General features: G+C 37.0%; 2 protein-coding genes across 4 annotated transcripts; both read left to right on the top strand.

The window, feature by feature from the left end:
* The first annotated feature begins 1010 nt into the window (after window positions 1-1010).
* On the top strand, window positions 1011-45520 carry LOC135692527 (supervillin). Of its 3 annotated transcripts, XM_065210683.2 has the most exons (23): window positions 1011-1453; window positions 6434-8620; window positions 9429-9848; window positions 23568-23685; window positions 25866-25950; window positions 27001-27168; window positions 28068-28204; window positions 29827-29974; window positions 30831-30991; window positions 31603-31917; window positions 32490-32592; window positions 33065-33217; window positions 33682-33875; window positions 34379-34455; window positions 35582-35674; window positions 36646-36783; window positions 37465-37580; window positions 38424-38579; window positions 39082-39249; window positions 39387-39505; window positions 40530-40588; window positions 41933-42029; window positions 43421-45520. In XM_065210683.2, exons 2-23 carry the CDS (start codon window positions 6558-6560, stop codon window positions 43505-43507), a joined length of 5175 nt encoding a protein of 1724 aa, XP_065066755.2. In that variant the 5' UTR covers window positions 1011-1453; window positions 6434-6557; the 3' UTR covers window positions 43508-45520. The 3 variants fall into 3 exon arrangements, with proteins under 3 accessions (XP_065066755.2, XP_065066756.2, XP_088967406.1); XM_065210684.2 differs by lacking the exon at window positions 41933-42029 and having other exon boundaries at window positions 1012-1453; XM_089111280.1 differs by lacking the exons at window positions 1011-1453; window positions 6434-8620; window positions 9429-9848 and adding an exon at window positions 17097-17859.
* A 2418-nt stretch (window positions 45521-47938) lies between these two features.
* Window positions 47939-50325, top strand: LOC135692534 (uncharacterized). The gene is made up of 2 exons (XM_065210691.2): window positions 47939-48295; window positions 49257-50325. Exons 1-2 carry the CDS (start codon window positions 48057-48059, stop codon window positions 50248-50250), a joined length of 1233 nt encoding a protein of 410 aa, XP_065066763.2. The 5' UTR covers window positions 47939-48056; the 3' UTR covers window positions 50251-50325.
* Window positions 50326-51035: the final 710 nt, after the last annotated feature.

The following is a 51035-nucleotide window of genomic DNA, read 5'->3' as shown; positions in this document are numbered from 1 at the left end:
TAAATTATGTCCTTTGGGTACATTCCATACAATCAGCTAAATGCCAATTCAAATTGAATGGAATTTAAAAACTATATCTCAATAGCTGGTATAGAAACGTTTTGTTTGCAAACGATTAAAGCAGCTCCTATTAAGTGTAAAAATTTGGACCTTTGAGCTAAGGTTGTGTTGTTACAATACAACGCTAGTAATGTTGGTACTTCAAAGGAACTTATTGAACAAAAGCTATAAAAAACTGCTTCAAAAGTAAATCTGTTCTATTGTTATACATCTTAAAATTGCGGTTAATTATTAATAATTCTTTGATTGTCTTAAATGGTAAATTAAATGTAAATGGTATTTTTCATACTATTAAAATGTTTCTTGCATAGGGTTATACTTGTAGTTCGTTTTCATATTTTTACATTTCATATTTTATATTTAGACATCGAAATCGTTTTTTACTGCTTTATAGTTTCATCTTAGAAAAATGAATGATTTCTAAATGTATTCCAGCATCTGTTATAATCCCGTCTATATTTGCTCATGATGAAGTAGTTTGCTTGTAATACCATGTTTTGTTTTCATTGCAATGCATGTCATATAAAAATAACGAAGCATTGCCCTGACGATCTGCTTAACAAAAAGAAACATGATCCTTAACTAATTAATTTGTTTTTTTATATTCCTATAAACCTATGCCGAAAATATTCGAAGTAATACCATTAACTCACAATTGTGGGATAACTGATCTTTTTTCTTTAAATTTGCAAAAAAGGAAAAAATTCAATTTCCAAGAGCTTACGGCATCCGCTCTGCTTCAAAAACCATTACAAGCCACAAAGCATTTGAGTGCAATTTTGAATCAATTTTTTAAAGGTGTGTCTTTTCGCATTTTTTTGTCATATAAATGATTAAGTATCATAACAAGAGTGTAGCTCATTGAATGTGCCCTAATCCACTTTATTAAAGAAAAGATTACACATTGCGTTAGGAACAACAAACTGTGTGTAGAGTGAACGTTTAGGGCTATGTTTGGTGGCCAGAAGCCGTGCTAGAACTCTGATTAACAGTATGTTATCAAGACTAATATAAACTTGGCTCCATCTTGTGCTATTAGCTAGCAATATGGTGTGGTTTTAGGCCGTGTATAGCGCAACAGACTTTGATAAAATTATGCAGATGCCCCTGTTAGCAATGAAGATCAAACCCTTATTGAGATCAACAGAAGACGCATATGAAAAGAAGCTAGTGATTACCATAATCCAAGGCTACGCGCTCCGGGAATAGACAATGATGTTCAGCCTTGTGTATAATTATGCATATTTAGTTAAAGTTCTGATCCCATTTGTATGAGGTACTGGCCTGCAGGAGAAGGACCGAGAAAAATCGAACGTCCTGTTCTTCAGGGCCTGCTACTAGCATACCAATTGGTACTGGAGATATACGGGCAAAACTTGCAGACCTGTCATTGGTAGGTACCTGTAATTACGTTAGATAACTTTGCTAAACTTTGGGAGATACCGCATGATTACTGCCGCAAACATATGTTTTCTGGAACTCTTTCTCTGACTGCATCCTATAGGTATTCTTTGCAAAAATGTTTTGCAATTCTGTTGTTGTTTTTTGCGTTATATTCCATGGGATGTTTGCGAAACCTCCATCGTATATAACACTAAAACCAAGACAGATTTTTAAGACTTTCGTAGTATTTTACCTTATCAATAAACAAATCTTTTTAATCAAACTATTATTGGTCGTACTTATGATAACAAAATTATCTGAAAAAATTGCTTTTGATACTTCTAAATTAAATAGATCGTTCAGTTTGCTCTCGTCGATTCGTTTGTTCGAGAGTTTTTCATGGAAAAGTTGAAAATGGGAGACCATTTGCTAGCTATTGAATTTCTTTCATCTTGTCAAACAGAAGAATTCAATTTTCGCGAATGAAAGACGCCCTAACATCACTAGTGTAAACAATTGCAGAGAAACTAGAAGCATGTAGTAATTTAAGATATTGTAATGAAAAGAGTGACCGAAGTTTCAAAATATTATGCTTCTTCTCTCAGCCATTCAAGGTTGATTTTCAAACTAAAAACAATCATTGCTTGTCCTATCGTTTGTAAAGTTTACGGAAATGTTTCAGAAACTTTCCAACCAACGAGAGTCAATATTTTTGGGCAATGTCTCAATTTTTTAGATTAAGTCTGATATAATAGGCTTTCTGACGCATGCAATGTTTCACGTTTGAGAAAACAGCTTTTCTAAATAAGGTTAACAAGAGCAACGGGCATCTTAAATTTTGTTATATTCTATGACGAAACGATTTAATTTGCTTTCAATTACTCATCTTTATTGGTTTGTACATAACTTCGTTTACATGATTACCAGACGTATTGTTAGGCATTGAACTCATTCTTTTTGACTGGCATTTTCGCTCTTATGCTAAAAAGGTAACAAACAATATGACGTCATAGGTAAATATGTTGGCAGCCAGTTACTATGGAGGCGCTGTATCGAGATTTGGCTTTAAGAACGTCAGAAACGAAATAAAAACTTATAAGAATTGAGTGAGCGCCAAAGCCTTTCGTGGAAATTATGTCTTTCCTGTGCATCAAAGTCCTTTCCTGAATCTCAGATGTTTTTAGATGATTTGTACTGCGGAAAGGATCAACATTTCTCACTTCACTGCCCAAAGAAACATTTTCGTATGGGCTAATTGGTTTCCCTTCTGACGTCACCCTACGTATTTGCGTATTCTTAAAATCAATTTCCTCCTTCGAAAACATTGATTTCCATTTGAAGCTGGTTTGTCCGAATCCTGGATAATCACAATTCAAGCAAACCCTGGGTTCATTCATGTGTCGAAAAGCTTCCAAGCCTTATTCATCTTCTATAACGCTAGTCATCCTGAAATACTTTCTAATCTTTGTCTGCTGTATGTGTCCATAGGTTTGTCTTTGACCCTTTGCTATTTGAAAATACGGAACCAACAGGGCCTACGCCACGAATTTGAAAGTGAAGGGGCCAAGGCTAGCAACAGTAGGGGGCCAAGGCTTTTTTCCCTTTTACTGCAGCTTGAAACTATTTGCTTTGCAAGAAAATGGGGGAGCCATGGCCCCTCCGGCCCTGACCAAAGACCAATAGCTGTTTGAAGGCCGACGACCTATACTACCGTTCTACTGCTAGTCAGCGTATTCGTTAGTCAACCCAAGCCCCCCCCTCTACCTCTCTCCCACACTTCCGCATGCCCTGTTCGTGTAATTGTGGGCCAAGAGGAAGAGCAATCCTGCTACCTGTTCTTCAAAGGATGCAGATGAAGAGCATATCCCCCTATCCAAACAACAACTGCACTACCCTCCCCCCTCCCCCTCTTGTGGAAAACAGCAAGCGCTGGCCCTGGTCATCCTCTAATGGCAGTGACAAATGGAGCTTGTTACCCTTGGCAAAAAGCAAAGCTCCTCTCCAACGGACATTACTTATGTTCATGAATTAAAACCAGAATCTCTGAAATATGGGGAATTTTAAGTTTTGACAAAGGAATAAAGCAGAAACTGTCTGTTTGTTAGAACGGTCTTAAAGCTGGCTTTGGTAACACATATGGGGCCTATTCCTTGACAGCGGCGATGGTGTATGTGAGCTTTAGAAGATAATCACGCCTTTTAATGCCTTGACTGTGTAACGTTTGTTGGATTCGTATAAAGCATGCATTCTTTCCTTTGACCAGGTTGTATCGATCAGTATGTGTTCAAGGTCTTTCTGTAATCCAAACAAAATATCCTTTTGTTTCCATTTGTTTTCCAGAAAGCAAATATTGATCAAACTTTGCAATGCTGGCGATAGTTTTCAACATGAAAATTAATGGCAAAAACAAACAGTTTAATGAGTTTTCAATATAAGTATTTATGGTGGTCACGACTTTCAATTTTTTTTATTTAAATGAATATTTAAACAAGCTCCAGGACACTGTTGCAAGGAGAAATGATGAAAAATAAGCCGTGTTTTGGTTCTTATCTTGTCGCTAATCGTTACCTGATTGACTAATATTGGCTGTACAATGTATAAAAATAACTTGCTGAAAATTCCAAACATTTCATGAATATACTCCGCAAATTTTGAAGTACATGAAATACTAGCAAAAGGCTAATCATCCACTCCCAGAAAAGTAGAAAATGATCCGAAAAAGGACCGCTACCCAGAGGTAAACTATGAAATCCAGAAGTGTTGTCGTAAACAGCTAGGAGGACGCTGTGTTGTAGGCAACTTCTAGAAGCCACACCCATACCACCCCCGTGACACACCCACGACACACCCATGATCACACCCAATATCATTTCATTCGTGTTAAAGATTCTCTATTGCTATTATGAAACCATTCAAAATATTAACGGACACAAAAAGATTGATAGGAAATTGCTTATTAACGGAAGGTCAAAGGCACAAAAAGGAATTTTAACAGTTGGGCTGAGCCCCACAAGCCTCCTCCACGGGACCCCTGCAAAAAGCCACTTCATAACAGGGTAATGCTTAGACCCCTAATAATTCGCAAAGTAATGAAAAATACAGTAAACCATCTTGCTCTAGGCAATGGCCATGCTAGACCCCCCCCCAAACCGTTTTACAGCCCCGATCCGTAAAATGCTCCATGTTCCCCTGGTACTAGGGGATTTTGAATGTCTAACTCATTTTTCAACGCCACTAGATCTTTGTTCTTAAACTCTCAATTGAATACCCAAAACAGGGAAAAGTTCACAAAAGTATTTTGGCAAACCCAGCTCACCTTAACAGAACATATTTCAAACCCTAACCCTAACCCTAACCCTAACCCCATGCCGGCTGGCGCAATGCACAAACTATTTTCAAGCCTCTAAGACTGGTTCTTGTTACCTACGCTTGTATCTGTCTGCTTTTGCAATTTCTAGTCTTCTTCATTTTTGGAGTTCTGGAGGAATAACGAAACATAATAATGGATATTGTTTTCCATAATCTAGTACTGCTTGGAGACCTTTTGATGAGCTAACGAGCGGCGTGGCTACAATCTCTGCTAAAAGTCCTGGTACGCTACTCTAGATTTTTGCACACTCTTGATAGCAGCCCCGTTCCACCTTCGAACAATTTTGTTTTTGTTGAAAGGTAAAAGTTCCACTGTCCTCTTAATCATTCTTTTCAGGGAATTGTGATATTTAATTCTACAACAGGCATTGTTTTTGAAGAAGGGGTGCATTGTCAATCATTTCTTTTGGGAACTATTAATTTTAAGAAAAAGAAATTTCAAGCGACTGGGCGTTTCAAGAACTTATGGCAAGGATAGTAGATGTTTTCTTAATGACTATTCCCCTAGACTTCCAAAGAGACAAACATAATTTGTTAGAGCCTCAAACCTTTTAGAAGCTCAAAAAGATAATGTTTATCGGGATGCTTTTTCGAAATATGCATAGTAAACGAGATTGTTAATATTTTTGACAAAAGTTAAGTTTGTTGTTGATGTGAAACTCCTATGAGCCTGCTGGAAATATGGCGCAGTATAAAAGCTTTTTGTCGTCGCTCATTTTTAGCAATATTCTTCCTTTAATACGATTCGTGTTAACGTGAGCGCTATGTTATAGCGTCTGGGATCATCTTATGGGCTTATTCAAGATCATAAATCAATTTCGTTTTATGTTGATTGAATGATTAATATCGATTGACTGATTAATAGGTCTCAGCAAGCATAAATGAGTTTGAATCAGTTTTAATCAGCTTTGTATGGCATTTATATTTAATTTTGTTTAGATTTACTACCGAGCACAATGTGCTAGTGTCTAGATGCAGAGAAGCAGCTTGGGTTGACGGACAAGTGGGCCAGTATGTAACAATATAAGGTCATCTTGCATGAGTTTTTAAAACAGGTTGGATTTTGGCCGCTTAAGAGGGGAGAAGAGAGGCTGTTGTCTATTGGTGGTCCACAGATCTCTAATGTCTCATGTTTGTGAAGCGTCTTGAAAGACAGGCTGGTTTTAAGCATGGTCCTTCAAGCCTAGGCTATGGATTTTTTTAAGCCAAGAGTTTTAAAAACCATATGGTAAAATGACATTGCTTTGGTGAAAAAGTTAATAGATTAAGGTTAGAAAGGGAGTGCACACGCATGTATATGATTCCAAGGTCTTCAACTACGCCCATGTCAATGCTTCTAGATCTTGAGTCAGAGGAAAGACATGCCTTTTTGTACAAATAATAATCCATATCAAAGCAAAGTAAAATAGAAAAGAAATAGTGATTTAGGGCTGCTCTATCGTCCATATTTATAGTAAAAGATGGAGAGGACTGCTTCAATGTACGTTGACTACTGTCATGAAGTCGCAACCGAACATTTCGACACTTCTTTATGATGTTTAGCTGGTTATTCGAATGATTTTTCCCGCCACACAATTCTATTTATGTAATTCCGTGCATAAATATTTATTTTCTGTTCTAGGTAACACGTGACATAAAATACTCGCACGCAAGAGAGACAGGTGGTCAAGGATGAATGTGAGGTTGTAAGGTTGCACAGCAAAAGCAAGAAGTGACAATAAGATAAGTGAAGACTATGTTTTAAAATGTCCATCAGGATAAGCTCCCGTAAAACTTCAAGTTCAGCACCAATCGTCATTAGGCCATCTCGGCCTAAGTACACCAGTGACGATGAGGATAGAGATGTGAACACAAAATCATCAAATGACACTGAGGAGGAGACTTTGTCGTCATGGAAACAAGCTGACTCTAAAAAGGATGATGATTACGAAGAAGATTTTAATGAAAGAAACAATAACAAAACAACAGACTATTCAAATGAACCAGAAAGGGATGATTCAAACAGAGATGTTGATAAAGATGAAGTGTACCAGAATGGTGACACAGAGGTGGACCAGTCCGCGGACAGTGACAAAAAGATCCCACCTGCTGCACCACCAAAACCTGCACCAAAAATGACCATTGCGCCAACGAAAGTGGCACCTGCTTTGCTGCATAAGAGAGAGAAACAATGGCCCCCACCGGCACCAAAGACGTACGATGCGTTTGCGGTGGAGGGGCATGGGCGCATGAACCCATACACAAAAGAATTCATAAAAGATGAGGAGGAGATTGAAGAAGAAGAGGTAGATAAGAGGTTGGAGATAGATGAAGGCCATACGGCACCTGTGAAACAGTTGCGAAAAAATTGGCAAGGAAGAAAGGACGGCCCGATGCTGGGTGTGCAGAGGCCGGCCGCAACTATAAAGGGAGAAACTGCGTGGATAAAGCATGTGAAACCAGAGATAGAATATGAGGAGCCTCCGAAAGAGCCGGAATGGTTGCAATTGGTGCGTAACAGAAGATGGAATTCGACAGTGAAAGCGAGATTCCCTTGTAATACAGATGATATTGTTGAGTTTGAAAGGAGATCAACAACACCAAAGAACTGGAAGCGATTGTTGCTAGATAAAAAAGCCGTGCGCACAATTGGACAGATTACAGGAATTGGAGCTGAGGGCGAAGAGCTGTTGTGGCGTCTGGCAAAGCAGAGAGGGAAAATCGAGGAAACCAAAGAGATACCCATACCAGGGGAAAAGGACATTTTAGCGTATGAATACATCAAGGGCAATCTTGAGGCAGCTGTTGCCGAGGCTGCTATCCATGGAATGGAAGGAAGCGAGGCAGGAGACACGGAGTCATTGTTGGACGAGCTAGTCAAGCCTGCATCATCTGACCGCAAGGCAAGTTCAACATCATCAGCTCCCGTGTCAGCGGCAACGATTCGTCAGAGGCTGCTCAGGCTTCATCCGGAAGAATTCAAGAAACTGCTTGCTCTGGACCGGGCACGTGATGCCCATCTTCGCTGGCAATTCTCCACAGACCCGTATGACTCAGTTCACGAGCATCAGCTTCAGCCGTTTGAGATTGCCTTGCTAGCCGGCGAAAGGGAAAGCAGATTGAGATACCTGCTTAAAAAGCTGCTCCGGACAGAAGACATGACAATGTCCTCCCATTCATCAGGAACATCTACACCGGTTTTTGGCAAGCCAAGAGGCCGGTCTTTGCCCGGTAGCAGCTACACGTCTGATCAAGAAAGCGATTCTGGGTCTTCAGTTTCCAGTCAAAGGAAATCCAGGGCGAAGAAGAAGCCCCCGGTACCCCTTCCAAGAAAAGGTAGATCGGTGAGCCCAGCAGCAAAGGATGAAGACAGAGAGGTTCTGCATGGCTTTTTAGGTCCGGAAGAAGAGCAAATAACATCAGAATTAAAAAGACTAGAAGATCTGGCCAAAGGAATAGGGTTGCCCAAAGAAATTTCAGATCTGTTGAAAGAAAGTGTTGGAAAACAACCCAAATCAAGAGAGAGACCTGAAGATTCAATTTCAACGGGTCTTGGAGATCGCATGAGAAATTTTGCGACAGATCCTAAAACAAATAAAGTTGTGTCTTCAGCAAATGAAAAAGAAGTGCCAAGTAATGAGATTAAGCGTTCGCTTGAAGATAGGAAGTTGAGTTTCTTTGGCCAAGCAGAGAAAGCAAAGAGCTACAAAAAAGAGGAAAGTGAATTGGATGACACTGACGGTGCAAAAGCATCTGAGATTGACATGGAAGAAATTTCTTCAAGACGTAAGAAGTTCCAAAGCCAAGAGCGGGAGGCACAGAATGTCAGGTATCAATTGGTTTTGTTTGTACTTTGTCTAGCGGTTACGCTGTATAGAATACAAAAATTAATATTTCAGAACTTTTCAATTTTTGAGCACATAACCCAAAAAGGCATTATGAGCTAAATTAATGTACAGTATACTCTCGTTAAGTGGGACACTCAAGGAACCGAGCAAAAGTGTACTACTTAGCGGGCATCCTACTTATCCGAATGCTTGAAAAGGGTAAGCGAGTTCAAGTGACCGGGAAAATCTGTACTACATAGCGAGCGTCCTACTTATCCGGGGTCCCACTTAACGAGAGTCTACTATATTACGCCGAAGAAACAGAGGTCTGGCCACATTAGCAAATACACTTTCTCCATTGAATAATTGTAACTAAGTTGTAATCTTGTCTAAGACTTACAAGCCTTTGCAATACAGAATGTCTATTTAAATTGAACGTGATATTTCTTTTTCAACGCAGAGCTTCCTATGAAATCTCTACTTTTTGCTATCCATTCATTTTCACATTGCTAAAGTACTTACTTCTAACATTTAATCGAATACATTGCAGAGACACCCTGTGCAAATCTAACAAAATGTATAGTTCTCATTCAGAATATTCTTTTTCACAAATGCAACATATGATTTGCCAGAAATTTTTTTGTGCAACAAAAGGGATGTTACGGAAGAATGACTTCAGAATATTCTTAATAAAGATAAACTCTAGCTGAGCAGCTTTAGCAATAATCAAACAAGTGTAATAAAAGTATTTTAATTATCGTTTTTTGTGGTCACTGTCTTTTTTATCAGTGATGCTTTTGTCGTTTTCAGCAAAGTTCCAGAGAAAAGCAAGGCCAGACACAAGGTTCAACGCATTAAAAGTGATGCTGAGTTATATGCAGTGCTTTCTAAACGTCGCATGGCAACTGACGACGAAGACACTGCAACGGAAGAGCCATCAAGTGAGATGAAAGGAATTATTGATGACATCACAAATACATTTGGTAGTGGAGAAAAGCAGTCGAGTAAAGGGAGGAGAAAGCCTCGTTACCAAAGCAGTGAAGACAGCGAGGCAAATGTAATTGAAGAAAAGGAAGAAATAGACGAAGAAGATGATGATGTTGATGATGAAGACGAGGCACCCAGGCGTAGATCTAGAAGAGAGGCAAAGGCAGACAATGGTAGGCAGGCCAGGCAGAGAGCTCGTAAATGGTCGGAGAGTGAAAATTCTGAAGAAGAGGAAGATGGAAGGTAAATGGCGTGTAAATTACTATTGAGTGGAGTTTGGTGTTCCCGAGGAGAAATACTTGAATTTGCAGTAAATTTATCTGACATAACACTAAACTCATACTTTTTAACTGAATATTTTAATTATCATTCATCTTCTTCAAAATGGCATTTCTATACTGCAACGGTAGGTAGAGATAAGTTAGTCTTTGGTGCATTGCCGCAGATAGCCAGGGCAGTCGCTGTCAAATACGTTTATAATGGTCTACGTATTATGCAATCGCATTAGTTATTGGCAGTCATCGGAAATCGGTCGTTGGCAGTCGCTGGCAGTCGCTGAAAGTCGTTGACTATCACAAACAGTCTACCATTATAAGTGGAGCAAACACTATAAGCAGTTAAATCTTCGGTTTTTGCTACTATTTTTTGATAACAGCTTTTGATTATTGCTAAACACGCAAATTGCCATCTTCACTATGGTACAGGCTAAAGGCAATTTTCTCCTAAAAGAAGGAACTAACATAAGGTATTAGGGGAGGGGGGTACCCACAATCTTTTTCAAAACATGCCTCACTTTATTCTACTGAAAATTGATAAAAATACATCAGGGAGGGGAAGGTCATATTTCTTCAAGATTTACCTTAAGAAAATGCACTTGGCATATAGAGCTGAAATGTGGCAACACGGGCATTGTCTTGTGGGTAACGCCCATGACCCTCCCACTCTGTAGCAACTGATGCCGCCACTAAATTCAGGCAGGTAGCATTAAGGACATCGTGCTACAAAATGCAGCCAACCAACTGCAAGATGAGATTGCATGCTGGAATATTTTCAACGTGACTGGCAAGGGAAAGTGACGTAATGAATCTTATAACAATGTATTCATAATATGGAGCACTTGATGGGTTAGGATTTAATATGGCTATAGGTTGCCTTTTCACACTGGAATGGCATAATGGTTTATGTCATGATTTGTCCATGTGACTTTTTGTACACAATTTTTTTAAAAATTTAAGTGAATTATGCTTAGATTGAATAAAAAACAGTAGAAATTTACATAATAGGACCATGTGTTGACAGGCAAAGAACTTAAAAACACGATTTGAAAATTCATTCTTTGAGCAACAAACTTGGTACAAGCGTATTTAAAAATTGTATTTTATGAACCTAAGCTTCAGTTTTATTATCCTTAGGATTTGCATTCGAATAATATTTTACACTAGTTATTATGGCGATGCACTGGCAACAATAATTAAATTACAATGAATTTTCAATTGGAAGTCTTCTACTTTTTGATGCTTGCCTTGTATAATGTGCAATTTGTAATGCAGTTGTGAGTTCTATCGGTAGCTTTAATGTTATAGTTTTCTTGGCAGTGAGGTAAATTTTCATGGTTACTCTCAGACATAAATTCAGAGGAGACACCAACTGAGGAGAACGATTCCTCCCCATTCATCCACTTTCTAATTCGTTTAGAACCAAGAACAACCTTGAAGGGCGAGGAGAAAAGAAAAGTGCGGTTACATATCGAGAAAGGGGGGAGGGGAAATGAAGTGGTGTCCAAATATTTGCTTTGTTATCAAAAGCATGGATCAGAAGTTACCAAAGTTAGAATTTTTGATTACCAGAAGAAGTTTCATTTCAAAGCTTTTTATTTTGAAAACAGTCACTCAAAGATTGTTAGTTAAATTACTTTTGGATCCGATTGGTCATGCTCTTTTTGACTGTTGACAAGCAATGGATAAGGCTACCTGCGAGGTATCTCCGAGATCCTATAGCTAAACCTTTGACATTGTGCTTTGGCAGAGTGTATATCCATGGTAGCAACTTGAACCAACAGTTTTAAAAATGAGCATTTTAATTTTAGTATAGTTTGGTCACAGTCATTTCACTTAGTTCTGATTGCATAGTTTCTGAACCCTGCTTAGCCGGTTTGTATTGAAAATGGGTTCTTTAGAAAGGATGAAAATTTTTAAAGAAAATGAGTTTTGACCAAAAGCTTTCACTATACACACGATTCAAGACCCAAGTTCCAACATAAACCTATCAATGTCGGTAATCACAGGACACATAACAAATTTGGGTATAGGAGCACGTATTATTTGAATAAGCGTGTAATAGAGTACCTTACCTGATGGCGCATGCTTATTTTGGAATCTTTTGTGTGCTCGAGACCCTTAACTTGAAAGTAGAGGGTGTCTATTTTATAGTTAGGGTTCTGGAACATAGGCTTGTCCAATAGCAGCATCAACTTCAGGATTAAAATGGTACGTTTATCTGAGAGAAAAGGGAACATTTTAGAATACTGTCCCATTAAAGATCTCCATGTCTTTGTATGGATTTGGAATAACGTGATAGCGGCATTTTTAAAAGTGAGTGAACTCTCCTTACTATGTTTTAACTCCAATTAATATTACGCCTTAAAAGAATATTACGCTACGTTCGTTTTAAGTTTAATTTTCAATTATAAGATACATTAGCAAGCATTGCGTCAGTTACAATGCAAAATTATTATTTTAACGCGTGTACTCAACTGAAAATCACTTTGATGAAGTAAAGTTTGTCGAGAATTTTTACGTCACTTTGTCCCAGGCTCCTTTATAAGGGTGGCTAGACGTTCCTTTAAGAAGCCGCCATTTTAATCTATAAAGGGCCTTACAAATACCGCCTCCATTTAAAGTACATATTATGAAAGGATCGTATATGAAAATGACTATTAAATACAGGCTAAATTCAGAATCTCTTTGATCAATTGTTAGGAGATTGACCAATAGCGCCAGAGAAAAAGTATTTAGGTTGGCTTCAAGACTTTTTTGGCTTTCCGCTGTCTGAAATTCAAACATTGTAAACAAACAAAGAATTTCTTTAAAAAGACCGGCAATAAGAAAAATCGATCTCAAAGAGAGCAATGTTTAGACTGATCAGGCTTCAGGCCTTCTATCTTCGAGTAGGTATGGTACTTCACAAAGTACCTCAATGGTGGTACACATTATAGCAATTGACAATAGCGGAGTTTATCTGAATAATGTAATTTTTTAATATACATTTATTGCAAATAAAAATATTGTAAATTTTTTAATATGCTAGTTTCCAAAGAAGATACACTTGGACGGAGAGAAGTGGCTCTACCACAACTTTCCATAAATCCTAATATGTCTTCTACCCTTTCTTCTTTCTTTATTACATACTTTATTTACAAATCTGCTGCCCCCAATGATAAGAAAATTATCTCAATACGAAAATCAGAGCATGTTTAGAGCTATCCTTTGTTACAATGCAAGGAGAGGATAGCTTAGCTTTCAAACATATCAGTGTAATCATGGTTCAAGGATAAATTTCCATTCTTTCATTTAAGTTAGTAAATTGACAAACGTCATGTCATGAAAGCACATAAGATTCTGCTTCAATCACCGATCTCAAAAGATATGCTAGATTGATCCATGAAATTTTTAAAGCTTTACCCTTTCAATTGTACCTCCAAAAAGTCAGAAATGTGTAACATAACTTAGAGAATGGTGTAAATGGAGTTGTTTTGACCTAGATTGAATTTAAAAGAGCATATCTGATCACGAATTGGACAAATCTCAAAAGTAACTCTAGCGAGGACCTCAAAGAGAGTGGAAACCTCTAAAAAAGTTCAGCACTTTTTGAAACTAGCAGAGCTTCTTTTGAGCTCAAATCCTTTTCCAACGAACGCATCTCTAGCAAAAAATCCAAACCTTTTTATAGCTATAGATTTTTCATCTATGATTAGAACAGAATAAACTCTGTTTTTTCTGATGATTAGAACAGAATAAACTCTGTGAAATAAGTTCTGTTTTTAGCAAGAGAACCTCGATCTCAAATACAAATAATTAAGCCATAGTCAAGATACTATGACGTAGAATAGTTCATGGCACTGCATACCCTCAAAACTTTTTAGGAGTAAACATTTAGATCCAGATTATAAATTTCACTAGGGAGGGCTCTCAACTAAAGCTACAGGTATAGGCCTAAAGCTGCTAGAGAAAATCCGAATTTGGCCCAAACAGGATTGCAAGATGAAATTTGAGAATAGTTTTAAAATGATGCATCATCTCGATGCTTTTGTTCTTGGCACAAGTTAGTTGGTATTAAGCTAGTCTTCTTCACCGCAGCCTCAAGAGACGTATTGATATTTGCCCTTTGATTGGAGAGGCAAAGCGCCCCTTTTAAAAAGTGTCCTTGATATCAGGCTTTTGTAATTATCAAAGAGATTGCTATGGAATCCTGGTTGCAGTCCCAAGGAATTTTCAGACTATTCATGACACATTGACAAGTAACTAAAGCCCTGTTTATACTACACAAACTATTTTCAGTTTCGCCCCAGGAAAGAGCAATTTTCTTTAAAGAAATTCTCCTTGTCTTTTTAGGATTATCCGCTCTTTATAGAAAAGTTTCTAGGCTGGTTCAAAAAATCACTTTATAGGAAAATGTAAGAAATGTTCAGCTTCTTAGACCAACTGTAGATATTCTTCATATAAATTGCTTGGTTCTCTTCAATTAAGCAGAATACTATTTCACCCAAATCCTCTTAACTGAATGCATCATTTTATGAAAACCATGGGTGTCTCCCAGCAAAAAATTCCACAAACATTGAACTGCGTAGGGATGAGAATTGTTTAAAGAGATGTACCCAATGATAGAAAGTAGGCAAAATACCTCTTTTGCACACATGCTGTAAAGGTATTTTCAAAAGAAAAAGGATACACGTCTTTTTTATTCAAGAAACATGGAAGAAAGAAGCACAGGCTCAATTACCCTAAAAAATAAGAAACATCTAAGAAGCATTTCCAGGCTCAGAGGGGGGAAAGGGGCATAGACCGAGACACAATTTTTTTGTTTGGGGGGCAGCCCTGATAAATAAATGTAAAAACAGCTACATTATACAAAATGAAGTATTTTACTCATACTACTTAAGTTTCTATGGGGGCAAGGCCCCCCAGCCCCCCCCCCCCGGTGTCTCGGTCCTTTGATAGGGGAGAAAAAATAAGTTAAGTGTCATCGAATAAAATCTCAAGAAGAACAAGTAGAGTATGTTTTTGAGTGGCACGCGATGTAGTGTCTATATTGTTTGCTGAGATCTTAAAAAGGCACAGAAATTTAACCTGTAAGTTACGGCTACAGACTTTCTCCACCTGGTATGCTTAAACAAAAGAATGTTCTTAAGAAAGATTAAAGAAACATTTGAGGCCCAAATGAACAAAATGTTAAGAAGCTTTGAGTCGATCTGCTCTGACGTGTTTCTTGAAAAAAGACGTGTAGAGAAAGCAAAAATTAAATATCGAACATTATTTACAATCAGTCAGAAGCGTAGTCTGAATTACCTTTTGGGCTTTTGCATGCAAGGCTGAAGATAACATTTACTTATAAACCCTGAGAAGGAAGCAAATTTTTAAACTTTTCCGACAAATTTTGGATAAAAACACAAAGGTTTACGATGAGGCCCTCTGTGTCTAGCTAGATGTCATTTCACCCTAAAAAGTGTTATCTATTAACTATAACCAACAAATTAAAGCCATTAGATAGATCATACAATATGGGAAACCATACCCTGAAAAAAGAAGATGAAAGAAATACCTCGGAGTATACCTAAAATAACTTGAGTTGAAACAGAAAGTCCAGGCTGTCTGTGAGAAAACAACTGTCACTTCGCATCAAATCAAAATTCACACCAAGTCTCTTCCAGTCACGACAGATCCAAAGACGAAGATTAATGTGCATTAAGCACGGGCCATGTGACAGCCTGTTACCAAAATTACATGCCGTTGGTACTCCGAGGGATGAAGTTGACCTTTTCGAATGCTCGATTTCAGAAGGCGACATGGTCCAAGAAGATTGAGGGGCAATTCACTCTTTCAAATAGCGTACGAGATTTTCCATAAAACAAAAGGATTTCTGGTGATTTCCAGATAAAACAATAGGATTTCCACCAAAGGTGTACTAGATTTTTTGGAGTGATTTGCCCTTCAAAGAAGATAATTTAATTAATAATTGATGACGATGGCGATGACGATGACGTAGTTTGCCATTTTAACTGGTTTTTTATTACAAAATATTTATTAAGCCCCCTCTCATATAAGCTCCCCTTTAAAGTACTGTGAAACAATAAGGGCTAAAAAGTAAGTTTACGGTATGCAGGAAATACAGAAAGTCAATCTGAAATGATAAAGGAACTGGGATGGGAGTCACTTGCGGAGAGACGTGTCAAACTGAAAGCAGCAATGGTGTTTAAAATTCAGAATAACATTGTTGACATTTCTAAAGATATCTTTACTGAAGTAGGAACACACAACAGAAGAAGTCAGGCAGTAGTCCTTGTACCAGCAGCGCGAGTTAACTGTTATGAGTACCCCTTTGTTCCAACGGTCGCAAAAATTAGGAATGGGCTGCCCATTGGAACAAGAAACTCAAGATCATTGAATCCTTCCAGTCATCACTAACACAAATAAAGACAAGGCCGTATTATTGAACCAATTTTTCATTTTCTTTTTCATATTTATATTGTTGCTGTTTTTTTGTACTGACTGGTCAGCTGCTGGACTGCTTAGATATTGCTAAAAAATGGATCTAGGCTAAATCACGGGGAGTGTCTTTTATTGAATTTGGTGTACCAAGTTATAAATAAAGTTTTTCAGTGTATAAACGCTTACCAATCCGGCAGTGCTGACCAGTTAATTTTTCTAATATTATCGCTTGTTTTATTATTAAGACTAACCTACTAACCGCTAGTACGCAATACCCATTATGGGGACTGTACTATAACATTTACAGTGCCGTCGGAATGAAATTCATATTGGGGGGCTGCCCATTGTTTTCCTTCTCGTTCAGTACACTGTTATGAAGAAAACATACTACAGTTTGACAATTATTGGAGAAGGCTCCAGCAACCACCCCCCAGCCCCCCCCCCAGGCCCCCGGTTCCGACGGGCCTGATTTAGGTTAGATAGATTAGATTAACTGAAACATGTTGAATCTAAATGATACCCTATATTGCACAGAAAGATATAGAAGTTAAAAGAATATATTACTTGGGAGACACTACTTTGAAAGGAAACTTACCATTGTCACTAGTCACGAAGACACTCGGAAAAGGGCAATTGGACAGTAAAAGCTCAAGCTAAAAATAGCATTTGCTTTTGGGCATGTTGCCCTGGTGCCACAGTCTTCAATGTGTCTGCATAATGAACGATTCCATACATTCATCGAAGATCCTACGTAAGTTTCGATGTTTTCAAAGTTCCGTGTTATGGATAGCAACAAAATGATTGCCATTGATATGATAAATTCGCAGGTGTTTGATTTCCATGGATTTGCTTAGATAAAAAAAGTTGTCTACAATCGCAGTTGGCCATATATCACTTAATATTTCAATTAATGGTTTTGCACATTCAGAAGTATTTATTAGTGTTCTGTCAGGCTAGCAAATCTAAAGGGAGAGCAAGTTTAATGTAAGATCATTTTTGACGTCACACTTCAGAAGTCTATTACCAGTACCCGTGTCTTTTGTTGAAATGGGGATTTGTGGTTGCCCTGCCCCTCGTAGGAAGAGTGTATGACAACAATCCAATTCAATAAATTGACACCACGAGTTTCAATCCAATTCATCTGTACACACACGCTGTGAGAAAACAAAGCGCGCTATCTTTGATCGATTTCAATTGAATACTCCCATTGAGGAAGACAAGGCTGGTTTGTTATGAAAAGATAAATCTTTGCACTTGTAAAATTCATTAATCGATGTTTTTATGGTCTTATTGGATCAGAAAAGTTAGAATTCAAAGCCAAGCTAGGGGATTTGTTTGAAGATCGCGTGGAACTGAGTGCTATTGGGCAACCTGTTTGAGGACGGGAGCGGCAGACCCGCCAAATAAAACCCAAGTTCCCATCGAAGTGTCGGTCCTGTACTGTTTAGCCCGTCACAAAAATAGTCCAACCAGATGGAAAATGGGTCGACAGATATTCTTGATGCATTTGACGAGATCTGTGAAAGGACAAGTTCAACTCACAGGAAAAGGTATATCAAAAGGGTTTTATTTTAAAGCTGTTTGTTTATGGTAATAAATTAGGCCTGACTTTTTCAACATGAAAAGAAAACAGACAGAAGGAAGTGTTAATTGAGGCCGCACCTTTCATGTTTATTATTCTAGACAAAGGGCTATCATATGTTGAAATCAAATAAACTTTTTATCTAGGGTCTTCCGTCATTTATTTGCCAAATTTTTGCTGTATTCTTAATTAGCATGAATATTGTTTTGCTTTTTAAATTTTATTCGATTTTGCAGAATTCCATTTTTATTCATCGTTTTAATGTGAATCTAGCGATTATTAAGTATTGTTTGAATTATAAATCGTGGTTAAATCAATTTGCCAAATAGTTTGACCGATTAGTTCACAAGGTGTAAAGAGTAACGGATAATCAATTGTGGACAGGAGTTGTAAGAAGAAAGAGTTCTTGAGCCGCAGGTCAAATAGAAGAGTGTACTGTATAACTTCATTTATCGTTCTGTTTGCATTTTTTTGTGGATGGATGTTGGGGTGATCTGTTGAAGCTACTTAGGCAAAGAGTAATCATGAAACAGGAAAGGTGTTTGTCGATAGTTTGAATTTGTCGATTCATGGATCTAGGTGGGCTGATCTACGGATGCGGCTGTTGTGTCTAAACAAAAAGAGTCAAAAGTGTAAAAAATGATTTAACACATAGCCATCCTCGACTTTGAGTCATCACTCTGTACATCTCAATTGGTTTTAACATAGGAAACTTTTTCTTCTGCTTGTGTGGTAGGGAAAATTGGCAAGATTTTTAAAAATTGATACAATGTATATTGTTATGGAAATTTGCCCAAGCTGAGTTTTCAAATAAAAGAGAAATTGGTATTTTCTATTTTGTTTAAGGCAATCGTCGTCTTAACAGTTAAAGGTAAATGAATTAATAAATGAATGAATAAGAATTAATAAATAAGTAAATAAATGAATAAGAATGGTGTTAAAATATTTATAAACATAGAATCTGATAAATGATATATTATCTGCTCAACTCGGGTACATGACTGCAAACTTTGTTGAGCAGAGTTCAGATCTCTGCAAAAATTCACTATGCAGTAAAACTACCAATTTCCAAACAAAAGAAACCCTATGTTTGGTATTCAAGTAAAAGTTTTCAAAAATGAGGTGCACCCCTCAACCCTTCATGAATTCTGAGCACTGATTGCAATAATCCTGTATTTTGCTTAAAGGCAGCAACTAGGAATGGCGGCAAAGTGTGTAAAAGGGGGCTTAATACTGCCAAAGACAGTGGCGGACTTAAGGGGGACAACTAGGGGCAGTTGCCCCTCCCTTAATGAGTTTAGGCAAGACTGGCACCCCTTTTTGGAAATTGTGTGCCCCTTTTGAAGAATGAGAATCAAGTGAAAAAGTTTCTGAGACCAGTAGGTTAATTTGCTTCCAGGATTACCTCAAAGTGATGTTGTTTATTATGACAAAAGAACCTGAAATTTTCCAGTGCCCCCACAACCAACCGCCCCTTCTTCAAATTTTCTCTGGATCTGCCCCTGGCCAAAGATTTCAATTAGCCACCCTCTCCATCGGCAGCCAATCTCTTTCAGCACTCCTGACATCATCATTTAAACTATTTCTAACCTTTTTGCTGGAAGACCTTTTTAACGAGTCAGTCAATTCATGACACCAATGCAACAAAGTCTAGTCAAAAAGCTGCTATGCTCATCTAATGAATTTTATAGTTCATACCATCCCCTTTTCTTGTTTACAACTTTTATCCCTTCCAGCACCCTAGGTTTGATTTTATACTCTTTTCACATGTCACCCTTCAAAAAATGCTTTTAATAAATGCTTGAAAATGCACAAAAATTTCAGAAAACAAACAATCTGTTGAACTCCTCTAATTGTAGGTCATTACCTATAAGTATTATCACTTTCAGTTTAAAACCATGTGCTTGAGACCATTTCACAGGCTGTTTTATCATTTTACATAACCTTGTACAAAATTTGATAATTATTTCATTTGATAATCCTATTTACTCAAAACCTCAGTCTGTCTTATCTGGTTAAGTTGCCTTATATAGAATTTTTGTAATCTTTTCCAATTTTTTGCTTTGTCTTGAATAAGTATTTCTTAGACCTCACCCAAAGCAGAATGACATTCATAGAAGATCCCGTTAAATTACTGACTTTGCATCAAAGAAGTTGACATTACAGATCACATGCTGCCTTTCAAAGAGGATATGAATATTCCATGTGTGAATTATTGACTTTGGTCTGGACACACCTTATTGTATCAAGATTAGAATCATTTTGCTTGAACAAATACTAGCTTAGTAATTTATGACAGCAGCTGTTAATCAAGTCCAAAGACATGGCAGTTTAACTGCTAGAATCTTGAGTATTTAAATCCACCTGGAAAGTTTTATATATAGTGGGGCTAAGGCACCCCTGACAACTTTTGATGCTTAACAGTCTCAATATTATATTATCTAGATTTATAAAACCCTTTTTAATTTCTCGTACATTTAGGTTAAATCAAGAAGTAGAGCATGATAGCGCTTGATAGGTTTTGTGACTTTTCAATTCTTAAACTACTGCTTTTATTATAAAATATTTTCTATTTTAACCCCATTTTTATAACAATACTTTCACTTCAAATCTTGAACTACCCCAAGTCAACTGTGCGCCTGTGCATGGGCTCCATAAGCGTTTGAACTAAATATTTGTTTCAACTATCGTGCCAATATTGTGACAATTCTGTGAACGAGATTTTATTTTTCTGGCACTCAAAATTAACCGTTAGACAGACTGGTATGTTTTTATGGCTGTGAGTCGCTAAACTAAGAAATTCCGAAACATAAACAATCCTGTGTTTTGATTTAAGTTTGCTATTCGGGTCAAAAGGTCCAGTTACCACAAGAATTTGACACAGTTGCCAAATTTTAACTGAAATTTCATTACTTTTTATTTTCCGATTATTTTTTCCTGTCGGTTGAGTTGTTGTCTTCGTTGACGTAGATTCACGGAGTTTGAAGTGCCTAAATCCTTTTTGGGTCATGTAACGGGAGCCGGGTGAAAACATCCTATCCGTTAGGAAAGTCCTTTACGGGTAATGCAAGGGAAGTGTCCCCCAGTCCCCCCTTCTTTCCGGGTTTTCATCTCTAATAACCTTGTAGCCAGTACACATTGGGGATAGGCAGTTCAGTTTGCCTTCTGATCACGGTTTTACGTATAGTCGACACTAATTATACATGACTTTGTGAATCTACTTTTGATGTCTTGGTGGCAAATTTAAAAAAGGGACTTTTGCAGCAATTTTTAGCATTATTTAGCAGGAACACGGAATAGTTACTTGTTTTTTAACCGTTGCATAATAACTGGCAATGTTTTTACGCGCTGATGAACTACGCTTGCCTTTGAACAAACCTTTGTCCGTGCCACGCCCCTCTTTCCGACAATTTTTTTTCTGCTTCATCGTGCCAACAAGTATCTACGTGAGCGACGCTGGATGATAAATCATTCAGACAAACTCGGTACTTTTCAAACAAACAAAATTTGCTGTTGTGATGTTTTTCTCCAGATGGCCACTTTTTGAGTCTCAAGGCAAAACATTCAAGAAAGTACTGCTAAGTATCAAAGCGTTTTTAGGGTTGTATGCATAAACATTGGTACCTACCATAAATAGTTTGTAATCAAGTATTTTAAATATATGTTTATCTTTTATTTAACTGTTGAATGTTGTCCAAACATAGAAATCTTAATCGGTTTGTGCAGAGAAACTTTAAGTAGTTAAATACAGCGATATGACGGCTGTTTGCTCCTCCAAAGCTGATCAACAGTGTTTTGCAAATTTCAGCTGCCTTGAGTTCAGCAACCCACCAACCCTAGCTTTAGGGACACAAAGCAAAGACTTACTTCGCCGGTTTTTTTATTAGCGTAATGTCATTTGAATGGGTAAGGTACTGAGGGGTTCAAAGCCGAAAATGGGCTTCAAACCCCAAGCCCCTCAAACCTCTTTCCCGCCGCTACTTAACACAGGCATCAATATCGTTTGTTTCCTACAGTTTCAATTTTGTGGAAAGAATTTGTAGAAAGGCTGGAGAACCTGTTTAAGGATAGTTTTTTACTGAGAGAGTTACTTGCTGATAATTAACACAAGACACAATTGTGACTGCTTTTTGATTTCCTGTGAGATTTCTGGTAGAAAACTCCAAGAGAGGTTTTCGTCCAAATATTCTTTTAAGGATAAGTTGGGATCTTTTAGGATAATTGTTGGGATTTTTCAAAATTGTTGCTAGCAGATACCGCTGTCTTGCGGTTTCTGCTCGTTCTCTAGCAAATATCATTTTAGAAAATTTTGCAAAAGGGGCATCTGTTTCTTCGTTTTCTGGCTCGGCTTTTTACCAGTTCCACGTGCTGGATTCCATAGAATGTTGGCACGACGGGTCATGCCCTTCACAAACATTTTCCTTCGCGTAACATCAATATGCATTACAGAACCAATAAGCCGATGACGTCAGTAGCAAGCCATAGACCATTCTTGGTCCTTAAAGCTACATATTCAACCTCTATAAATTGTTATTCAGTAAACCTCGGTGTTATTACTCCACGCAATCACGTTCCCTTGACAAACTATTTGTTTTTAACTGTAGTCAGATAACTTTGTACTTATTTAATGCAGTTTGGGCATTGTCATAGTTATCCAACCACACCCTTAACCACTTTCAACTTAAAATCGTGTTAGTACTTCTTTTCTCTCAAAATTTTCATCTGAAAGGCGCAAAGCTTCAAATGAAAGCCAGCCCAAGTGGATCGCTTGAAACAAGCCGTTAAGCCTATTTTTGATAAACTTTGAAGCTTTATTGCAATTTTTCTGGTTGATTTACGTACTTAAATGAACAGCAGATTCAATTTTATACTTTATCAGTGTTTCTGTTAGGAGTCTTTTATTCATATACATGCTTTAAGTATTTCAAAAGACGGAAATCCAAAGAATTACATGCATACGATTTTGAGCAAAGATACTTAAAGGATTTAACGCCCATCTGAAAATTCGTTGAAAGAGACACGTTGCTTTGACTTCGACTTCAACTTTCGACTGCTGTTAGGGGAAACCAGACCAATACCAGACCAATACCAGACCAATACCAGACCAATACCAGACCAATACCAGACCAATACCAGACCAATACCAGACCAATACCAGACCAATACCAGACCAATACCAAACCAGACAAATAGCGCAGAGCCCAAAGACATGGAGGACACGGATTGGTGAACGGGGTCAGCTGCCCCAAACCTTTCTTAGCAGTCTTAAAAATGCTTCTGATGAACACACAAGTTAGCAGGGTATCTTAGACCGAAGTCCTTTAGACATTGTCACCATTTCAGCTACCAATATTACTAATGTAAATGGCTGGTAGTGCTTCAGAATCCGACCCCTATTTATGACATATTCCACAGTGAGTCATGCCACTCTAACAACCCCCCCCCCTTTAGTCAAAAGATAGGAGGTAGCCCCTGGTTTTATCTGATTGCTTCCTGACACGCTTTCCTTTCGCTGAAGCATGGCATATCTCGTGAAAAAAGCGGTCGTGATGAACATCCATTTTATCTAGATTAAACATAAACAAGTTTCTCAAATTTATCTAAGGTCTCGAGTAACATGTTTTTTGCGATTTTCAGGTATTCTTGCACATAGTAATTTGTGCCTTTTTTTAACAGGGTAAAAAATTTTGCCGATCAGAGAATCAGGGTAAAAGCGAAAGGCCGTCATGCTGCAACTAGAAACCCTGTCAAGCAACTTCAAGATCGCGGAGACCTCAGGTCGGATACCGATGAGGTACGTTCACTGTTGATGTCTGATGTCTGAAAGCTATTGGGAATCTTTTTTTGGAACAAGCATGTACCCTTTTATGCCTTTTTTCACTTCAAAGTTTTTTCTATTTGTGTAAATGCCTTGCATAAAGAAGCAAAGCCTGTAGAAGTGGTCAGGGAACCAATGTGTCTGGTCATTGTTATTTGCGAGTCAGCTGCCTTGGGGGTTTTAGACCCCAACAGTCAAAGTTCTTAGATCATGAAACAGTGCTGGAATGCTGGGCAGAGTTGTTTGCACCCTACTATTACTTGGCTCAATATTTTTTCATATCTTTACTCGAAAATTACTTCTTCTAACGCAACAAAGCTTTGATGCTCTCGCCGGTTTTGTGCAGGAAACTTTGTTTTCCTGCTTCAATCATGAAACTTCTTACTCTTAGGTGCTTCGGTGCCTAATTGGCGCCCCCCCCCCTACTAATTAACTTTTGAAAATTTTTCCAACACCCCCGCTCGTATTAGGACCCCCCACCAATTGATTTTGGCACTTTTGTAGTGAAATTAGCGTAACATAAGCTAAATATTGTCGATGATAATAATAGCTATATAATAGTAAAATAAGCATACTGATTTTAAGTGCATTTCGAGTATTCAGTATCTGTAACTTCATAATTTGGACCCCCCCCCCCCCCGGTAATTTGAGCCCCCCCCCCCCCCCGCCAATTAATTTTGGACTTAAAATCCGACCCCCCGTTTATTCTGACCCCCCTCTGGTAATTAGGCACCTAAGAGTAATTTGTCAATAGTATGTGTCTGGAAAGAAAATCCCACTTTAAGAACCTAAATTCGTCTGAGACTGGAGGATCAACGGTGTAAGCTCTTAGTTAAGTTTTTTATGGGAGCAGTATGGTTTTTGACTGAAATTTGATAGCATAAAGTTTCTTGAATGGAAAAATGTTTGCAAACTAGAATTTGGTGACTGTGAAATTGAAGCGTTTGTGTAACTAAAACGAATGAATCTTGGTCAAAAATCATTTGCTGAAACTATGAAGATTCTATTTGCTTGTTATATCTTACAGAGTAATTTATTCTGTTCGGAAAATATGAAGTTAAGAACAATACTAGGGACAGGAAGAAGGGGGCTGGTAACGAGCCAGTATTGATTGAGCATATATTGCATGGAGTCTAAGCCCAAATTACCCACAATAAAGATCGAAAAATTTTGTTATGTTTTAAGTATAGCTTACTTTAGCGTCCATAAACCGCCAAAGACTTAGATGTTAACAACCAGCTTTTTAACTATATTTGTTATTGTTAATTTTCTCGCACATGCGTGTGGTTATCTCGATCAGTGATGTGTACATTCTTATAAAGAATTGCATCATATTATTATTGAAGTGGTCGAGGAACAACGTCAATTTTCTACAATCTTTGCCAAAGCACTGGAAAAGTTTTCTAAATATTGCACGCAGCCCTCCCCTAACCTCTAGCAGTGTTGAGTATTCTTTTTCAGCATGGTATATGAGTCTGCGCAACAGAGCTGCTTTTATTGTTCGCTGACATCAACATTTTATTCTAAGCACTAGAACAACAACTCAATTAGCGTGCAATGATTTTCTGTAATTTTAGTTGTTTAAAAGAACAAACAGACCTATTCTATTATCCTGATACCATTCATTTATACTTGGGCTCGAAGGCGCCACTTTTAAAACGGAAAAAAAGCAATTGAAATTCCCCCAACCAATCAAATTCGGTTCCTTGATTTTGAGGAACCTGTGAACAAGAAAATCGGCTCGGCTTCGCAGACTCTACTTTTTCTCCTATTTTCAATTTTGTCAACAGAGTCTGCACGCAGGTTAGGTATATGTGTCTAGTTGTGCTGCCATCAAATACAAACACTAAAAACGTGCCACCCAGAATTTTTGGGGGGGCAAGGGGGGACTTGTAAGGTTTAAGGAGATTGGTTTTCAGTAAAGGTAGAGAGGGCGCTGTATTGTGTTTTTGAAGAGATTTGAAAAAGATTGTAATACATATATATAGTTTAAAAATGCCGCTACCCACTTAACATGTACGAGCTTGTGACATGTACCAGCTTCATGCCATCAGTGAGCTTTACGACATAAACCAGCTTTAGGTCAATTTTTTATATTTTGTTTATAGAAAGGTGAAAAAGATTTCGGTTCTGAGGGTTATTTTCTTTGTTTTTAGTATTTGTCAGTTGGATCAACAAGTTCACATCACGAGGTTAAGCTGGTTGGAAGGAATCAGATCATAGCAACTGGCAAGAGGCAAGGTAATTGTACAGCTGCCAACGGGAAGCCTTTTAACGTTTTCTTCTGGGTGGAATCCACAATGGAACGCCGTAAGATGGCCGCAGAGGCCATTGTAAGGAATTATCAGAATTAGCTGTATATGTGACAGGGATTCCGTGAATCTTGAGTTTAGAATTGACAAAATGTTTCTCACTGTAAAGGAAAATAGACATAATTTTTTGGGAAATTTGAGGGCTTTATTGGAATCATCCCCGTTACTTTGGATTTTAAGGAATACTTTGAGTTTTTGAATGATTTAAAGGCCCTTCTTTTTGTGTTTGTAACTAGATGTTACTTAGAAGCGAGGCTGCGGAAATCATACTTATGTAACCATGAATCAAGGAGTTTGTTCTGAATTCAGTTTCTAACCTGTAGTCTCCAGTATTGAACGTCGAAATCAAAGGATACGCTGAAGCATCAAGTTGAATGCTACCACATTCGGATCTTTTTGAATAATTCATCAAAAATTTTGTTTGCGTCCGGGGAACAGTGACCTGGAAGGGGCAACGGTTTAAATGCTTAACATCAAAGATGTATCTGGGATTGCCGACCTTTAATGCGTTAGAAACTTTAAGTTTTCTGGAGCAACTGAGCATAGATTTTTTTCATTTAATCACATTTTAAACAGTGGCAAGGATGGAGAAGATTGTCAAGCCATGAACTCAATTACCCTTGATCAATGTATTCTACCAAATTGAAAATTATTTAATTGATGTATGCATTAAGTTCTAGCGCGCAGAAGAACTTTGAGTTTATAACTCTTCCTTTCATAATATAGCATTGTTGTAGATGGCTGGGATATTTTAGAGATTCTTGCCTCCGATGTCAGGAGTCGTCAGCTCGGCACTATTTCTCTTTATTTCAAGATAGTATCACCATTTTTCTTCGAGGGAAACAAGTTTCCAGGAGATCAGTCTTAGTAGGGGTTCTAGGGGTAGTAGAAAATCTAAGGTGGTAGCACTGCTAGTCACTATTCTAACTTCTAATTTATTGTCGCTGTATTTTGTAAGTGTTTTTTCTTGGCACCGCAGAAAGAGATGATTTGGCGGATGATGCAAGGAAGGGCTTGGAAAGTAAAGAAGACCTCAAAGGAGCTTCGAAAGGACTCAAGCGAACATCAAAAGACAAATCAGGGATTAGTAAGGAGAGGATAAATCCGTATGATGGTGTTAAACCAGTTATGCTTCTGCAAGTCAAGGGTGTGTTACTGGAATCTTTTTATTTGCTTTTTGCTGATATCTGTACAATGAGACTAAGATTACACCGTGCCGGATATCTTATTAATTGGTCTAACCGTACTTAAAACTGCGTTACTTTACTTTCCGATGTCATTGAAAGGTCATCTTTGGAAATTTTCTTGACTAGCTTGAATGAAATTGCCAGCAATGAAGTTGTGTTACACGTTGGGTGCCATTTGAAATAGGATTGATGGATAATTTTGCGTATATCGATGCAATACACAAATGAATTTTGTCGTTGTTACGGTTGTCTTCCTGTGTTTGAAGCGCATGCCGTTATAGTGTGAGATTTTCAAAAATGGTATTTCCACTCTATATAATAGCTATTTGCATCTGCTTAGAGTCCTCCTGAAAAATAAAGGTTTTCGATCTTTTTATTCAGGCACTAGTTTTATGTAGTGCAGTTTAAAGATGTTACCATCTTACAGAGTAGAGGGTCCGGATTTCATAGAACTGACTTTTGCTGAGAACCTAAAAGATTAGGAGGTTTAGCTTGGGCCCAAATTTAGGCCAGATCGATGAGCCATTTTCCTCGAGCCGAAAAACCAATCAAAAACAACAGCTTATCCTTTAAACGCGTAGCTGCACCTCTATACTATTTTTTAATACGATTCCTCAACTCAAGGTCTTTAAAAACCGAAGCTTGTACCATTCCTTTGACCAAAGTCTTAAAACACGTGATAAGTAATAACTTGTAAGGCTTGCTTATGTTTTTAGCCCCCTTTTCTTCGTAAAACACACGAGTTTTTAATTCCGCTACCTAATAGCCTTTTTAGTTTTTATATTTCTCACCTTTTCTTATATCTGTTTATATGTTTTTTTAATGCGGAATGCTTTTATCGTTTTTTGTCTTTATCCAGGTTCAAGAAATGTACAAACCAGGTTGGTGGAACCGAGTGTTGCATCTATGAATAGCGGTGACGTATTTATATTGGTCACGCCAAAACTGGTTCACCAATGGAATGGAAAGTTTTGCAGCATTATGGAGAAAGCAAGGGTATGTACTGCAATGGATAATTTCAACCCTTTTCCAAGCAAAGTTGAAGTTCAGGCAATATTTCTCTCCCTTTTTCCTTTGATATCCTTTTTCTTCCTTTGTACAAAGCTCAGCCACGTTCAGTCATATGTAACTGCACGTTCACTGGCTGTTCATTCATAATCATCAAAAGCAGCTTTTGCGATTTTGCTGAACACTTTAATCTAATAACGATTTCTCCTTAACAACACTGAACAACGATACCAATAACCACACATGGCTTAAAGCTGATAGAGTTATACATTAGCCTGGTTCGGTTATATCATAACTGGTCTCCTGATGAGTTACAAAGCTGGGGCTTTTATCGTATCAGGGGATAATATCTAAAGCGTTTTGATAGCATAACAATAAAGAAAGCATAAATTGACCTGGTAACCTCTATTTTGTCGGCGTAAGACATTTCTAATCGACTTAGTTGTTTTAGTATCACAGGTAAAGAGCAGGTTGGTTGTGGAATCGATGTACAATCAATTATTTTGCGCTTAGATTCCCTATGAAGTTAATATTCTCACATTTTGTGATATGAGATATTTATTTATATTCAGTTATTCGGAATAGATTTTATACATTTGTAAAATTAACCTGACAGCCTTTACGTCACGTGACAAGCTTCTCTCCTTCTCATAACTTTTAAGTCTTATCTAGGAATAAAGCTTCTTACATGCAATAAATTATTTTGCATATTTTGCATGCAATCAAATTCAAGGTGCCTCAAATACAATATGACAGACTGTGTTTGTAATTTGAATTGACGCTTCGAGGAAAAACTACTTGTAAGCTTAGTGTTATATGATGTTTTCATAATATACCTTGATTTATGTTTAATGAAATGTACTCTTAGTGTTATCTTTCCATATGTAGCGTATTTATGGAAACAATTTCGATCGCAAGATCATTAGTCGTCATGTGCACTTTATACTCACAAGAAGCGACTTTTGAGCCAAATATGTTAGTATCTGGCTTGATCAAAGAGAACCAGCGTTGATCTAAAACGCAATTTCTGTATTTTCTTATTTATCAACCGGCACCATTTCTATACAAAATTATTTTTTCTGATTCTAAAATTTCTATCAGAGGATCCGAAAAACATTTGCGTAGGTTTTTTAGAGAAGTTAGGGCTAATCTAGAGACTGAAATAATCAAATTCTGCCTACACAAAAACGTGCTGCTCTTGACAAGTTAGAAGTTGATGTAGAGCGCGGCGTAATTGATCCATTTTTCGCTGATGGCGGTTTTGTTGATCTCGGAAAATTTTTACTGGACAAAAAATATTCATTTGTTCAAAAATTTACACTCTTTGGGTCTTAGGATCAAGAAATCATTTTATAGAATGTTGTACGTGAATGATAATCTCAGTTTTAACATATCTGATAATAAAAACACATTTGAAGACTATTTGAGACAAGTTTAGAATAGTTGCTCTTAAATTTGTACAAATATTGTATTTAGATTATCATTATAAACCACCATTTAGCAGTAGGCACAATCGGTTAAACAGTTTCAAATGTCTATAAAACAACACTAGAGCCTTATTCATATGAATTCATTAGTATATTCTTAAAACTCTCTGTTCTTTGATTTAGGGCACCGAAATAACAAGTGTTATCCAACAGTGGAAAGAAATGAACTGTGAGGCAGATACGATAAATGTAATGGATCAATCAAAAGAGCGAGACAGTAGGACAACAAGAGCTTTCTGGAATGCCCTTGGAGGAAAAGATAAGATTCAAAGTAAGTTACACAGGCTATTTTGCTGTGGCTTTATCAGAAATTTTGGTGCCCTGACCCATGGGGGAAACCATCGACTTTCTATTCATCTTTCCAGATATCAGCGATTCCGTTATCGCACACTCACTGACTATAAGGGGACAATTTCCAAGATGTTTTATTGATAGGCCTAAAAGGGTGCCTCTAGCACCGTATACCATCTTTGTAGGGACCCAAAGAGCACTTTACAGATTTTGGGAGGGGTTTAAGAAGGCTTATAGTTGTTATGTTAAAATCAAAAGCAAGATTTAGTTTATAATTTTATGTGCATTTTGAAAATTTTTAGAGGGATATTGAAGTTTCACAAAGTAACTTACTTACTCAGAGAAAATTAATTTAAATATGACAACAAATTTTTCAAATTCTCAGTACGCGATTTTCGAATTGAAATAGATGGATATTCAAATTTTCTTGACTTTTCTAAAAGAATATATGAAATATTGATTTTAGCAGAGCTGAAGGTTTTTTTATGATATTTAGTGATGTACAAACGTTTAGTAAACTTCTTCTAAAGAGGCAACTTTCTGTCTTTAGAGCTATTTACCATAAACACAACAGGAAGCTAATTTCCTTTAGAGGATAGTCATAAAATTGTTGTTTTGTGAATAATTGATAAGTCCATGGTGTAAACATTTGAATTTGAAAATTAACTGGTAGACCAGTTCAGATACATGTACGTAATGTGCATGAGAAGTGGGACTCGAGCATAAATGACTAAGGAATTGTCGTTACTGATAAAGAAAAAAGAAGGCTGTTTAGCAATCTAGTTCGATAGCTTGATTGATGCTCAATTATTTGAATTTCTATTTTAATACTTCAGGCAAGGATGATGTTCTTGAAGATGCTGATTACGAGAAAGGCATTCTGGAATCAACAAAAATTTATGAAGTGGAATTAGATGAAGATGAAAATGCAGAATTGGTATTACTTGATGAGTATAGTGGGAAAGTTCCTTCTAAGAAATGGTTGTCCAGTGAAAAGGTATTCATTGACATATGTTAAGGTATTCAAGGCTCTCTTTACATATTTCCAGTTGTAACGTCACAACGGCGCCTTTGCTTCCATCTCTCGCTGTATGTAGGTATATTATAATAGTTTTCGTCACAGATATCGCCAACAACAATTGCCATAAATCACAACTGTTGCCATAATGATCAGCTGAATATATCACCTTCAGTATCCTTGTCATTTTCGGTTCGAGACAACCCTATAACTCTTTGACGGGAATTGTTCTTGAGGCCTGTGCCAACTTTAAGGCCAGTTGAAGCCTGCTATTGTGAATTGCGTCGAGATAATAAAACCTCTGGACTGTTCGATTTTTCAAGTTCATGAAGTGTAACTGGATAGAAAGTTAACAGGAAAATTGTCAATCAACTTTTTCAATTGTTTTTTGGAATATGTTATTGTGGTGCTTTTTTAAGTTGTTTTTTGCACTTTACCCAAATTTTGTTTTCTAATTTTGATTAACTTGTGCAAGTTTCATTTCCATTGATAATGATAAAAATCTCAACTTTTCGAAGAAAAAACATATCAGCCTAAAATATGTTTTATCTAAATATTCCTAAGAACATATATCTAACCTTAATCTCTAGGCCTATGTTCTGGACTTTGGTACGGAAGTGTACACATGGATTGGAAGAGAATGCAAAGGCAGTATGAGGAAAAAGCCAATCGATTTAGGTCTTGAAGTTTTTGAAGAGGGGTTCAAAACCTCATCATCAGTCAGTCCATTATTCCCAAATGAAGAAAACCCAAAGATGAGGAGAAGTGTGCCTAGGCCAGAATGGGCTGTGTTTGGAAAGATGACTGAGAAATCTGAAAATGTCTTATTTAGGAGGAAATTTTACGATTGGCCTGATCCTGTGGACTTGAAGCCAAAAACTGCTGAAAGCAAGGTTCACGAACAGGTATGCTTGATGTAGTTCTTGAGCTCGGGTATTATTGATGAGGCAATTTTATTCTATATTTGGGATGAACAAATTATAAACGTGTTTGTGTGTTTTTACTTATGGTTTTTTTAAACTCAATTAACGCGCCAAGCTACCTAAATATATTTTGTCCTACAACACAAGGGATCTCATTAAATCATTGCCTCAAAATGCCAGTGATCGAAAACATGAAATTTTATTCTTTTATGAGAAAACCTTACTGTTAACGGTGAGTTTTGGTATGACTATATTTTGCAAATATCATGGTATGCAAACATATTTCATCAGGAAAAAATTTTCGTCAAAGAGTCCTATTGGCAAGCTTGAAACTTTTTTGGATGGAAAATCTCTGAAAATCTACGTTTACAGCATTCTATCGAAAACAGAATTGCTGAATTATTTTCAATTTTTGTTACTTGTTTAATGCCAGTTTTTACGAACCCTGGAAATTAATGAACTTTCTAATGAAACCCAATTGCAATGTTTTGAACCGTATTTTACTCACTACTTAGTTCAATTAACACAATATGCAACTCTTTACTCTTTTGCAGCTTACAAGAGATTTAAGCGACTATCAACCCGCTGTGGAACTAGAACCAATTGATGGCAAGAAGATGGTGAACGTTGCTGATGGACCTGTTATGATTGTTAATGGTTAGAAAAATTGTTTGCTTATCCATATCGTTCTATCATCTACTTGTTCTCTATCATTCATCGTCTATCGTGTTTCTCTACCACAATCTACCACAATCTGCCATGTTTCAATCAACTTCAGTATTCCTCTTGTTTTTCAATTCATGGCTGTAAATTTCAAAGGGTGACTGTACTTTACGACCTTTCTCGAGGTTTCACAAACAGCGTTGGTACCAAACCTTTGATGAACCAAACCTTCGATGTGACTGAACATCAGTTCTTCTTAGTTGTCACAGAAAGCTAACCGCTTTAAGAGATCTTGTACAGGTGGAGTAGAGCGTGAAACTTGGAGTAGCAACTAAGAACTGTCATTGTCTATACACAAACAAGGTGTACAGCTTAGCCTATACGACATCGAGCATTTTATGACAGACCTGTAAACAGTAATTTCCATTATATTCAAGGTTGTATAATTTCGCCTTGGTTTTTATAGATATGTTAATTGAAAGAGGCAAAGGCGGAAAAGACCCGGAAACACTCTTCAAGTATGCTGTGCAGACAAATGAGATAAAAGTTTGGAGAATTGTAGAGAAAATCTCAACAAAAGTGCCAGAAGAAGAATTCGGGTTCTTCTTTGCTGCAGAATGTAAGAGTGAATTTTAACGATTTACGAAATTTAAGCTTAACTTGGTCGTTAGTAACTACCATAAAAACTGAAGTTAAGAAAAGCAGTTGAAAAAAGCTCTTTATATTCTCTAAGGGCTAGCACACTGCTCGAGTAGCACAGCTTCTCAGTGTTCTGAAAACTACAAAACTACTTCGGGAAGCTAGATAGTAACAAATAAAAATTCATTACGGGTATATGCTAAAATTTATGCTGGCTTTCAGAGTTCACAATTTTTGCTTTAATTTTTGGGGACAAAGTCTTTAAGGACCTAATGAGTGCCTGCCATTTAATGCAATCTTTGAATTACAAGTTTTTTGTTTTGAAGCTCCTCTATATCTGATTTTGATGCTCCTTTTGGTTACTGTCCTTCTGTAAAATTTCATTAGAACACTTATCTAAAACAGTTTGAGGTCCTTCTTAGCCTCTACTGCTTTTTTCCATAGCTTACATTGTTCGTTGGAGCTTCCAATACATGAGAACAGGTATTCGCAATATAAAAGGTGGAAAATCAAAGCAAGACGATATCGGGCGAGACTGTTTGTTGTATTTTTATTGGCAAGGAAAGGATTGCACGGTAGCTGATAAGGGTACTGCTGCTTTGATGATGTCAGAGATAGACTCAGATGAAGGTCCTCAAGTACGTATGACTTCATTAATACCCCCTTTTAATTTGTTTCCGTTTCCGTCCCTATTTCCAACGATTGGAAGGTAGTGGTCTTTGTTATATTGAGATGCCTTATCCTGCTAATGCATGCCCATTGAGTATTTCGGCTTTGCTTTGATATGCGAACATAGCCGGAGAAGAAGACTCTCTCTGGTCATAGAAGGACCAAAGGAAAGTTAAAAAACATAAAATATTACAAAGGATTAGGGGTAATAGACCAAGGACTAGACTAGGGGTATCAACACACATTGGGGTATCTCGTGAAGGAGTTCAGACAGAATCCTGTGTTTTTTCTTTGAGACATGACGATAATTTAATTAAGCATCGCAATATGTCAGGAAAATATAACTTTTTCTCATTGAGTCTTTGTCTACATTATTGTCACCTTTATATTTCAAATTCTGCATCTTGTATGTTGATAGACTTGCATGGTTTAAGAACAATCTATAACTGTTTGATATTTTCATTGCTTGCAGATGCTGGTGACCCAGGGCCAAGAACCTCCAGCTTTCTTTCAGTTATTCGATGATGGCATGGTTGTAAACCTTGGAAGGTAGTCCAAACCTTAGTTTTTTCATTTGTCTTGGTGCCCTGACCCTTACCCTTGCAGGTGTTTTGGTATATATTATGAGACAGAGAATCAGTATAAGCTAAGCGGTTTCAAAAATTTAAGCTTGGAGTTCTCTAAAGGGATCGAGACTTTCTAAAGGCGAGATCAAAAGAAACATTGTGCATTTGTAGTAAAGAAAAAACTGCTGTTTCTACCAGATTGTAAAACGCAAATATATTGCGACAAATTAAGACTGTGAAAGATGACTTTTGTAGTGACGGATTTCTCAAAAATGCATTTACAGTTAACCCTGTGTTATCCAAAATTTCTGAGGGTTTCGTAAAAATGTTCGAATTAGAAATTGTTCAATTCAAACGAGCTTTACAAAAAATCCTAGATTTTGCCACAAACCTCCCTTAATTTTCATTTTTCAGCCTTTATCCGTATAATCAGAACTTCCACAACAGTTGTAAAGATGGTCACTAGTACCTATTCTAGTAACTGTACGACACAGAGAAGGGCAAGATTCCAAAAACTTGTCATGCCTTTAATAACAGCAAAAAATTGCAGTACCATCGATTTTAGGAGAATTTAATGAAGGGGAGTACTTATATCACCTTAGTTTTTACAGTTCGGAGAAAGTTCGAACTAGAATGATTATTTTTTTACTCAGGGGACCGACAAGTATGGTCGAATCAGTGGCGGACACTTGGGGGGGTCCACCGCCCCCCCAATACTTTAGAGAACAATGGTCTTTTGTTCTAAAACAATAGGAAATGTGACGTCATCTTATTAAAACAATGGGCTTGCCCCCCCCCCCAAAAATTTGATCAAGTGTCCGCTCCTGGGTCGAATTAGGAAAAATTCAAATAATGGCGATTCAGATTATAGAGGTTTTTTAAGGGTTTTTAAGAAGATATTTAAGGGACTTTTGTTCGATTCGAATAAGACAGGTTTGACTGTATTTATCTGCATTTTTCTTCAAATCGAACCCTCCCAGACCCGCAGATGTCACCACACGGTAAAACTGTAACCCACTCAAAGTTGTCATATCTCTCAAGGACCTGACTTGCTTGAAGATTGCCTGAATGTAGCTTGTAATTTAGTTGATGTCATAATTCTACTCTAGACATTCCGAAGATTCGAAATTCAAAAACACAAGGATGTATTTCATCAGAAATGACGATGAAGGGGAGGCATGCATGGTCGAAATACCTGTGACGTAAGTCTTTCTTTTTGTGCATTTTGTGACGTAGTAAGTGTCTCCTTAGCTTCCCCTTATCAACAGACCAGTTTGTTAACAGTACAAAAACACCTTGGATAATGACTCTCGTAATGCAATAGAAGTAAAAGAAAATAAAAAACTTTCGAGGTGATTACCTTTTATCTTTGGGGTCAAATTCTTTTCAAGCCAGTGTCAGAATCTGTATTTTGTAACGTTATTTCTTTATGAAAAAGGTTTTTGCGAAGGTAGATTTGTTTTTTAACGCTTGTCATTTACAATCATGAACAATAAGAACTACTTTTCTGCTTGTTTTTTGTTTTAAATGCTTCATGTCATTTCTACACTGCTAATTGTATGAAGTACATAATTGACTGTTAAAGGTTTTACTCGTCATTTAACGCATTTATGTTAAATGCAGATAACGCTGTAAAATTGAACGTATACTATTCCTCTTGGATAAGGAACTTTGCTAAAGGCAGTCTGTCTCCTCCATGATGGTTAATTCTTGAAAGCCTCGCCTAACTTGAAGGCCTCGCCTAACTTGAAGGCCTCGCCTAACTTGAAGACCTCGCCTAACTTGAAGGCCTCTCCTTAAAAAGAGGGTCTTCCTCTTCCTTTTTAGCATTCTATATTAGTTATTGAGAGTGAACACGAAAAAAATGTCTTATCTTTTTATCATCGAAACTGACTTAGGCATTTGACACCAAAACAAAATCCACAGCAACTCGCTCAGGAAGAGTACGCGATGGTAGTTTTTCCTTCTGATTGGTTATTTGTGCACTAAACCAACGGTGCGTGACGATTGTGGCTATAAAAAGAAAGTCTGAGGGCAATGGGGAACATACTGCCTCTAATGTTAAAAGACTATATGCTGCTTTTCCTTGTTATCCAACACATGGTCAAGCTATCTTCAATTTCTATCAGCCTTACTTGTAGCAAAGATTTGAGGAACCAATTTGATTATTTAGGTCGGCCAATCTAAGATCAAGAGGCTCTATTATTTTGTGCGATCCACCAGAAAAGACGATATATCTATGGCATGGTGTCAAAGCTACTGAAGACATGCAAGATCGAGGCGTCAAATGTGCCAAAGGCTTCAGAGACAGGTTAGTGATTTTTTATTTCAACCTTTTTTAAGGTTTATTAACCAACAAACACCCGCCAGCTCGGAGAAGGGATATTCCCTCTTGTGAATAGAAACCCTGGCGTATGGTTTCTTAGACCTTATTTACACTAGATCCAAACTAATTTTATCCGGATGGATTCTGCTTTGATAGGCCTTGCATTTACACTAGACCTACTCTTTCCAAATATATTTTATCCGCTTGCGAAGTAAGACTCAGATGAACTTTGTTCTGGTGCAGAAAGTGATTTTTTTTAGTTTTGGTACCGATTCTCGCGGTTTTATCCGAACGAATTTCATCCACTTTCAACTCGAGGTTGCTTCCAGGTGGCTGAAGAGAGGCAAGGCCACAGCCTGGTTGTTGTTACTGTCGTTGCACACACGTTTGTGTTTGCGCATGTAGAAGACTGGTCCAGAGTGTAAATGGGGCTTATTCTGTGATTTGAGTTCAATTTCTTTAAAAAAGGTTTATTTCTTTTGTAAGATACCCCTTAAATAAGGAATTTTGTAATGCTTTGTATGTTTTATCATCTCTTATATGCCAGAGATAAACTCCATAATATAATGAAGCATCATATGGTATTAACTACTGGATAACTTTGACTTGTTCATTAAAATATTGACAACTGTTTATTCACATTTTTTCCATTATTATTTTGTTCAGAATAAAAACCTTATATCAAAAGAAATTTAAAATTAAAGAGATGTTGGAAGGTGAAGAAGAGGACACCTTCTGGGACGCTCTTGGTGATGATGAAGACTATGTGTCATATTTAGGAGGTAACATTTATGCCGTTTTTATGTTAGCAATAAATTTGCCATTACGTCATTGAGAATATTTTGTCACAAGATGCGATAAAGAATTATACACTCTGCCAGCACAGTGCCTTTGCCTCCGAAAAAAGTATCGCTCATTTATTTCGCCATTTTTTATGTTCTTTTGGATGAGAACACCACCACTCATGTCAAGATTTCTCTAACTATGTTTTTCTCGATAAAATATGAAAATTTCAACATACCTTTCATAATTAGATTTGTTGTCTATATCTATATTCTTTTATTTTCTCTAATGGCCAACTTTAATTTTCAAAGGCCTTTGTTTTGTGTGGTGAGACCAGCTGTCAATCGAAGGAGACATTGTCTTTGTAGAATTTTTCCCATTAAAGCTTAGTTGCATAATATCTGTACTGCACTGGCAAGATTTTTCGATCTATGCTTTTGCACAATTACAGCCTCAATTTCATTTTTGAATTTTTGTAACTTCAAAACAATATTGTGGAAGAACTAGCCACGTGTTTTCTTGCGTCAGCTGGCTATCGCAGTTGGCGGAAAAATATATCACAGGGGTACAAGAGTTCCAGTCCCCATAAACGTCGGTACCAAAAGACCGAATAAACAGGTTTAAAAAATTTATGGTTTTTCAGAGAAATTTTTTAATGAGTATCCGAAGCAGGCCAAAGAAATGTTTTTCGTTCTAGGTAACATTAATTTCTCTCCGATTAGCCTGTTTGTTTTTAAATGTCAGAATTGTCGTTAAAACAATCCAACACGGATAGACCGAGTATCTAGAATTCAATTTTTCTCTTGCTAATTCTTACATTTCTGTTTACATTCTGTTGCTAGTCAAGAAAGAGTTCGATTTTACGCCAAGATGCTTCAATTTCGCCAGTATGCACAACCAATTCGTTGCAACTGAGATCACGAGCTCAACACACTTGCCAACGGCCATCACCCCATTCCCATTACTGCAAGAAGTGTTGTTTACTGCACCTCAGCCTGGTAAGTACATGTCACATGACAACAGTCTGGCAGTTAATTGGATTATACGGTTCATTGGACGGTTACTATTCTAAAATGAGGCTGAAACATAATGATCAACTAATAGCCTCTGTTCAATGAAGTTGGTCCAACAGCCAATTAGTCCATTGTTTTTTTTATTTTGAAGAACAGCTTTTTTTAGAAAAGAATGTTAGTATTTGATAAGTGCTTGATAAGAACATAAAATTTTTCCGAATTATGGCAATTTTTACTTTGGCTATTTTTACAAAACTCTTAAACAAAGTCTATCAAAGGATCACAAAGGTGATGTTCTATTGACGCAGTAGAGGCCTTTTACCATGCTAACTAGAGCCAATGGCCCCTTAATGACTGGCGTCGTGTCTTTGTTTTGAACAATTGACAATTTTTCGCTTTGTAGGCTCGAGCTGAAGTCCCTAGGCTAAAATCTCTTGAAACAGGCTATGCATGCAATGTAACTAAAATACTTTTTCCTTCCCAAAAGCATTGTTCCTCATCGATGCAAAGTACAAGATGTTTTTATGGCAAGGATGGTGGCCTATAAGTGACGAAGAACATGAAGAGGAGGTCGGCCCCACAACAGCTGCAGAAAAGCACAGGTTTGATGTCAGTAGGAGGTTGGCTATGGAAACGATTGCATCATACGCAGATGGTATGTGTAATGGCGGGAAAGAGTAGACCGTTTATTAAACTCTCTCTGCTGAAGTATATAACTTAAGACCAGTTGCACCTTTTAGAATGCCCTGTTATCGTAATTCAAAAACGATATTCTTGTGAATTTTTTTTCAGCTGTTGGACGTCCAATTTCAAAGGCCTATATTATATACGCTGGCCTGGAAACATTAGAATTCAAAAATCTGTTCCCACATTGGGAGGATGAGGAGGAAATAGCTGATCTTATGAGAAAGGTAAGAAAATATGTGAAATGTTAAGTCCGATAATTCGACTGCCTAAAAGTTTAAAGTTCCTACATCCTTGCAAAAGCATTCGCTGCATGACAGACAGCCAAAGTATGACGTCATCAACATTTTTTCCTGTTTTTTGGCTTTTGTCCATGCAGTCTGATGGAACATCATTAATTTCCTCGGAAAGCAAAAGATCAATTTTTATCGAAGTGGAACGCCTTTTGCCAGTTGACTGAGATATAACTTATGGAATAACTGAGTTTTTGAAGAGTGAAAGTCTGAGCTCATGTGTACATATGTTAGCCCATCTGCCGCAGTTTGCAACTGATTTTCCACTTCAAGAGTTAGTTCATGATAATCTTTCAGGTCAAAATTCAGACATTCTAAAAATATATGTTTTGTGACCTCGTCATTTTGGAAATCTACTTTGCCTGTGACTTTGGCATGCATGTATATATTGTGTATGTCACATATCTTATCGCCCTTTCTATGTGCTTTGTTAGGTGCAAAACTCTTTTATTATTAACGAAGTTAACGAAGTTTTTCGAAATTCAGACAGTTCAAATTTGATAGCTGATGTTAAACGTGAAGGCATGATTAGGTTCAGTGGAATAATGGGTATAGAGACGACTTGTAAAGAAATTCAAATCTATGGGTTACTTTTTTATTGGGAAGACGAGCAAGCAAAAATCTTCAAATAAGTGAGGCAACCTTCGGTCCTGGAGTCAGAGAGCATGCTTAATAATAACTTATGCGTGTGGTTTTTTATTACCGGACGGAGGGCTCTCCAACTCATTAAAAAACCTTCTCTTGATCGTCTCCCTAATAATATTTGAGAGTATAATCCTGTTTAAACGCATAACATATAGATTACAGTTTGAATGCGTGTACTTCAGTTTTTTGATGGATAACTAGGGACATTCATATTGGTCAACTATTTCATAACCCCGTTGGTGTAATATTTCATGGGATATCCATTTTTGTTACCAGTTCACGATAAAACTGTATGCATGTTCTATTTTTGTAGGCTGGAAAGAGAAAGAGTGGTCGTCTAAAGCTGGAGGATGAATTAGCTAAATTACAAAAGTGAGTTTTTTCACATATGGATTCTGTTGACGTTTTTCTGATTTTATTATCAGGTCGTATGAAAAGAAGGGCTGTCAAAAGCAAAACTTTTTTAGAGTAGTCCGCCTTGGTGCGGACTCATATTGAAGGGTCTCATCCCTACTCTAGCGTGAAAGACGAAGAAGTAGCGGGCCCTTACGCGTATGTCATTGTGACAGCATTTGTCACAACACGCCCAATTGTTTCTATATGCAAAAGCTTTACGCTGATAGCCAAAACTATGACTGCGGAACCAGGTAGACTCTCTTTTAGCGACAGCCACAGCTTTTAGCGGAACGAGGCGTAGGAATCACGAGGTGTGGTCACATCGAGAGGAAGGTCCAGGACACTGCTCGAGAGGCATAGATTCTCAGTGTCCTAAAAACTACCTTCGGATGCTAGGTAGCAACAAATACAAATACAAGCCACGTCATCAATAAGGCCCCTACTTCACCGAGAGACAGCGACGCTATCGACTTCTAGCTCACATTTCCTAACAAATTCTGAACGGGAAATATCTTTGAAAGTTTCATGAATAAAATAGCCCCTAAAGTTGCGTGATTCACAGTGTGTTAAAAAACACTTTCAACAGCGTTCCACTTAACCAGCGTGTTTTGTTGTGTGTTTAACGGTTTGCTTAACTTCTTGTTTAATTGCGTGTTCCAGGTTTTGCCTAACGGTCCCTTATTTTGAATTTTTTTAAATGATCATCGAAGATAACTTATACTTTGTTTTCCTTTTCATATCTGTTAATTTTTGAATATCAATCAAGTAGCCACAATAAACGCTAAAAACTGCATTTCTTTTATGAAATATAAAAATGGAGATGAAACCAAACTCAGAGATGTCAGCTTATACTGAATTTTACATCAATTTTTTAATTTTGAATTTTTACTTCTAATGCAAATGTTGTGGTGTGCTTGTATAATCATGATTTCCAATCTTGATTAATCTTCAAATTTTTAAATTGATTAAGAATGACGTTATTATGAAAGTTTTCTGTATAATTCCGTAAATTCTGAGTAATTGCCATTTTTGACATAACTTTAAAGGTTGTGGTGGTGTGTCATAAGGAATTAGATAAACGTGTGATATTTTTCTAAATTAAAACGACTGCGTGAACTTGTAAACTACCCTGTGTTTCTTCTATACCTGAGTGGACTAAAATCTATATTTTAAAAAGGTGTGTGTATTTTGTTATAAAACCGCTTCCAAAAGCAGCTTGGAATTCAGGTTGAACTCTCTTACGCGCCACCACGACCTCACAAGTGACTTTCCAATCATTCTCTGCGTTTTCCCTCAGACTATACCCAAGTTCTATTACAGGAATTCCTATACTCTGGAGCAGTTAATGGAGCGACCACTACCAGAAGGAGTAGACCCAACTAGAATTGAACAATATTTACACAATGACGAGTTCACGGTAAGGTCATCGACAGCCGGCTAAATCCAGCCTAGCCACTAAAAACATGCCTCACGCTTTCGAAAGAGAGTATTTCCATTTCAACATAACATTATCTAAAAATCCGTCATTTTTGTCAATCTATTGCTCTCTAGCTGGATCAACGTCACAATTATCGCTATCACAATTTTCATAATCAGTCATAAGGTTTTGTTCGTGATCACAACCAATTGTCATCATCATTTTATCGTAATCCATGTTAATCGTAATCATCAATCGTGATCCCAGTTGTCCATCATGAATCATAATCATCATGGTTGTAATCATAAATCATCTTAAGTCAAAAATCAGTCAACGTGGTATTCAACATCACATAATCATCGATCATCAACATAATCAACATATTTCACATCGTTATCTTCATTGTAATCACACCAATCATTGTAATCGCGATTGTAAGTCATCATGGTGAGAACCAGCATCAGTGCAATCGCCATTTATCATTACTCTAATGAAAGATTTAGTCAGCTACTGACTCAATAGAGGTGGTAAGAAATCCCTTCCACTTTCTTGCGTCAAAATGTTTCAAGCTGTTTCTTTTGTATGCTCTACAATTATATCAACATATTTACATATAAATATCATCAGTGTGCTGAAAGTACTGGGTCTCTAAACATTGCCTTCAGTTTAATGGGTACAAATAAAACTCAGAATTATTAGTTAGCAAGCATGTATGTCATTTTGTCAGTATAAAACATTATCATTTGTTCTTTCGGACCCTAATTTCGAAGTTTTATGCTCTGAGGATTGACATACGATAAAGCTTTTAGCCAATATGTTATGAAATGTTTGCTTTTTTCAAAGCTATTTTCAAGTTCTGTACCGCCAAAAAACAGTTCACATTATCAGTTTCTGAACCTTAATGAAAATCAACCACAAAATAAGAGTAAGACAAGAGTATGTCTCTAAGGACGATTTTTGGTATATAACTTTGAAGTTTAGTTGTAAAAGGGTTTCGATTCTTGCACGAATTATGGATAAGGTAAATAAGGCAGTTTTGAAAACAGAATGAGGCAACTGTAGGTCAAAAGAGTTGTAGAGAAAGTTTCTTAAGTATGAGGTAGTTGTGGTAAAAGTATTTTTCTCAAGTACGAGGTACAGTAAAGGTATCAATAGTTTTGAAACAAATAATCTTTTGATGATGATCTGTGAATCATTAATACAGTTTTGTTGGATTGTATTTTATTGGTACCCTCCTATAGGTTTTCACTGCACGTCATTAAGATTTAGAATTCGGTGATGGCTTGAGAAGGCCATAAAATCTTCGAATATCTCCTAAAATGTGTTTATCCTTGTTAATCAATAAATCCTCTGGTTAAATCAATTTATCACGACTCCCCTTTCCTTTGCAGGGAATGTTCAAAATGACGAAAGAAGAGTTCAATAAATTGCCTAAATGGAAACAGATACAGCTCAGAAAAGAAAACAGTTTTTTCTAGTCTTTTTGAAGCTTAACGAACCTTTTGTCAAAAATATTATTACTCCAGCTGCTGTGTTTTATGTAATTTGTGTCAAAACAGTTGTCCAGCTTAATTTTGGTTTCGTTTACAAAATTTTGTGAAAAACAGTTAATTTTGAAGAATTGTCACCATTATCTCAAAGTTTTGAAGGTAGTAGGTAAGTCATAAGTTTTGTCAAAGGAAAATTTAAGTCATCGGTCAGAAGGTCATGTGATAGGATGCTCCTAATTTTATTCAATACAAACACAATTTTGCCTAATTTTAGTAAAGAGACCCAAGGGCCATATAAAAGTTAAATAGTAAAGGATTATCACCAATTAACAATTTCGTGGATTTTATAGACAAACACGCTTAGAAATTTGTTATGATTGCGTGGCGAACTTAATACAAAACCAGTTTATTTTAGTTGTAAGACTTAGTTTAGTTTCTTTGCAAAGTTCTTTTTAAAATTAGAATTTTCATCATTGTAATATCAATTAAATGCATCATTGTGTAGTTTTTCTCAATCTGAAATGTATCAATGTAAATTATTTAAAAAAAACACATATGCGTAGATGCGAAAAGTATTTAAAATTTTCAAATCTGTATGGTTGAATGTTCGCTGCTTCGTAAAATAATTTTCCTTTTATTCCACTCACTAAAATAATTTGTTACAAACAGCTAACATTTTAGTTTTAATGATTGCTGACTTGTTTCTTAGTTGTATGGTGTTTTTAATGTTTCAACATTCACCAGTGTATTTAATGATATAAGAAATATGATCCTGCTTGCTCATTCTTATATATGTAATTTGATATGAATTAATGTTAACACCCCCTCGTGCTTAGGCAATTAGGAAACTGAGCTGACTGCGAATGCAGTGCACCCTACCAAACCCCCTGCTACATCATCTGTTCCCATTAATGGCTTTTTATAATGGTACTAGGAACGGTGGTAGTTGAATACACCTCTGTTTTATTGCAATGTCTGCTGACTTGAAACGAGGTTGCTAACGTGTACAGCCCCAGTATCAGAGCTATTCTTATGCCTAACTTGCAGCGACATGTTATTAGTCACGGAAATAGGCTACATTGTTTCCAAAGGGTTTCAGAAACTATTAACCAATGCTATTAAAAATTTCCAACGTTTGAGATATGTTACACTCATTTCCTTAAGAATCAAGAAAGGTTCTAATAACTGCAACGCTAAATTTGCTGGGCTATGTGAACATTAAGGCAAGTCCAATGTTGTTTGAAGAAAATAGTAACATGTTGCATCCCCATTCAATATGTCACACCCCTATCCACAGCCCTGTCGAATTTCTCGATTTTTACGAAGTTTATGTTGTTCAATCTGATCTTTTTTCAGCTATCTTAAATACTACAGATTGGACCCCAATGCCCTTTTAAAGCCTTTGCCCCTGTATCAAACCCTGCGTTTCAGCTCTGTTATAGGGGCTTCTCATCTTACAACTTGTAAATGCCATTCGTATTGCCCAGAATAATTCCATTTTATCAATCACACTGCTCATTAAGTTCTTTCGTTCTACCAACCCAAAAGCGCCAATAATAGTAAAGTATGACCCCACTCCAGTGGCATGCATACGTTGCAAAACCTCAGAAGTTTTAGGGCAGAGCCCTAGGAAAATTATCTGAAACAACGCCGTACAAATTCGCTGAAAGGGGTCAACCACCTTATGAATATATGAAACTTAACTTATATTAATTGCAGTCAAGCCCCTTTCAATGACTTCAAAATGTGATGAATATGCATACCCTTAACCCCAACAATTTCTTTGCGTTTTTAGAAAATATCAACTGGCTAGTGGGGACCTGTCTCACTCGTATAAAAAGTCCTTCCATAGATAAGAGTTCTCTCAGATCCTTTCCCATACTTTTAATACTACTCTTCCTGTAAGCAGAAAATGATGAAAATCGAATTTATTAATGCATGGAATTTCCTCAGTTTTTTGTATTTATTTCAATTTGTTAATGAGCTGTATGTTGCATACGATCTCTGTGTTTTCTTTCTTACTTCTTCTGCTTAGAATTTATTGCTGGGGTTTTATTATCGCGCAGATCATTCCCATAAATTTCTTCCTAATTTTCAAAAATAGAATATATAAATAAACAACAGTCTACTGTGGTTTTGCTACTTAAATCCAGAAAAAGTAACACAGCGAAGCCCTTTCATATAACCAAAGGTTTAGTGGGGAACGATATCCATAACCAAATGGACAGAAAATATAACAAATGCTATTTTTATCAAAAATGACTCCCAGCCGACATCTGAGGTAAATATGAGATTATTGATAAGACTTAAAAGAATATTTTGGAAGAGTGGGCTGATATGCAAGATAAATATGTAATGATGTCATATAAATATGCAAGAACATTATAAAATTGTCCTGCATATGACAAAATAGTCGATTCTGTCCACTTTTAACAGAAGTATAGTGGGGGGGGGGGCGGCCGCCCCTTCTAATTGCCCCGAAAGTTGGTGTCTAAGAAAAGTGACGAAACCTGCCTTTATCGAGAGACGAAACGTTAGTCCAGCACACACTACCTACTCAAACGAATATTTGCGTTATGTTTCTCAAAGACTCATTGCTAACAATGAGCCTTTGCGAGGGTGGCAAATTATCCAGGGGACAATCCAAACAATGGCAGTAAACTTCTACTGATTAACCATAATTGATTTAAGACTGTCTGAAATGCATTATGGGATGCTTGCGTAGCGCAAAGGCTCATTGTTAGCAATGAGTCTTTAAATTATGCTATCATACTAGATATTTGAACAATATACCAAACTATTTTTTGACTATATAGCAACTGAATTGATCAGACTTTCAGTACTTGTCACAACTAAGGTTTGAGTGTGTTTTAAAGTGATCAAAGGCATAAATCGCTATTGAACATTTGCTTATGTAAATGGGAATTGCGTATTTTGTAGTTCGCAGATATTGTTAATTGATCAAGATAGAGAGCGAGTTTATAGAAGAAGAATTGAATGTGTTCAACTGAGTGTTCACCTGGTTAACATTATTTCATATTTCAAAATTAACAAGCCAAATATTTCAAAATTATTAAAAGGCCTATGCTGTTAATGTTAAAAAATTGGATTTATTGATTCTTTGATATCAACTAAGAGATATAGGTACTTACAATATTTGAATATCATTTTCTTCCACTTAAAAATCCCTTTTTCCTCCCATCTTTTCCAGAGCCGAATTGCCACCATAGAGAGAGTATCTGCATAAAAATATCTTACTTTTACGCAAACCTTTACAAACGCCAATTTTTCCTTTAGCTCAAACAACACTCTCAGTCACTTTCAAGCATTTTCTAGAGAAATTCATACCCTACCCTTTCTATATATATTCCCAGCTACCTCTTTGTTTTTTTTGAAAATATTTCTTGGATCATCTTTTGACCAAAGGTATGGGCCTGCATCACCGGGACCTATGGCCTCTGTTTTCTTTCAGCGTCAAAAAAACTTCTTTTGGCAAAACGAAAAGAAATGTACTTTACTATGTCTTTAGCATTTACACATTTAGAAGGCAAAAAGGAACTAGAACATGGGAATTTGATCGAAAAAACCGAATCATTATACATGAAATGTCTTTCGCGTTCTTTATACACTCCCGAAAAAATAGAAACTGAAATACTAAAGCACTTTAATCTTAAAAAACTGGAATCTGAAATGCTTGTCGGGGATTTGCAGATTTTGATCCAAAGAGAACGTATTATGTTTGAAACTTTTGAATACTATTTATTATTTCTAGATATTTGCTTACAACTTTAGAAAATCAGTCTTTACACGTAAAGCTTCCTCGCCTTACACAATTCAGAATATTAACATTAAAGGTACTGTGATGGAAATAGACAGTTGTAGGATGGGTCAGCCACAAAGGCTACATATGACGGTTATTGTGTTTGATTAGCCCATGATTAGCCAACCACAGCCATGTGAGAAAAGCCATAGATTTTCCAAACGCATTTTCAAAATGGGGCGTTTTCCCAAATTAATAAGGGTGTGGTCAGCAACAATTTTCCTAGGGGTCAGCCCCCGGACCCCTTGCTGTCGGACTCCGACATTAGAGGGGCGACAAATGCCCCTCCAATCTTCCAACCCTGGCTATGCTACTGAATATAGCCAAGTTTCAGTCCAGTTTTGGAAGACTGTGCAAATCTTCAGGTTCCATAAAAAAATAACGAGCGAAAAAAATTTTTGATTTGATTTCAAAAATTTTTACCTCAAAATGTTACTATGATGAAAAAATTTATTACCAAAAGTTAGAACATGATGCAAATTTTAGCACGGTTACAAGATCAAAGAGGACAATGAAATTTTGCAATTGTGATTCGTGTTTTGTCGTAAAAAATGTATGAATGCACCTCAACTCAAGAGGGGAAAGATTTTCGGCAAGCATCGAATCCGAAATCGAATCTAGCATTCGATTAACCAAATGCGGGAAACTTTTTTTGCGATGCAGAGCTAGGCCATCGGGTGTTATTTTGAATTAAAGAATTAGATTTTTCTAAGAGTGATGCAAAAACAAGGGAAGGTTAGTGGGCATGAAGTGAAAAATCCCGCAGTATGGAGGAAAACAGGACAACCAGATACAGGAAAGGGGAGCTTGGGAAGAAATGCTTCTCAAAATTATCAAGAGACAAACACTGTTCAAGGTCTGGGTGGAAGGCCATCACCAGATCACTATGCTGAAAAGGCATTCATCCAGACACAAACGGCAACAAGTCGGCAGGAACCGAAACAAACAACAGCAAAGTAAGAAATTTGTGTGATATTTTATTAAATGGTTCCTTACAAACTTAATATAGAGCATTTTTGGGATATGAAATGCCGCATCTCAAAACAACCACCAGAATTTTTTGATAGGAGATAGAATAGTCATAGGTAATATTGGACACCTAACCTTTTCAAGAGATTTTACTATTTTCACTTCAATTACTTCTTGATTATTGAGGAATGCTTTGAGGTGGTAAAGGCGACAAAGCGAATAATCTGTCTATACTATCTCTACCTGTCCATACTATTAATGTACACTAACCAAATATATGGTTATTACGTACAGCTTTAGGCGTATAGGCCAAAGTTTCTTACAGGAAATTAAACCTACGAGGCATTTTAGTTAATCTTTTGGGCTCTCTGCTTGGCCACTGCCCTTAGCTTAGTGCTTTTTGAAGTTTGATCAATTTTCCACAGTATACAGAAATTGACACAATGTTATTACCAATGGGCAAATTCAGTGTCTTTCTTTATGCTTGCCATTGGCACCGACTTTTTCTCCTTGGGTTGGCTCAAAATTTAAGTTATTAGGGGTGACTGGACCCCCTCTAAATATTGTCGGAAGTGATTGCTCGAGCCCCTAGTCCCCACCTAGTTGTCTCCTGGGATCTCCTTTTTCCAGACAGGCAATTTAAACGAGGGCTGTTTAATCTTTTTTGCCTTTCTGGAAATATGTAAAGATGAATATCGCATTCATAAAACACCGATGTACAGAACTGTGTAGGTCTTAATTAAGTCGTCGATTTCTGTATATGAAATTATGCCCGAAGCCTGAGGTTGGCATTAAATGAGAATGACCACTCTTTGAAAACAAAAGCACAATGTAACGATAGATTTGAATTGACAGTGTCAAACAAATTCTCTAATTGCTAGAGAAAGGACCCCTTCTAAGAAAACCCTGGCCACGGTATTGTCTCTATTAAATTTTTTTTTTATATAGAAATGAAAAGCATAAAAAAGAAGGATCCCATGGAAAAATTGCTAATGACCCACTTGGGCTTGGTTTTCAAGGCAAGGGGAATAAAAAGATAGACTTATCAAGAGGCAGTGCGGGGAATGGGGAAGGAGGTTTATACAGCGGACACCTTCCTCTCATCAAAGACATGAGCACTGTCGAAGGGCGAGATAAATACATGAAGCAATCAGGGAATGAACGTAAGTTAGAAAACATCCACGAAGACTTCCAAGCAAACAATGGAGTATTGGATGTCCAACACAAGGCGGACGAGCAACAGGGTGTGCAAAATTTTGATGCTTTCCCTGAGTTAGTAGCAGCTGAGAAATCGAATGCAGAAAGCGTCTCTAAGGATAACGGGCTGCGCAAAGATTATACAAGATTCCCAAAAATGATAAACGAAAACCACGAGAGGATGTTGCAAAACATCACCGAACATGCCCAGAAGAAGAAACGACTTGGTATCATGGGTATACCTGAAGATGACGTAATGCCGGATTCGCGATTAGTACCATTTGAGATAGTAGACGCAAGCCAGCAGCAGAATAGTATCTACACGGGATTTCAACGTATCCAGGAAGGTGCTTTGAAGAATCAGACAATTCATGAAGAAAAAAGACAGGCAGCTGGTGGAAATGAAGTTCAACCAAAGAGAGAGAAAACTGTTAAAGATTCTAAAACGCGACTCAAAGAGGAAATAAAGCAGATGCGATTTCGCCGTTCCTCGATTTTTAGAGGAATCTCACCGCAGCTTTCGTTATCTCAAAAGACACTCAACACTGAGATCTATGGAATGCAGAAGTTGCATTTCACGAGCAATTTTACATTCTCGTTTTTTGACATGCCATCAAATTACCAGGAGCAGAATGAGTTCATCCGCTCAAGTGTTAATGCCATTGGGAGAAGGAAAGCTAGGCCAAAATTTTCCAGGCCTGTACAAAAAGCTCAGAAAAATAAAACGCTCAAGACTGATTTATAAAATAATAGACTTTGTATTTTTCTACCTTGATTGACTTAATCTGTCTTGATTAAAGAGCATTTTCTACCATTCAGTTTATACTTTTTCAACATTTCGTCATTAAATCCTCTTAAGAATGGAGCATTTTCTATCATGTAAAAAGTGTTGAAATAAGTGATTCAGGGCCCCCGAGGAAGAGGAGGGTGGGGCGGGCGCCATGGCCCCAAGTTTTTTCCAAAACAATAGAGCTTTTGATAATTTTCACTTGGTTCTCCAATTTCCAACTTGTGTCGGAGCCTATGTTATTTTACCCAATGTGATCTTTTTGTAGCCAGAAATGCAGTTATCTGCTGTTGGGTACTATTGATAGAGGTAAAATTTTAATGTGTAAAGCAAAAGAAAAAATGATGTTTTAAAATGGAGCTCTTGAACGAGACTCAGAGCGGAGAGAAAGCAAGTGGATACCAGAAAATAAGTTTTTCCTGGGTTATCGAAATCGTAAACCGTGCCTAGACGTAGAACATTACCAGAATCTGCTTTCTGCTATTTTCCTTACACTATGAATCAAAGGCATAACATACAAGCTATCAAAACATTATCATAACAATCGACATGTTTAATGTCCAATGACCAAATTGACGCTAATCTTATTTAGGATAATTTTATGCCTGAATAAAAGAGACCCTTTTTTAACATACTTCAGAAAAAATGTTCAAAATGGGCATTTATTTTACAAAATATGATACATGATATCAAATAAGAGTAAGCCTTTAGTCCTTTTACTCTAGGTCCGATGTGGCAAACAA

The sequence above is a fragment of the Rhopilema esculentum genome, chromosome 3, assembly GCF_057945365.1.
Source record: "Rhopilema esculentum isolate cy_ngs chromosome 3, ASM5794536v1, whole genome shotgun sequence".
Taxonomy (NCBI): domain Eukaryota; kingdom Metazoa; phylum Cnidaria; class Scyphozoa; order Rhizostomeae; family Rhizostomatidae; genus Rhopilema; species Rhopilema esculentum.
The sequence above is the reverse complement of the archived record's forward strand: the minus strand, read 5'-3'. Positions and strand labels throughout refer to the sequence as shown.

Excerpts from the sequence above, each read along its gene's own strand:
- LOC135692527 (XM_065210683.2), top strand. The coding sequence starts at position 6,558 with ATGTCCATCAGGATAAGCTCCCGTAAAACTTCAAGTTCAGCACCAATC. Across the intron at positions 36,784-37,464 it reads GCCAAAGGCTTCAGAGACAG|AATAAAAACCTTATATCAAA; the intron begins GTTAGTGATTTT and ends TATTTTGTTCAG. Across the intron at positions 39,250-39,386 it reads GATTGCATCATACGCAGATG|CTGTTGGACGTCCAATTTCA; the intron begins GTATGTGTAATG and ends ATTTTTTTTCAG.
- LOC135692534 (XM_065210691.2), top strand. The coding sequence starts at position 48,057 with ATGCAAAAACAAGGGAAGGTTAGTGGGCATGAAGTGAAAAATCCCGCA. Across the intron at positions 48,296-49,256 it reads CCGAAACAAACAACAGCAAA|AAATGAAAAGCATAAAAAAG; the intron begins GTAAGAAATTTG and ends TTTTTTATATAG.